Here is a 71,818-nt window from a genome sequence, read left to right as displayed (position 1 = left end):
TTCACACCCAAGCTCCTTCTCAATCCTGTGTTTTAGTGATGTGGATGTGCCTGCTGTCTGAAGTGGGTGATGACTTTTGGCTGTACTAGTGGAAACGAAGGGTTACAGAAATGCTGAAACTCAAAAATACAAACATAAATATCAGGCCTCCGGCCCATCCACTGGGCATTTCTAATTGTCAGGTGAATGGATGAGAACTGTTGTGATAAATGTCATGTATCTCTTGGGTTGTTACACAACAGTGATAAGGAAAAAGGCGAGACACAGAAAGGAGAAAGCTGGGGCTGCCTGTCTCTACTTGGGAAATAACAAGCCCTTCATTAGAAATTACTTTTAAAATGTTATCTGGAATTTATAAGATGGCAAAATAAGTCTTGAAAAAACTGAGTTTTGAAACATTACTGGTGAATGTTATGTTGCTGCCAGGGCTTTGCACACACTGACACTGAGGCTTAGTGGCACAGGTTAAAAAAAAGCACAGGTAAAAGCTGGACAGATGAGAAATGGGTCCCATGCTCAGCCCATGCCAGTTGCTACTTTCAAAATGGCTTTCTGGCCTTGCAGGCAGCTGTGGCTTCAGTTCAGGGTCCCTGATGTTTGTTTAATTGCCAAAATGAAAACCATATATGTAAATAAATACTGGATTGCTCAGAATACCATTGCCAAGAGGCTGGAATACTAACATTAGGCAGGATTGATAGCAGTTTAATTTTCCAGGTTGCAAACTGTGGTGGTAAATGTTTGCATACAATTCCCATCTCTCCTAATGCCTCCATATACAGTCATACAACAATAAACCTCCTAAATCGCCCCAGAGGGATTTGCAGGGGCTAACAAGTCCTCCAGGATTTACAGTGCAATATTCAGGCAATAGAGTTCGCAGAAACAACATTGATCCTACTAGGATAGTTAAATTAGGACTTTGGACTTCATTATTTACATTCATAAGAAAATTTGAACACATGATGTAATTTTTCTAGCTTTGTGGCTATTCTCATATGGCCATTTCAAGGGAGGCTTTTTTAATGTCTCCTTTAATGTCTCTTGCTGACTCAGGGTGGCAAAAATGACACCATGGCATGTCGTTAGCTCTGGTCATAGCTTTGTGTGTGTATGCAGGCTTTGATTAGGTACAGAGACTGGTAAATGACAGCAATTTTGCAAGCACTGTGCTACTATGTACATGATGTGGGAGTTACTGTATTGCCGAAATTTGCGGTGTCATGGGTAGTATGTAGGCATTCTTCAAAGCCTCTTGTACTCAGGAAAGTTTCAATGGTTTAACATAAAACAAGTTTCACACTGGGGAAAACCATACAAGTGCTTGGTTTCAGTTTAAACACATTTTATTTTAATGCCATCTCTTGGGGGAGGGTTATTTTTCCTTTTTGTACCAAGATAAGTGGAACAAAATGAAAGGTGTGTGCTTACAAGCAAGGCACTGGATGCCCTGGCACAGGTGTTGGGGCCCTTGATTTGCATGGAGACATTGTTTTTCTTGGAAGCCTGTCAGTCAGTGTGGTCAGAGGGGAGTGCCAGACACTTCCAGACACATTCTAACATCACAGTGTGAAGGATTTGTCTTCAGAGCCAGAGCTGAGGCCACTGAGAAAGGAAGAGTCAAGAACAGAGGAGTTCTCTTAGCTGCACCTAATTCTGAGGATGTGCAAAAGCTCTCGGTCAGATGCTGTGTGTCTATTTCCAGCTTGGGCACCTTCTTTTTTGCTGCTTCTGTGGGAAGAATGAACCACGCTAAAAGGATGGACACGTTTGTGAGGAAAGCCCCAGGTACTTCCCACATAGGTGATGATTTATTCCAAAGTCCAGTATTGTCTTAGCTGTAGTTTCAGCACTTCCCACTTAAGAAGATAAATTAATAGATGTGCAAAACATCACAAGTGAGTTAAGGACTTCTACCCAGAGGTTTGTCTCTCTAAATTTTCAGCTTGTGTTCAAGCTGCTGTCTTTGTAATATATATATTTAAAATATATGGGCTAACATATCCTTATTAATATATTGAGAGTCATTCTACAACATACACAGCAATTACCTTTCAGTGAGGTCCTAGACACATGAAGGATTTTTGAAAAAGCAAGACTTTTCACTGATGACAAGTTTTTTAAAAAATAAAGCTGACTTATTACTTGAAGGAGAGAAAAGGCCATGAAACAGGTATTTTTATTCAGCAAACAAGAAAATTTTTAGCTTTTAAATGTGCAGAGACACTAAATCAACTATCACAAATGTGTGCTGGTGATGCAGCCAACAACACTTAATTATCAGTTCTACAGGAAAATTAGGTGAGAAAATTACTTGTCTTTTTATATTTATTTTATTTATAAAAGAACCCAAAGACAATGACAATTCTCTCACTACAGCATGTTAGACAAAGATGGCTTGTCTGTCTTTGTCTTCAACCTTGGTGATACAGATTGATAAATCTCTGCAGTGTACACAATTTAATTTGTGTTACTCTTTTTCAAAGTTGTTTTTTTTTTTCCTGCAGTGTTGAAGGAAGCTGTTTTGGTAGAGATGAAACAGGCTTATTTTTATAGGGTCTTAGATTAGAAATATTTGAGATATGGAGACAATAAACATATTTGGTCTGATATATTTGCCTTCTTTGCAATGTGTGTGCCATTGTTTTTATGGGTTGATATTATTTGCTTATGCATCTTGCTTCTTTCTTCCTCATAAATCATTTGGTTCAGCAAGCAATGTCTAGGCATAAAGATACTGGTCATATTAACATGGTTTGATGTATACTCTGACATCCCAGCCTGATTACTTCTTCCCTGTGTCAGGGCAGAAATCAGGAGCCACAGCTGGAGGGAAGAGCAAAGCCATGGAATGGGACTCCAGCAATACCACAAGCCTGTTTTGTGGCCAAACGTTCTGTATTCTGAAATCACAGCCCCATGGAACATGGGATCAACAGGACTTGCTCAGTGTTTTTAGGACTAGTACTAAATTTTATCAATTATTTGATTTGGGCTATGCTAACCCTGGAGCACACAAAAAAAAAAAATTCCACACTTTGAATATGACTTAATATGTGATTAACTTTGTATTCCAGATCAGGCCTTAATTCCTTAATGCCTGAGTAGTAGAACAGGAGTCTGCACAGACACAGAGTCTGTGTTTGGTCTATGATCAATCCCATATGGATGTCTTCTCTTCCCAGACAGATGAAGGTCACCTAAAACCCATTGAAAGCTTTTGTGCTAGCAATATTGTCTTTCTCCCTAAGGAACTCGAGAGGACAGGATTTATTCTATTTTGTGTTTAAAAAGGTAACTTAGATGGCAATGTAAGAATTGTCTCAGCCTGGAAAGGTACTGAAGCAGTTGGGGATGAATGATTCCATGGGTGGTTTTTTTTCTCCCAGCAGCAAAGTAGAGTGCAGCAGCATTTTCTTCCCCTCTGGCTTCTTGTTTCTACCCTGCAGCAGCTCCTAATTATGACTAAGCAAGACTTTTATCACTCAGGAGTCCATTACCCCTAAGGGTAATCTTTACCTTGCTTTTGCTTTTCTATATTTAAGCTGAATTTGTTTCTCCATCCACAAGTGGATCCCTCTTTCCAAAGCTTTTTTCAGAGGTACCGAGTTGATTGTTGGTTTATTGCTGCATTCCATTTGTCTTCAGGTGGCAGATTTCTTTCATCTTGTATGTACTAACCATAAGAAAGATAATTATGTATAGATCATGTATAGGTGATAAACAAAGTCTGCTCTTGTGTAAATTCATTTTTACTGGAAAATCAGTAAGAACCTTGAAAATTCTGGCCATCTGTATCACTTGTTGAGAGGCAGGTAAGGCTTAGCAAGGTAATCTAGATTAAAAAGCCAGGGAGTTGACTGACTCTAAAATTACAATTACAATTATGGTGTATCAAAGTGAACCTGTGTTAAAAGTGGTCTATGATGGAGATCCCTTCCCTTGGCCTGTTGAATGCAAGTGTATCTCAGGATATGAGTTCTTCTCAAGATGAGTTAAGGAAAGGTGGAAAAGCAGGAAGACAAATAATTTTCTCAGCATTAGGGTAAGAAATAAATCATCAGGATCTAAACTGGTTTGGATTTTGTCTCTGGACACCATGACCCAGTGTAGCTGCTACACATGAATATTGCAAGAAAAACCCTGGCTCAAAAAATCTTACTGCATATGTATGATGGAAGATGGAAGAAAAGAGAAGCATGATCTTGAGAAGGGACAGTCACCTATGTCTCAGCAGTCAGCAGGTTTCCATCAAGTATATCATCCTACACCAGCAGCAACTGCCTGTTCACCAGTGGGAAAGAGAGAGTGCTCCTGGGAGAGTGTGGCATTTCAAGGCAAGAAGATCATAAGCAGTGTCCTTTCAGGAGTGAGTTTGGTTTTTCCTTGAGTTGAATAGGAATATGTTGTGATCACATATTTTCCTGATCATTTGTTAATAAACATGCAAGCAAGGGTCTAGTTGGCTGTTGGCATTGGTACCAGTTCTGGTGCTAGTGTGCCCAGCCAATTCCTATATTTTCTAGGATGGTACATGCCATTGGAGCCAAGGAAAACATGTTCTCCTGGGACTCAGATCTAGCAGTGTCTAATAAAAGGCCTGATGAAGGAAAAATTTCTGCAAGGTTTATTTTCCCCTGGGAAATTAAGCACTGTATACCACAATGTGCCTGGCATATGGCTGCCTATCCATGGGAGAACTGAAACCAGTCCCTGACTCAGCAAAGTACTGTAAGCAGTGTTTAGTAGCTAAAAACAGGACTTAGGCACAAGTCTAAAGCTGGACACATGCTTAGCTGAATCAAATTCATTTCACTTGTGCACAGAAAAGGTAAAAACACTGAGATTTGTATTGTGACACAGAGCTAGGTTTTTTCGTACATAAGAGCTGGATCAAAAAACGGTAGTGAGCCTATTTTCCAGATTAATTAAATTTATTTTAGATGTGTGTTACTTTGTCTCTTCACCTTGCAGATATCACTTGGAAACGAGACAAGGTACACAAAAATTGATTTGCAAGACCAAGTGCACAATCCACATAGTGATATAGGTCTTCTGGCTGTTATCTTTATTATTTGTATTGTATCACCCTGTTCTGACTGCAGGAGACAATAGCCATATACTTTGCAGTGGATGGTTAATGAACTGACAAACAATCAGCCAGATTTCTTTTCTTGGCTAATCATTTACAGATTTGTTAATGCTCTAATGTCAAAGTGTTTCTATCCTGGTATGTCTCACTGTCTAGGAAAGAACACGCTGCACTTGTTCTGCCTGCCACCATGCAAGTGTCTAAGTCTTCTTTTTAATGCTAATGATTGATTGTACTGGAGAACCCTACAACAACATTTTAACTCTTAAAATCTAGTGTCCTTGATGGTTTTAGGCTATTTGATTCTTAATTACTTTGCAAATTTCTTTGCTCTTGCATTTAAAAAAAAATAAATCTGAGATGTCATTTTTTCTAAACAGTGCTACTTTGAAACCAGAGATGTGCTTGTGGGTGTCATTCTATGCTTTCAGACATTGCCACCTTTCTTTTGGAGGTTTAGAAATTGGTATGCAAATATCCAACACCCTTTTGCATCAACCTCATTAGAGCCAATAAACATTTCACTTTAAACATCAATGCTCCCAAATGGGAGGGTTGAAGATCCAGCCTGTTTATCTCTTTTCAAACAGGTGACTCCTTATTACCCTCTGAAAAACTTGAATACAAAGCAGTCTCTCAACTGTAGCTATTACAGCCTGTAATGCAGTGTAGTCAGAGTTTGTTTTCTCTTTTCCTTTGGTGGCCACTTGGCCATCAAATTCACACACACTCTCCTAAATATTCATGCAATCACACTACTGTCTTAATATTTGCACTAATTTAATTTCTCTCCACTTTGCATTCAGCAGAGAAAACTTTTCAGACCCTTTGCAGTGAATGCAGGGGACAAAGCAGCAGTGGCAGCTGGACAGACAACCCGTCCATACGCAGCTCCACTGCAGCTGGGTCACCAGCAGGAGCTTGTACAGGGTATTTGTGTGCAGGGAAACGCGGGTGCAGTGGGGCTGAATGAAGGACATGCCACAAAGAAGAGCAAAAGCATGTAGTGCTAGAACAAAAACAGAAACTGGGGTTTGTGCTAAGCTTAAAAAGCAAAAATTTCTCTCTGCATCCAAGACAGAAGTATGCCTTGGTGGATGCAGGCAGCAAAGTCTGGACAGATGTGCCATCTCTGAGTGTTTCTGGCTGTGGTGAGAGTTTTTTGATGGCCCCATTTCCTATCTTAACATGAGGGTTGTACTTGCTAAAAGGGCAAGAACCAGTGGCTCTCCAGGAGATTTGGCTGACAGGCACAAAAAACTACTAGGAATCTCTTCTGTAACTCATTACAGATTGTAACTACACTTCTTCACAGTCACTCAGATAAAGAATTAAATGCCTGATTTAAAACAAACAAACAAACAAAAACAACAACAACAGAAAACCCCCAACCAAACAGGAAACAACTTATCAAATTTTAAGTTCATTTTTAATATGACGGCCTTTAAAAACATTGGGACCTACCCCAGCATTTGTTGCTCTTCCAGAATTCCTTTTCTTGCCAAAATAACGTATGCAAGAAGTGTAAGTAGGAAGAAGAGGGGAGACTGTGCCCCTCATCCTCCCTCACACTTGGAGCCAACAACTGAGATTCAAATGCAAATGACAGTATTCTCTAACTCTCCAGGAACTTTTGAGTCTTGGTGTCTTACACCTATGTGACAACTTAGGCTAAATTAAAAATCAAAGAGATTTCCCCTGGAGTAAGGTACTGCTTGTTATGAGTGAGGATATCATAATTGGAGCTGCCAGGAGGTTTATGAACTCCACTTGCTGAAGGAGGCTTTGGGACTCTGAAGCACCGAAGTCTGTATTTTCTGTCTGGAGTCATCCAAGCTGCTGCTCTCCTTGAGCCAGATGTGTAAAACCAACAAACATGTTGCAGATGCCATTTAAATGCTAATATGTGTCTCTCTTCTCTGTGAACTTGGTAGATCTGGGGGGCTGAGACTGTGCCCCATCTCTCATCCTGCTGCTGTGGTGGCTCCTAGGTAAAAAGAGAAGCAGGTCCTGGGTGCAGGTGCTCTTTGCAAGGGGGGCTCTGTGCAATCTCCTTGTCATGTCTTGTCTGACTGGAGCTGCCTGATGTTGACAGGTCAAGGTCTCAGCTGTAGCTGTGAGTCTGTGCACTTCAAAGCTTTGTTTTCCCCCTGTTTATCCCACTGTCCCCTAAGCACGTGCCCACCCATTGTAGCTAAGGTGGTAAAGAGGTAGCTTTGGTAGCTTTCTTTAGCAAATATTGGATGGGACATTCAAAGTCAGTAACTAGGAACACAGAGGGAGTTTAATGGTAGAGGCAATTTTTTCTTTGATCTTTCTATCTGCTCTTCATCTTTATCTTTCCTCAGTACCTTAAATGACAGACTCTACTGGAAGAGTACATCATAGCTGAAGCTCACATTCAGATTTTTGCTATACATGAAATTTCAGAATCAACTTTAAACCTTAATTAAGGCATAGAAAATGTACTGTACCTCTGCTGGCTTGATTTAGTCATAGGAATCATGTTTGCATACAACAGACAGAGAGGGAGAAAGCAAAAAAAGATTGATACTGTTTGAAAGGACAACAGCCATGAAAACTTGATGGGAGAAACTCCAGCAAGTTAGCTAACTTCTGTGAAGTAGCAAAAGTTCAGCTTCACATGGCTTGTAATCATTGGTGTTTCTTCATTACAAAGTGAGGTGGTTGACGCGGTTGAGGTGGTTGAGGTGGTTGAGGTTCTGTGTGCAGACAGAATGTTTTTTCCGGGTTGCACAATCTTTTAAGATGTACTGTTTGACAGGGAAATGGTAATTTTAAATATAGAGAAAGATTGGTGTTTGGGGTTTTTTTTCATTTTTTCAGGAATCTACAGAAGGAATAAACTTCAAAGAAGGTTCTAGAGATCAGAGAGATCTAGGACTACTGGATTAGTAGTAATTTGTAAAATTAATTTGTAAAATGAGAAATGTGATTCTGTATGTGATATTTCACAGGTAGAATTTGATAAGTTGTATGTGGCTTTCTCCAGTTTGTAGTCAATGGGAAAACATCAGTTTGCTATTGACTAACACTGCAACAGACATTTTTGATAGCAAACAACAGGTGTCAAGTGCTGGCATTTTGCAGCAGGCATCACTTTCCCCTGGTGCAAAGGACACTAAAGAAGACAGTACACAGAGAATCCAGTCTGTGGACACTGAAGATCAGCAAGTATAACCATAAGACTACACAGGAGGTGTTTGGCTCTGGCCCATGTTAAAGGCTGACACAGACACATGATTTAGGTGATTCAAACCTCAGGTAGAAAACTTTTATATGGGGAGGTGTATGTATACATCACTGGGTCAGTCCAAACATCCATCTATCCTCTCCTTGGCAGTGGTACATATGCCACACTTTAAACAAAGAGTGCTTCCTGGGCTCCCTGCATCACATGTATGTGCTTGGCAACACCATCTTGGGCGTCTTTTACCTGGGCTGTTCCAGGCCTCTTCCCATCTCCCCAGCAGATTTTCTCACTGAATTATCACCATATTTGCAATTACCACAGTTATCTTTGTGCAAGTAAACAGTGAAGCAGATGAGATTTTTTAGACAATGTGAAGTATTTTACCATAAATATATTTTTATTCCACTGTCAAATCTTGCACCTACTTCTTTTCCATTTTCTACCAAGCTTTCTGCATTTAACAACTGCAGCACCTCCTCACTGTTACTCATACAGAAATGTCAGTGAGAGAAGGCTCCATGTACAAACACACACATGCATACCCTTCTTTTTCTATATGGTGACTTCTGTATTAGCAACTGGCTCCAGATTTTTATCTACTATTGCTAGATATTATTAATTAATATTAATTATTATATCTATTATGTTAATAATAATTTAATGTTAATCATTTTATTATTATTCTTAGTATAAGATATTCATTTATATACTAAAATAATGATTGGAATTGGAGTTGTATGTCTGTTTTAAAGAGAGAAAGCAAGTTCTAGAAATGTGTGCTTTGTGCCAGAGAAATGACTCTTACTCTATGCTGCAGGGTTTATTTTTCAGATCTTACAGAAAAAGGATATTGATTCTGGGATTGTCATATTCCGTGAGAATGTCTTCATTTAAAAGGACACAATGGATTGCTTGTTAATTCACTGGCTAAAACTTGAGTAAGCAGAGGCTAATGTCTTTTTACTGGTTTAATTAACAACGATTACTTGTCTAAAGATAAAGTATTTCCAGCCAAAAGCCACCTCCTTCAACTCCAGATTAGCTGAGAATAGTCCAAATTAGTTTTAGGGTAGGGTCAAAGACCAGAATTTTACGGGTTTGAAGTTTTTTAACTGAGCAGATCAACACATATCTGCAGTATCTGCCTGGAGAATACACATCTAAGTGAAAACAGGGAGGCTGGGATTTCCATCTGCATGGAAGTGGATTGTTTGGGGGCTTTAAACAAATGAGTTAATGAGGTAGCACTGATGCACACATCTGTCCTCTCTGGGAGATCTGAAGTCCAGCACATGGTCCACTTGGCAGCACAAAGAAGGGACTGTCTGGGCCTATCAAATGTCCAGTGGGCAGCACTGGGGAAGAGTCATTAAAAAAGACCAAAAAAAAAATGTGTAAATCCTCCCTCTGATTGGATTTTTTTGTTGTTGCAAACAAGCTCCCAAGGCACCCCTCCATCCCCACGATACAGTGAGTGAGAAATGCTCAATGGCATTGCACTACAGCCTGTGCTGGCTGAAGGCCTCCCATCAGGAAAGCCAGCCTTGCTTGTCATCAGGGCAGCTGAGCTACACACACAGCCAGGGATGGTTTGGGTGGATGAAGACTGCATAGCTCCATGCTTCAGCTGTATCAGCAAGCTCACATGTTACCTGAACTTCTGCAGAAACTAAATCCCATGGCTGTGTCTGTGACTCTCCTTGCTGCACCGGGCCTTGCCTTCCCAGGGCAAGGAGACAGGAACATTGGCTTCCCAAGGTGCAGAGCAGCCTTCACACCCTGCTCTGCTGTTGATCTCAAGGCTCAGGATCCACAAATATTTGTACATCCTTCGACAGATGTTTCTGAAAATGCTCCTTCAAGGGGTGACCTTGAACCCAAGGCAAAGTTCCTATTGAACTGTATAGCTATGGACTAAGCAGAGCAGGTCCACAGAACCAAGCAACAGGGACCATGACTCTTCTACCCACTGCTTGTGTTGATTCCGGTGTATTGGCTTGCAAAGAGTCCAAAGGGATGGCTGAGAGCTTGCCCCACTCTTTTGTAAGGATTTAGGTCCAGAGCTTTGAAAGTCATGAGGCATCTAGCTTCTGTCAGCTTAGGACTTGGATAAAATAGTTTTTGAATTTTGGGGCTGGATGACTGTAGATTTACATGCTGTTATTCTGCTGTCCCCCCATTCTCCTTAGCAGCCCTGCTTGTGGAGTGTTTGCTGCCTCATGGGTCAAAAGCCATGATCGCAGCCGCCTTGTGATGCCAAGGACAGGGCTTGCAGAACTGCAGGCCCCTTTCTGTGTCTTGTAGAGGTGAGAGGGGTAGACAGGTGGGTGTTGGTAAACAGAAGTCTTCAGTGGCCCATCCACAATTTCAGCAACTCTTCTCTAAAGTAGTCATTGTTTGAGAGGAAAGAAAAATCTCTTTCTGTTTCATTCACCCTGGTGAAGGGATGGGTAGTTCACTCTCAGCTGTTTGAGTCCAGATAACACAGCTACATGAGAGCACAGGTTCTGAATTTTTCAATGCAGCATCTTTGTCTTGATCATTGTGGATTGTCTGAACGTACCATCCTGAAACCCGTCCCTCGGTGTGGCTGTGCTTTGTCTGGGTATGTATGGCCTCAAGGAGCCAGTCTGGAAGCCAAGCATCTAAGTACCTTATAGTAATTTCTAGACATTTCTTTTTACACTGTAAGAACTACAGAAAATGGCACCCCAGAAGTTTCCTGGCCTTTTGTCCACCTCTGCTTAGAAAAACATCTACAAGCTTTTGCTTCCTTTCCCCCCCAGTTGTATTAGACAGAGCCACAGAAAAATAACCACAAGCAAAAGGGACAGGATACAGCTATGCAGCCACTTCTTCCCCTCACCACAAACTCAATCTCTGGAACAACCTCAGATTGAATTTACTCCCTGAATGCAAACCCTCGGGGTTGTGCTGAGAATGCTGGAGATTCAGTGACCCGTTTTTGTGTACAGATCTGAGTTTGTGGACAGAGGGGTATTCAACACATTACTACATCAAAAAGAGAGGAGCCCTTTTTCCATCTCTAGCTTCAAATTTGGCTTGACCATTGTCTGATGCTGCTGAAAGCAGGCCCTGGGCAGGGAAGAGAATACTCTAACAAGTGGCTTGTTAGTGAGGAATGTCCTGCAGTAAGTATGGAACAGCCTTGTCACTTCTCAGCCAATCCTCCGAGGACAATAAGGAAGGAGGACAAAATGAGTGCAGCCCTCCTGGGCCTCCCCTTAAGAGTTTAAAAGCAAAATATTGATTTTGAGTTACCCTGCTTCAACTCAGCTTCACTCTCCTGATATTTTTATTCCCTTGTAGGTTTCTGACTCCATTCGTTTTTTAAACAAATCACTGGTGAAATTGTGGTGTGTCCATGTAACATTCCTGCACCTAAAAATATGGTCAATTGACACCTTGAAGGTTTCCAGGCAACTGTAACCATTTGTGACATCTTTAGCTGCATCTCCAGTATGTTCAAAACAGATGAACTGAATGAATTGATTTTAGCTGCATAAAACCCTTGACAAAAATCTCTTTGTGGCCATCCAGTTAGTCTCTTGATGATTTGTAGAGTATTTCCTTATGCCATGAACTTGATCCTTCCCACCTCTCTGCTTGTTTTTCAGCCAGCTCTGCCGTGGGTTTCCTGCTCCTGAATGCACTGCAGTTGCCTTCCCCAGAGCCGGAGTAAGAGCCAGTCAAACAATGCTGGACCTACAGCCCACTGTGTCATCAGTTCAGACCTGAGCACTATATATGCCAAATGTATCATATGATCAGCACCCAATGGTGGAAACCTTGTTAGGTGCTTTAAATTATTGTCAGACAGACTCGAACTGCATTAATAAAATCAGCAGATTTGTGTAAATTGATTCAAAATCCCAACCAAGTCAAAAATATTTTCCCACTTGCTTAAGGAAGTGGATAGAACAACACAGCAAAAACCTTTTCCTTTGTCCTCAGGAAAGAAAAAAACAAACAAAACCCAAACATTTGCTGTGATGAAACATGCAGTAGGCCAGGAATAAATTAAGTGCAGAATCTCAGCTCCTTTAATCAAATAATTTGACATTTATGTGTGGTCAAAAGGAAATTCTTTTGAAGACATATGGTCGTTTCATTGTATGTTATTTTGGATCAAGTTCCATTGTATTAACAAACATATAGATAAATCGTTGATGGGCTTAATTGTTTTGGGTTTTTAAAGGTGCTTCCAACCCTGGGTATTCAGGCAACCACCCATGATAAGTAACAACAGACAATAATTGCAGTACTTAACATTTGCTGTCTCAGCTCCTCCTGACAAAAATGAAGAATGAATCAGAGATAGGAGCTGGAAACACTGCTGGAAGGGCTGGAATGTTGATTTTAACACATCTTTCAAGAAGTGCAAGATATTGCTGATTAACTACAAAAAGACTTACCTGAGTTCAAGAAAACAAGCAAACACTTCTTTTGGCAGTAAGAGTGCACAGTGAGGTGTGAGCAGGACACTGAGGTCTGGATTCAGCAAACTACTGAGTACATCCAGTAGAATTATGGCCTTACTTGGTGGCTTTGGCTGCCTAAACTGGTAATCACCTCTGAATGCCTCTAACCTCCTTTCTCTGCAACACAAACTGTAGTATTTGTTAGTCCTGCATAAAGCACGGTCTTTCTGCTTGAGCAGGAGCATTTTCTAAAGGAAAACATCAGATCTGAAGGAAGACTGGCAAAGTGTCTGGTAAGCTGGTGGTCTAACATTAAAATAAATAATTATTTTTTTTTTTTGTCAACAAAACTGCTCCTCTAAAATATGTTTTATCAGAGGAGTTGAGGTGATACAACTGAGATGGTCTCTGCCATCAAAAGGAAGATGTCCTGTTTTCTTCTGCTCATCCCTTCTCTTCTCCACCTGCCAAGTCTACTCCTCAGACCCTGTTGTGTCTCAGCTCAGCAAAATGTTGACACAGAGTAAATCATGATTTTCCTGTGCATGGCTACACATAAATCACACACATACAGGTAATCACACATGAACATGAACATGAACATGAACAACCAGGAGTTTAGTGTAAGAAGGAGTCTTTGAGACAAAAGCAGTGAAAGGGAGGAGTGGGGTGTAGGAAGAAAGGGGTCACCACTTGAGACAGAAATTCATCAACTTCAGCTCTTTTGGGGCTTCATTTTTGGGGAAAAAATGTGACTTGCATAATGTACAGAAACATGCTTGAACTTACATATGTTCTACAGGTAGTGATACTGCTGTGAAAAGGCTACATTCTCTCCCACTGTCCATGATGTCCATATTCCTGTTTCCTGATTGCATGAAAGTAGGCAAGACCCTGGACTCTGCATGCTGCAGGTGCGCAGCCGTTGGCTGAGGCCCAGCATGGCTGAGAGCTGCTGGAGTTTTTGCTGTGCTCACAATGATACCGCACTGTTCTCCTGTACTGTGGCTGCCCCATGGCATATGGGGACACGTGGACTGTGTGACCACCAGCTGAAGGAGCCTTTCCAGTTGTGTTGGGAATGAGAGGAACACCAGCCATCCACAGATGCAGCATCTGAATCATTCTGCATTGAAGAGGTGAGACCAGATTCCCACTGGCCTGATGGCACCAGCTCAGGTTGGGAAGAACATGTCACCAGTTCCAGCCAGGTAAAAACTTTACCTGAGAGCAAGAAATGACACTGCAGCATGCAAGTGGCTGCTGCAGGTGAGGATGGAGGAAGGGAGAGTCCTTGAAAGCCCATAGGTTTATCTTGCCACTTGGCCCATCACCCACATCTTCACCTCTAGCCCAAGGGTTGCAGCATCCTGCCCCAGGTTTCTGGCTGCTCTCCGGTGCATGTCTTCATGTGGAGCTGTTCTGAATTGCACTTGTTGGGAGCCTCCACACCAGCCAGCAGCATGCTGAAAAGCATCATCTGTGATGTCTTGGCTTTTGCAGCATAAGCTTGTTTTAAAAAGCTGTGATTGTGTCAGCAAACAGCCCATCACTTCCTCCCTGCTCTCCTGCTGAAACTGTGCTGCACCCCATGCTGACCACCCAGCACTAGCAGCAGCATTTCCTCCAGCTGCTCATGTCCATGTTTCAGGACAGTCCCAGGAATTCCAGCTCTCCCCTTACCCCTGTGTGGACAGAGTGGGGATCCACAGCATCTGAAGTCTAGTGAAGCATTGTTACAGTGCAGCTAGTCTGAAGCTGCATGTAACAAAGCATCTCATCTTAGTGCAGCAGAGCTCTTTGGGTTTGAGAACAGGCACTGGAGCCTGGACCAGGCAGGATGGGGGTGGGGGGTGCTGGGATTTCCTTTCAAGCTGTGCCAGTTGACTTCTGAGGCTTTTCCTCTCATGAACCAGTCAAAACAAGCTGAGGCAAATCTGCTGAGCGATTGCTGCTTCTTGCTCCTTGTGCTGGCACCACGGAGGGGAGGGATGGGCTCCGGGTAGCCAGAGCCCAGGGGAAACTTTCTCCCTGTTTCTCTACATGGATAAGACTCTTCACACACCCTTGAGAGCAAGGAGGAAGCTGAAGAGCAGCTGTTTCTGTTCATTGGTGGGTTTCTGGCAGAGCATCTGTTTGAGAATCGTGAAGCAGTTTCCTCTCTGATTCCTGCCCTGCTGTGAGGGGAGGATGAGCTGGGGGAAGCTACAAGCAAAAGTGTGGCAGAGAGGGAAAGGCTGGTGCTGCCTACTGATGCTTTTTGTTTTGAGGACTTCACTCTAACACCTTTCTGCAGCTGAGTGGAGCATGTGCAGGCAAATCACCAGCTCTTGCTCAGGCTCAGCCCATCTGCCAGGGTGAAAGGAGGCAGGTAGGAGGTGCTGGCTCTCTCAAGAAGGGTGTCAGCAGGACAATTGCAGCCTGGCTCTGGTGATGCTCTCTCTGCCCCAGTTACTGCTGCAGTGAGTGTCTTGGGAGGTTTTTTCTTGGGGCTTTGGTTTTCCCATTAGGGGCACCCATCCTTTTATACCCACACCTGCCCTCCTGCCTCACAGAGGAGATCTGAGTGGGGAGTGAGTGGAGCAGCCACCATGGTTCCCCATGGGACAGGCTGCCCCAGAGGTAAGAGGTAATGCTGCTGGCAGTGCCCAGCTGCACAGGGGACTGAGGAAAAAACAGCTAGAGATAGCAGGGCATACCTCTGGTAAAAATAAGGGCTTAACAAAGTTGCAGAAAAATGTTTATCAGCTAATATGCCTAGCCTTCAAAGATGCTGATGTCTTCTCAGGCTGTGAAAGCTAAATGTGACAAAAAATCCTAAAAAGTAATTTTAGATTTGGCTTTGGTTTTCCTAGTTGGGCCCTGGATAGGTCATCAACCCAACCCATTGCTCTTCAAATACGGTAGTTTCTCACAAGCATTTATTCTAAAGAGAAAAATGTTATTCCAAGCCTCCAATTTAAATATACAGAAATCCAGATGGGAGAGGTGCTAATTTGAATTTACACATGTGATATCACAGCCTGTAGGGGTTAAGGAGAAGATAGGAAAATAAACCTGTACTTTTTTTTGCTTCTAAATAAATTATATGACCAAGAGTTTGGTTTTTTTAATTCTGTATTCCAACTGCCATCACTATTCTCAAAAACCTATTCATCTATAAGAGATTGTTTAGTAAGATTTGTCCTTATTTCAGTGTAAAGAAGGACAAATTATTTTGGTAGCCAAGACAGGTAAGGTAGCCAAGCTCAACCTATGACTGTTTCTGCACCTGTCCACTGGAATGTAGCATAATCGATTTGTAACATTATTCATTTTCAATTCCAGGGCATCAGCACTGGTGGCCAAACCCTGTAGTTTGGCTGCTGCAACAAGAGCCAGAGTAATAGCAGGAAAGGACAGAGATGTAGGTGCTCAGGCTATTTAGAACTGCTAGTGGCCTATGGCCAGGCTGTGCTTTCAGAAGACGTCAAAGGTGAGTTGCTCCCAGTCCAGGCACCATCTGCTCTGCTTTTTCCTCCAGTGGAAGTTTAAAGTGTTGAGACCATAAAAAGCTAGTTATATACCCTGGAGTATTTCAGTGTTGTCTGTGGGAAACCCAGCTGGATATACCCACCAGGTAAGCCAGCTCCCTGGATGTGATGTGCTGAGATGCTGATGGGGCAATGCGGGGGTACCAGCAGTTGTGGGACAACATTAGGGCTTGTCTAAGCATGCAGCCACCTTGGTCACCCCCAGCAGGGACACACAGAAGTGCAGCTCACAGGACAGCAGGACACAGATCCAGAGTACTCCTGGGAAGGTGGGAAGTAGGTTTAAGCCTGGGTGCTGGGATGGACCTGTGCTGGCACAAGACCATGCAAGTCAATAATAAGGATGTCTGCACCACAGCCTTGCCCACACTGAAAAACCAGAAGTAGGAAAGGTGGAGCTGGAGTGCTGAGGGTGGGATCTGCTGAGGCAGCAAGGGATGGAAGGGTTGGGATAAGGCTGTGTGGAAAAACACAGCAGCTAAACTTAGCAGAGATGTTTCAACCCCAGTGAACCTCTGACATATTCATGTCAGTCGCAACCAGGAAAAGTTGTTCTCATTGCTATTGAGAAATATGAGGGGGAGAGCCTTGTAATTTTTATTTTTTTTTTTTATTTACTCACTGGTTTATTTTCCTGTGAATGGTAGTAACAGTTCAGCCTGAAAAGTTGATGTAATTGTGAAATTTTTTTCAGCTGTCAGAGTTCAAATGTCCCGGCATGTATGTTTTAAAGCAGAATGCCTTAACAGCAGTTTGGCTATACCTAATGCTTTCATATAATCTTTTCTGTTTGATTGAATTTTTGTAGTGGTATTATACAAAGCATTTTTTGGTTCTTCTTTTTATAAACATCATTTCCACCTCTTGTTTTTCATTACTGTTTTCAACTTCTATTAAGTTGGAATTTCCAGAAGCAGCAAGCTATGGCTAGTTACGTATTGAATCAGGATTTAATAGATATTACTGTAGTTTTCTTTCCTTTGGAGGCTGTTCACCTGTGTCTTTGAGGGATTCACTACAGTAGAGGTGAGCACATCTAATTCACAGACTTTTGAATATTTTCTGTGGAAACTGCAACATATTCTTGAAAGAAGTAGTATGTTACTGAAACTCTTGCAGTTTTACAGAAGATAATACATGGCTGAACATAATTTTCCCAGTCAACTTTTGGGGGTGCTTTAGATGTATCAGTTGAAAACTATTGGTGCTTAGTGAGATAGGCTCTGCATTAGGTTAAAGAGTTTTACACAGACCTGTCACTAGCTGAATAAAGAGACTGTGGCAAATTTCATCTGAGTAGCACTGTACAGTCTGCATCTTTGTGGAGAAATAAGAAGTCTCTGGCAGACTCATTTGGAAGGAGAGGTTGGATAATGGGGAGCAGAATCAAAGGCAATTTGGCAAAGCCTTTCTCAGGTAAGGGGCACAAAGTGCAGCTACAGAAATTTGCAGTTTCAACATGCTTTAGGGCTCATAGGGGTTCATGGGGTCACCTCACCCCTCTGCGATGGGTTTTGGCCCTTGTAGCACAGCATATGACCCTTAGCACAACCACCAGGGGATTGGGACATGAGCATGAATTTTAAGCACTGATTTAGGTTTCTGGCTGACAAGGAGATCCCAGCAATGGTTGGACCAGCTTACCTGACCAGGCCACAGCTGGGAAAAGGAGTGATGAAAAGGGCATGCCCCAAAGCAAAATGCTGTGAATCTTCAGCAGCCTGAGCTGCTTTATGTTAACCAAGCAGAGTAAATCATCGTTCTAGCTCTTAGCCATATCAGATACCACTAGATTACACTTTGGTGAGAGAGACAGAAAGTGCAACTAGGCGTGATCTGCCACTGCCTATTACTATTCTGAACTGGCAAATTTTTGACTCTGGGTTTTATGCAAGTGAATATAGAGGAAGGCAGGCAGTGGAGAGCTGTTTCAGAGAGGTGTAATTGCCTCTGTCTTGGGTGTTTGAGATCAAATCTGGGGAGAGAAATCAGTGCTGACTGATTTAACTCTCTAGCTGCTGCTCTGCTTGGAGCTGACAGTGTTACTGCCCCAGCCCCTGCCATGAATACAGCTGTGCTGTGGCCAGACCAGCTGCCAGACAGCCAGAGTCACGGGTGCAACACCTGCAAGAAAATTGTCATTTATCTCCCTATGTCTTAAGATGCTACAGTGGGTCAGGAGCTGCAAGCCCATCAGACCATGGTTCCACAAATCTGGTTTTAAGGTTCTTAGTACTAAATCAGAAACACTGTGGGCCTCAAGCTGGTGGTCAGTAAACTTATGCCTAGGCTCTGATTTCTTCAAAACATTGCAACAGGTTGAGCCTGCACCAGCAGCCTTTGCCTTGAGCCAGGTGCTGCCTTCTCAGCTGCAGAGGGCTAAACCTCCAATGGGTGTGTGGACCAATTTGACAGAAATGTGACCTCCAGCCTGAGCCTAAACTGGGTCAGAGGAGCACCACGGGTGCTTGAGCAGTGCACAGATCCACCCCTGCTGAGCATAGAGACCCAGCCCTGGGTGCTGAAGGTGGGCACCCAGCAACAACTTGGCCAACCTGCCACTGCTCATCTGTGAGGGGGGGTTCAACAGGATGCCTGTGAAACCAATGGAGGAAGTTTCTACCCTACAGTTTTGGTTTTGTTTCTGGAATGCTGTTTGTTGCCTTCATTGTGCTGATGCAGCTGTAGGTAAGATTGCACTGATCAACAAATGAAAAAAATCAAGGTTAAAATCACACTCTTTTGGGAGGAGGTAATTAGTAAGTAGAACTTCCCTCAAAGGTTAATTTACAGCCCAGCTTTTCAAATGTTCATACAGAGTGAGGGGCCGAGACCTGAGCCATAGGAGTAGGCAGGCAGCCACCAGGGAAATGGAGACTTTATGGCCTGCTTCTGTCAATAAAGCCAATACCTAGTGGACCTGCAACCAGAGTCTTTTCACTGCTTCTTGCAACAGTTATTCTCTACCTGGCACACTGCACTCAGACAGTGGGCCTTCCATATGATGCAGGATCTGATTCTTGTAAATACTTCATAGTCTTCCTCTGAGCTACATGTACCAGCGTACCACTTTGAGTCCTTTCCCCCATGGGACAGGATTTTGTTGGCTTGCAGATTGCATTCTCTCTAACAACAGATTTCTTGCATGCAAGTCAAGAAGTTGAGAAGAAGATAAGGTGATGAATATGCTAAGCATGGAAAAGCACTATTATGTTATGGTTATGTTTGCACACATTTAAAACAGAAAACAATCAAATGTGAATATCACAGAATCAACCCCAGTAGTTCTGCATTGCAAGAGGGTAACCAAGATGCACTGTTGTAAAATTTAAATTTCTACTGAAAATAAGTGATTGTGGTTTAAGATCTTTATTGAAAACAAATGGTTATGTTCTGTAAATTGCTCATGAAGAGTAGAAGTTATAACTTCCTTATTCATCACTGTAGCCCTGGATTACAGTTCAGCTGGAATATTCCCCCAGATTTAATCGAGCTGGTAGAAATATTTTCTCATTCATTAGAATGAATTCCTGCAATCATTAAATCACGAAAATGAAATTAAATAAAATGAAATTTACAAAATGTAGCAGCCTGGCCCTCTCTTCCTGTGGCATCTCAAAGAGAAGTATGCAAACCAGAGATTATTACTTTCTCTTTTCTATTTAATATTTTCCTCAGCAAATGCATAATCATTTATTTCCATGAAGCTGACTCTCTTCTTGCATTTGGTAACCAATTTAATTGTGGGGTTTTTTTTGTTTTTTCCTAAGGGATTCATAGCATATCAAAACTGATAGCAAAACTTGACTTCAGCAGGAGTTTTGTTTCAATTGGAACTTTGGCCACCCTGTGTTGAAAGCAAGCCTATAGATATTTGCATGTGTGTGTCTGCGTGTACAATGTACACGCATACATATTTATGTGTGTGTGTGAACAAAAATATCTGTGAAAATGCATAATTTGTTGGCTCTCATCCTAACCTTTGTGCAACTGGGTGCTGGGATCTGGATATTCAGTGTGCTTAGCAGCACTTTTTAATGAAGAGGTGTTTTCTCCCTTGGAGCTGTCATTTTCTGCCACATCACAGACTCTTTCAGACAGAAAAATAATTGGCCACTTTCTCCAGAACCGGGGAGCCCCAGGGACCGACGGAGTGCTCAGCGAACCGGGACAGCAGCTCACAGTGGTGCCCACTGGTGTCCCCCCAGCGGGCACTGGTGCTGCTCCCCACCCGGGTCCTGCCCTCGGGGGCACCACCCACCCCACAGCTCCTCAGTGAGGTCTGGTCAATGGTGAAATGTGACAGACGAGACCCAAAACCTCGGGAGGAGAAAGGTGAAACAAAATGGACAATTTCTTCCAGAGCTGTTCTGCTACCAGCCTGAAATGCAGGCTTGCTTTGCTCTGTTTTTTTCCGAAACCTGTGTAATGGCTGCCTGCTGGGATGGTTTTCCACGTTTGCAGCAGGATTTTTTATTATTTTTTCCAAATGTGGATTTTTTTCAACAGTATTTATTCTACTCAGAGTCTGCCAATATCCACCTTTCATCAAGAAGTGCCCCGAGTTGTTAGCATTCGGAGACAGGCAATGCACTAAAAATCCATCCCTTAGAACCTCCCACTCTACACCCCATGTAGAGAAGTGATGAAAAAAATGGTGAAGACTGGATACTGGATACTAAGAGCACTTGCCTGGCGAACGCAAACACAACACAGCTTAACCTGCTTTGTAAAGTTCCTCTGGGTCCAGGTCTGCCACTCCCTAATCACTACTCGCTGTCCTGACTGCTCCTGTTACCACAGCACAAACCCTGTGGTTTTCCCAAGGGTCGGTGACTGGAGGAGGAGTGGCCCGTGCTTTGGGCAGCTGGTGGCAGCATCTGCCCCGCGGGTAAAAAGCCCCTGGCTCTCGTAGCTTCCTGGGCCGAAGGAAAAGCGTGTCCTTGCTTTGCTGTGATACCTCACGGGCCGACTGCTTATCTCTGACTCACTCTCACGTGTCATTTAGGAGATAAGGCTGGGAAGAGATCCGGAGGAGCAGCAGAGGCAGGCATTCTTCTCAGGAGCCAAGGACATCCATCCTGCAGGCAGCAGGAACACAACCTTGGGAACACATCCTCAGCATGGAAGGGTACGGCCCCTGTTTGATGTCATCATCCTGAGGCTCTGTATTTTACCTGCTCTGTTGTTCCCCCACCTTAGGCTATATACAAGAGAAATTGGAAGGTGGATAGGGCTGAATAATGTGTAAAGTAGGCAGAAATGTTGCCATGATAACGTTATGTTTACCAAGGCCTCACAACCATGTGGACATCAGGGTCTGACTGCTCACACCAAGTTCCTTGCTGCTTTCTAAGGGTCGTACCTTAAGAGCTCTGTATTTTTATTTAGATCCTTTTCCTATTCCTTATATCCTTTTCTGCCCTGCAATCCATAGCTGCGGGCAACAGGAACACCAGTAAGTGCCTGAGATGTGAATAATGAGAAAGGAAAAAATAGTAAAAACAAAACAAAGCCCAGAAAAAGAGACAACCAAAAAGCAATATGAAAAGAATGTGCATTTGTGATATTGTTTAACGATCTTCTGTAACGTTACTCATTTGTCTGAACTCATCTGTAAAATTCAAATTCTTCAAGCTAACATTTTCCCTCACTAATGTGCTAGGATAGTCATCAGTGCTAGAAAACACAGTGTTCATATTTCACACTGAACTTATTTGGAGAGAAGTGGTGCAGAGATCACTCACTTCACATATGTCACCAAAAAGCAAATTGTGGGGGTTCCGTTGTGAGGGATGTGGGGTTTTTTTTGGGGTGGGCTGGGGGGTGAAGATGTAGGTCACATCTTTTTTATTTCTTCATAATGTAAGATAATTCCTTCTGCTATGTATATTCTAAATCTCAGCTGCTAAACAAACAAAACCGAGGAGGGCAATCCTGGCAGGACTGGTACCGATGGCGGGAACCCTCCTGCCCGGAGTGAGGAGGTATCTCACCGGGGTGTCCACAGCCGTTTCCTCCTTAGCTAATGTTTTTCTGATGGAAGCTGTTTTGATGGCTTCTTTTTTTATTTACCTTTTTTTTTTTTTTTTTTCCGGGCCATTTAAGCAGAGCGGGGGGCCACCCCCGCCCCCCCCGTCCGGCGACCCCCCGGGCACCGCGCTCCGGCGGGCGCAGGCTCCGCAGGTGTGGACACCTTTGAAACTGCCGCTCCTGCCAACGGGATTCCCAGCTGAAATTCACGTGGCAAAGAAAGTGCCCATTTACTTCAATTATTTTCTAACTGCTCCGCTCGCTTGTGCCTTTGGTCTTGCCGGTACCCAGATGGGTAATTTTGGAGCTATTTGCGTGAATACCCTTGTTTTGAAGGCGCAGAGGTCTGTGAGCTCAGGTACTTACAAACGCTTAGTGGGAATTAACAACTGAAAGGGGAGCCCTAAGCACTCCGAGCCGGGATCACTGCGGCACCCGGATTTCAAAGCGTCCGGCGTTAATCCGGCCGGATCGCCTGCCGGATCTCGAGCTGGCAGTGGGTATCCATGAAGATGGGGATGGGGACGGGGATGCCATGCCCGCCTGCCCGCCGGGGCTCACTCGCGGGGCCGCAGCGGGCTCTGCCGGGAATCCCCGCGGCAGCTGCGGGAGGCGAGGTGCGCCCGGTCGTTCCGCCGGTCGGAAGATTTGGCAACGATGTTTCGAAACTGGTTAAAAGAGCGGGTACAGAGGCAGAGTCAAACATGCCCCTCGTCCCCTTCCACCACCACCCCCCAGCCTGAAACTGCCTGCGAGATAGCTGGCCTTGGGCAGAGCTCCCGGCCGGGATCGCTCCCCGCCACCCTCGGCCCTCCCCGCTCCGTCCCGGCTGCTGCCGCCGGCCCTCGCACCGGGGAGCGCCCGCAGGCAGCGCTGCGGGGCTGGAGCTGCCCCGCAGGCATCACCACGGACCCCCGCACACTTGCGGGGGCACCCTCGGGGTACAGTCCCCCAGCGGTCCCTCCTCCGCCGGCCTCCTGTCCCGCCCCGGTTATCCCGAGAAAAGGTGCGGACCGGCTGGAAGAGAAGATGCCGGCTCCATCCCGCCCCCGGTAGCAGTGGGATGCTGGTGGGAACCGGGGCGGGCAGCTAGCAAGCCCTCGCTGGGAGGGGAACCCTACAGCTATCTTCTCACCTTCCCAGAGAGTACATATGTCATCCCCGTTCTGCTTTCTGCTTATTTATATAGCGGACTCTCCTGTCACCACAGTTATTTAATATGTGGTTCCCTGCTAGGCCTTCCTATTTGATTGCTGTCACAAATAATACCAGGTGAAATTCCTCATTGTTTCTGCAATTACAGTGTAGCCCACTGCTATTTGCTTTTTCAGTCCCTAGAGTTAATTTTTTTCCCACTGTACGCCTCATACCAAATGCACAGAAAGCAAACAAAACCCCAAACCTTCCAAAACTCATATTTCTCAGCTATTATATTATCAGCAGGAAGTGTTTCATAGCTCTGACATCATAAGCCCTGAGCAGCATGAAGTTTATCAGGGCCTCCACATGATGAAATTGTACTTTTTAACGTGAGAAAATATAAAAGTAGAACATCTTTCTACTGCATTTGAGCTGCTAATTTTAATTACTGTAACTGCTGAATCCAGACTTTTTTAATAGTTATTTATCATACAAAGCAGGAGAAGCAAACCAAAAATAGCTCTTTAAAACTGTCTGTAACAGACCTGTAAATACAAATAGGATCAAACTACCCAGATCTGTGGCTGTCACACCCATGACATGGATCTTGCTTATGTTCTCACATCTCTATTGTGTGACTGTCATGATGGTTATGAGTACAAATATATACGTGATTAGATAATGTTGCTTTACAACCAGGGAAAAGGTGCTAGGCATCCTTTACTAAATATATTGAAGGATGAAAAAGCAAACATTTACGAAGAGCTGTTTGGAGATCCCTATGCATAAATAATTATAGAATCATTTCTGTTGAAGAAGACCTCTAAGATGATATAGTCCAGCTGCCAACCCAGCACTGCCAAGTCTGTCACTAAACGGTGTTCCCAAGTGCCACATCTATAAATTGTTTAAGCCCCTCCATGGGTGGTGATTCAACCACTTCCCTCGGCAGCCTGTTCCAATGCTTTACGAGCTTTCCAATGAAGAAATTATTCCTAATATCCAAACTAAACCTCCTCTGGCACCACTTGAGACCATTTCCTCTCATCCTATTACTTGTTACCTGAGAGAAGAACCTGACCCTCACCTTGATACAATGTTCTTTCAGACCGTTGTAGAGAGCAGTATGGTCCCCTTTGAACCTCCTTTTCTCCATGTTAACAGCCCCAGCTGTTAACCTCATCTACTCTGCATAAATTTTGCTCCAGACCCTTCACCAGCTTTGTTATTCTCTGGACAGGCTTCAGCACCTCAATGTCATTTTTGTAGTGAGGGGCCCAAAACTGAGCTCAGAATCTGAGGTGTGCCCACACCAGTGCTGAGCACAAGGGGACAATCCCTGCCCTGGTCCTGTTGGCCACACTATTGCTGATACAAGCCAGGATGCCATTGGCCACCTGGACACACGCTGGCTCATGTCCAGCCAGCTGTTGACCAGCACCCCCAAGTCCTCTCCATTGGGCCATGTTCCTTCTCTCCAGCTGCTCTTCCCCAAGCCTGCAGTGTTCAGTGGGTTCTTGTGACCCAAGTGCAGGACCTGGCACTTCACCTTGTTGAACTTCACACAGTTTGCCTTGCACCACTGATCCAGCCTGTCCAGATCCCTGTCCTACAGAGCTTTTCTGCCCTCCAGCAGGTCAACACTCCTACCCAACTTGGTGTCACCCATGAACTGAGGGTGCACCCAATCCCCTCATCCAGATCACCAGTAAAAGTATTTAACAGGACTGCCCCCAACACTGATCCCTGGGGGACATCACTTGTGACCAGCTGCCAACTGGATATAACTCAGACCACCACCACTCTCTGGGCCTGGCCATCCATATGTTTTGTCACCCAGTAGAGTGTGCACCTGCCCAAGCCATGAGCCATATTAAAAATATGAAATGCTGGTCATGGCTATGGTTGTGTTTGTCATCCTAATTTCAGTCTCTTTCTTTCACTAAGTTTCTACAATTCCATTTGGAGCAAGGAAAGTCATCTGGAAACTTAAAACAATTTAATACTTTTCCCATCTCCGTTACTATAGATTTCCCAATTATTTGTCAAAACAACAAAAAAAACTTTACAAAGACTTACATTTCCTTGAACACAATTCCTTTTTCCTTCTTTAGCCAATAGGATACTGTAGGCCAAATGACAGAAAGTTGTTGTGTGGTCTTACCTAGCAAAATTAGCCATTGCCAAAAATTGATTTCAAGCATTGAATGCATTTACCCTTGTCTGTCCACATTTTACCAATTAGGATCAGACATTTAATATTTTTTACTAACCATTGCATTTCCATTTAATTTAAAATTACAGCTGAAGATTTTTGGGTGCTATTTTTCTTTGAAGGAGGAGAAAGGAGGTGACTAACAAAGTTCCTTTATTTTCAAATTCTGAGTTGTGTCTTCCATATCCTGTTCCATTGACTTTTGTCTGTTCTTTGTCTTGTATACCTGGGCTGAAAAGGACTATTCTTTACTTTCTGACTTTTATAAATAAGCCCTGCCCTTATTATGGAGCTTATGTCTACATATTGATATTTTAAAAAATATATATGTCTGTCTACTGCCTTTTTAAAGAAAGTGGCAGCTAAATTAAATCATTACCAAAGGGTAAAATTTCTGTCAATGTGACATCTTTCTTGGTCAACATTAAAGAAAATAGTTCTTTGGTTTGTGGGCTATTGTTTTCCAGTATTTAATGTCCAGTATTTAATGAAACATATATGTTTCAACAAGAGTTGACTCTACTTTTTAACCCTTTTGGGTTCAGGTTTTCTCAGCCTCAGAGTAGATTTTAAGCTACACTTTTTTCTTGTGGACTGTGTATGTCTGCACGCTGAAAATCCCAATTGGCATAAACTAAAATGGATTGATGTTTTTTTTGCAGCTATAGCAGGACTTGTTTTCATCAGAAAATAAAGAGCATTTTCAGTTAATTCAGTCTCCTAACCTTCCCATGAAAGAGACGGACATTGACTGCATGTGACAGAAGAAAGTCCCTGGGCACTGAAAGGGTGTAGCTGGCTTCTTTATAAAAACAGCCCCTGAAGTTCAGCAACAAGCAGAAATGCCAAGCCTTGCACAGCCGTATTAATAACCTCCTTGATTTTTTTGAGTGCTGCAAGGACTCAGTGGCAGTGAAAAGAAAGTTATCAAGAATTTAAAAGAGAAGCACTAATATTTGACTGGCCACATCTGAAAATTCCCAGCTTTAGTGATTTTTAAAATACCATTAAAACATGGTGAGAGAGTGGAAGTTAAAAGTGTCTATCTTCCTTCATTTGCCTTGTGTGATACTCCATGTAAGTTGAAGCGGGGTAGGGGGGAAATCCATCAGAATGAATTACTGGAAAAATAGGAAGAAAATCTACAAGATTTTGTAGAGACACAAGCTGGACATAAAGGTGAAAGTATTAAAGCCCTTTGGAAACCAGATGCTAGCAAATTGAAGATGGTATCCAGAAACTTACAGATAGTTTTTAACCAAAATCAAACAAAGGAAAAATGACCTCACTGAAACTATACAGATGTATAGTTCAGAAAATACCTGTGAATCCTGTCGTGGTAGCAGCTTAACTTCGGGAAAAGAATACAGCAATAGAATACTGTGACAGGTCATTCTAATAATCAACATTTTTGATGTGTCCACGAAGATCCAGTGGAGTGTGTGTATGTATCCAGATCCAAATTTATAAGGATAAATGTCATATATGGCTATAAATGGTGATATGTGGATTTCCATATGTGCATACACACATATGTAAATGTGTCACAGCCTGATAGATTCCATTGTTCCCAATTTCTCTTCTTAGGCCCTCTTGAGCAGGGTGCTTCAGTTGTACAGTTTCAGTCACAAGAGTCCAAGCAATTTGTTGCAGCAGAGGCTATTTTCCAATACTCTGACAAAAGAGGTCTCAATCCCAGCCCAAAAGCAAAGTATTGAATATTTCAGTCCAGTGTGCCACTGCTGTAACTTGGGCTGCAGAAAAAAAGCTCTTCTGGAACAGCTCTTTTTAGAGCCAGAGATGCTCCTAATTTGGATAAACTCCATGAATATATTTGAATAAAACCCAACAGAAAAGATAATCTGTACCCCTTTTAAGACCTATGTCTTCTTTCAAAAATGCTTTCTGGTTTGTTTTTTTGTTTGTTTGTTTGTTTGTAGTTTTCGGGGGTTTTTTGTGGTTTAGAGGTTATTTGGTAAATTTACAAACTTAATGTGCTCCTTTCTGCTTCACCAGACTCTGGTGTTTCTGCAGTGTTATCCTTAAGATAACATCTAAAGGGCTGCGGGACCCACTCAGAAGTCTCCGGTCCCACAGGACTGAAACATCCCGCAACTTTCTTTGCGGCGATGTTCCTGTGCAGAGCCCGTAGGGCTCCAGGGAAGGGAGTAAGGACGGAGACAGCTTGTAGGGAGTCGGGGGGGACATTCCCCCGATTGCCCCCTTGATTACCAAGGACGTAGATTGGCAGGCGATAGGAATGACAAATACTGGGTATGGTACGGTGACATACATGACGTGACAAATACTTTGGTACGGTGGCTGTGATAACTTTAATTTGCGGGACGCGGGAGTGGGTGAATTACAGCTCTTTCATCAGCATACAGAGTGAATGAAGAAACCCCCGCGTTACTTCCCAAAGCTCCGCTGAAGGTCTCCGGGCAGTCTGGTTCCACGGGACTCCCGGGGGGGCAACCCCGACCCCGGCCGCCACCGCCACCAGAGCCCCGGCTCGGCGAGAGCTGCGGAGTACGAGGCAGAGATGGAAGCCAGGCTGCTGTTCTCCCGAGATGAGCTGAAAACAACCCCAAGTCTGCGAAGGATTCATCAATCCTTCGTTCGTTAGGGAGAGCTTCACCCCGGGCATATTTCGAACCAAAACTGAAGGGTCTCCCTTTCCCGGGACAGACACAGGTTTTGTGTCCCCCTCTCGGGTGCAATCCGCAGGAAACCTAAGCAACATCGAAAGCTTGTCTACCTTGCCCAGATGAACTCGAGATTATCTGAGTTTTTTGGGAAAAAAAAAACCCGCAATAACCTTGAATTACTCGGCACCTAAAGAATGTTTGAAATAATGTGACCCTTTCAGTCCATAAAACCATAAAATTAACTCCCTTAAAACGTACATAGTGGTTTTGTAAAATCTCTTTCCGTCCCTGCCCTGCCCGGGAGAGGCAGAACCCGAGGGAGCGGGCTGTCGGAGCGCAGCCCGGGCTGGGGCCGGCCCAGCCGAGAGGAGCCGCACCGGGGCTCTCCGGCCGCGAGAAGGGGCGCAGCGGCTCGGCCTCGGCAGCGCCCGGCAAGACGTTCCTCGGCTTGTTCTGCTTTCAAAGCAGGGCAGCTAGCCCGAGCTCTGCGACCCCTGCGGCTGCCGCACTCCGTGCTGGAGCGTCGGAGTTTTCCCGACACATTTTTGTTCGTCTTATTCGGTCGAACGAGATCCATGCAAAAATTGAGGAAACATTATCCCGGAGAGAACGCGTGATTAGGGCTGTGGCTGGAATTTCATTGCCGGCTGTGAGCAGCCTAGCCCAGGCTCACCGGCTGTGTGGCCGCAGCCTGAGGTGGGCACCGCAGGGACCGCCGTCTCTCGGCTCCCACCTGGGGTGGGGGTTGAGTCCTGCCCGTCCCCGGACTCGGCGGTCAGCACCGGGCGTGCTCCGCCGCCAGCACCTGCCGGCGCCCGGCTTGCGCAGGATGCGCATCCCGGCGGGGCTCCGGCAGCGCCTCGGCCCCGGCTCTCGGTGGCCGCGGTCAGCTGTTCGCCATTTATCCCAGTTGGATAAATCCGATGAGGCCTGGCGGGAGCGGGGGGCCAGTGGACCGAGACGGCGAGGTGGGCGGCAGAGATCCGGCCGATCCTTCTGTCAGGCAACGAAATCTTGGCCGCTCAGCGGGACTGGTTTAAAATTCAGCCGTGAGGTGGAGGCAGGTGTTCGCATCGCTCCCTGCGAGATGGCCGGTGGCGGGCGGAGGGCGAGGGACTGCGGATTTGTAGCTGCAAATCATTCACGCCGGCTTTGCCCGCTCCACAAAATCACACGGGCATCTACCTCTTCCCAAGCGCTGTTCCCTACCCTTTTGGGGCTAAAGGCTAGGGGATTTGCACTGAGAGAAAGAGCCAAACAGAGCTGGCACCCGCTTCAATTAAAAATCTGCCTTCCCGGTGGGAGATGCTGAAGGGGAGCCCGCGTTGTGAGAAACCGACTGCCGAATTCCTGAAAACTAGAACTGCTAACCGAACCCGCTACTTCCCACAGATAAGGTGAAACGTGTTAACCCCATGATAAGGATGCTGCTCAGGGAGCGGAGAGGGAGGAAGGAGGGCGTTTGGCTCAGCAGAGACACAAGCCGAATTGTTTGAACGGAGAGGCGGCCGGCGGGGAGGTTGCGAGGGCCCAGCGTCCCCCGCCTTGTCTCAGCGGCCCGGTTGATCGCCGCCCTCCGTACCTGACGAGTGCCGGCTTTCCCACCCAAACCTTTCCATTTCGTCCCCATCTCTCGCTCAGCGCCGGAGATTCTTCCTTATGCGCCCGAGCGGTAGGACGGTCCCACCTCAGCAAAAGGTCTTTTATTCGGAAGAGGGGAAGCCGGGCTCTCCTCCGCAGCCACCGTGGGGTGATGAGGGAGCTCCCCTCAGTCTGAGCGACGTGGGGGCACGGAGCGGGCCAGAGCCCCCCGGGTAGCCGGCTGCGGGAAGGGGGGGCCTTGGAAGAGGACGGGGCGCACACCAAAGTCACAGGTGACTTGTTCCAATTAGTAGCTGTCTAATTAAATTAGTGTTATGCGGCTCAGCCAATGGGCCGGCGGGGGTGGAGGGCGATGATGAGGCAGCCCGGCGCAAGCCCCTCCCCGGCGGCCCGAGGAGCCCGGCGCGCCAGTATAAAATCGCCTCGGCGGAGCTTTGCCGAAGCGTAGCCCTGCGTGGCCACGGGTCGGGGTCGACTCAGGATTGAGTGGGAGCTCGAACGCACCGCCCATCCAGGATGCAGCTGGGTGAGCCGCTGCTGACGGCGGCAGGGGCACTGCCGGGCGCCCCCTTCTACCCGCTGGAGGGCGGCGGGCGCGGTGGAGCCGCCGGAGCCGGGACGGGCGCTCCCGGCGGCTCCCGCGGGCCGCCCGGTCCGGGATCGCCGCAGCGCCTCGACCTGGACAAGATGCCTAAGAAGTTTGGGGCGGCCCCCGCCATCCTGGGCGAGGCGGAGACCGTCGAGCCGCCCTTCGCCGCCCCCAAGCCGGACGGCCGCAAAGCCACCCCATGCGGGGACGAGGAGCTGCCCCCGGCCGCCGCCGCCCGCTACTCCATGGACAGCCTGAGCCCCGAGCGCTACTACCTGCAGTCCCCCGGACCGCCTGCCGCCGACTTGGGGGGGCCCTGCGCCCTGTTCCCGTACCCGCCGGCGGCGCAGCACGGCGCCGTCTATCAGCCGCCCGGCGGGCCGCGCTACCCCTACGGCTCCGTGCTGTCCCCGGGCGGCTTCGCGGGCGCCGTGTGCCCGCCCGGCGGCCGAGCGCAGTTCGGAGGCGGCGGTGGGTACCAGTACGGGCAGTCGACGGGCGGCGGAGCCCTCTACGGCCCTTATCCGCCGGCGTCGGGCTCCTGCGGAGGCCTCGGCGCGCTGGGGGTGCCGGCCGCCGGCCCGGGGATGCGTGCTCAGGTCTTTCTTTGCAACCGGCCTCTCTGGCTCAAGTTCCATCGGCATCAGACGGAGATGATCATCACCAAGCAAGGCCGGTAAGCGGACGCACGGGATGGAGGAAACGGAGGAAAGTGGTATGGTGGTCGGGAATGGGGAGGGGGGAGGTTGCAGCCCCGGGGACGCTCCCTGTCGGGTGGTGCTTGCCCGCTCCCCCGGGAAGGAAGTGCGCCCTCTCTCCGTCGGTGGTGCCCCGGGATGCTTTCCCCGAGAAGCGACTCCCCTGTTTCCCCACACACGGTGGCCGGGAGATAAGGCGGGGGTCGGCTGGGGCTCGCCGCTTGCTTCCGCAGTCTCTTCGATGCCGGGACGGACGGGGCACCCCACGGCCGCCTACAGCATCCGCCGGAGCCCGCGCCCCCTCCCCCGGCCCGTCTCAGCATGCCTTGTGGTTTTCCTCCTTTCCCTAGGAGAATGTTTCCCTTCCTGAGCTTCAACATCACCGGCCTCAACCCCACTGCGCACTACAACGTCTTCGTGGAGGTGGTGTTGGCGGACCCCAACCATTGGCGTTTCCAGGGGGGCAAGTGGGTGACCTGCGGCAAGGCCGACAACAATATGCAAGGTGGGTGCAGGTTCCGGGGGTTGGCTTTTCGGAAAGGGTTCCCAGTTCCTCCCCGCCTCCCCCTTCAGGGTCTTCCCCACACCCGGCATCCTGCTGAGGGACGAGCCATGCTTTTAAGGTCGTCTTTCGACTCTTTTTGGGCCACGGTGTGGGAGGGTGGCCCATCGGGGAGCGGAGGGGCTGCAGGGGCGGCGGAACAAAGCCCCTGCCTGGCCGGCGTTTCACTGGCTTGTCTTTCCCCAGGCAACAAGGTCTACGTCCATCCTGAGTCGCCAAACACCGGGGCTCACTGGATGAGGCAGGAGATTTCTTTCGGGAAGCTGAAGCTCACGAACAATAAAGGCGCTAACAACAACAATGCGCAGGTAAGGAGGGAGAGGGAGGCTTGAAGGGCTCTTGGTTGGCTCAGCGGGGGAGCTCTGGGGTTTTGGGGCTTTTACAGCATTTCATCAAGTCGCTAAATCACTCTGCTTTTGAGTCGTTCCCCTCTTGAGCTGGGTCATGGAGCTTGATTTCTTTGTTCCCCCGTATGAATAGTTGAAAATGTTGGAAATATGATGTGTGAATTTCTTTTGTTTTAGACAATATATTGATCCCCCGGAGTTGTTCAAAAAGTGGGAGGGTAACAGATAGCTCTTGGTGAAACAGGACTGCAAGCTGTGACTCAGCTCCTGATAGCAGTTAAAACTGCTCCACTTCTAAACCAAGAGATTACAATTTACATGAAGAAAAGGTCATTCTGTAAAATAGGTCTTTTAATGTTACAAGCAGTTTACCTAAAGATGTTGTCTCTTTCATGGTTTCTTTTAGATGATAGTACTTCAGTCCCTACACAAGTACCAACCCCGACTTCACATTGTGGAAGTGACTGAAGATGGTGTTGAAGATCTGAATGATTCCTCAAAGACTCAAACGTTTATTTTCCCTGAAACGCAGTTCATAGCAGTTACGGCATATCAAAACACTGATGTAAGCATGAATGTATAAAATTGCAATTAAGAATAAAATTGATTAACTTGTGGGCTCAGAATCACGTCCTAATATATTCTGCTTTCACTTTTAGATTACACAGCTCAAAATTGACCATAATCCTTTTGCAAAAGGCTTCAGAGACAATTATGACTCGTAAGTACACCTCTGTCTTCTTCTGCACATGTCACATTCTGGCCTGAAATGCCTGTGGAAGGGTTTTTCCTTTAGATACTAATTCAGTTATTCATCACCAGTACTTCTTCTGCTGGCACTTTTGCATATGTTAAAGTATCTGAATAGTGTATTGTCTAGGTGACCTGCCTTTCTGTTGGCTTCTGAATATTGGTAGGAAACTTATGCTGGCAGAACCCAGCTGGCCTGCAGATTTCACTGGCAGCAGTATATTGGATGTCTCCACAGAACAGGCAGCTTCTTTAAATTGTCAGCAGAAGACTTGCCTAATAATTGCTTTCTGCCTTCACTTGTACTATTGCTTGCAGCAGTAATAGAAAATTTACAGTGGTTTAGGAAAAGTGCATGCTAAATTAGATTAAAAAATATCCAGCCAATTAAATATAGTTATGATTCTAATTAAGAAATATCTAGTTTCTTTGTGTTTTTGTGTTGTGTTACTGTCATACTGGGATTGTAAAGAAAAACACTATTTCTCTTTTATGTTGTAGCATGTACACAGCTTCCGAAAATGACAGATTAACTCCATCTCCCACGGATTCTCCTAGATCCCACCAGATCGTCCCTGGCGCCCGATACAGTATGCAGCCGTTTTTCCAAGAACAGTTTGTCAACAACCTGCCCCCAGCCCGCTTTTACAACGGTGAGAGAGCTGTCCCTCAGACAAATGGCCTGCTGTCCCCACAGCCGAACGAGGAGGTGGCCAGCTCTCCTCAGCGGTGGTTTGTGACGCCCGTCCAGCAGCCCAGTGCCAACAAACTGGACATGAACTCCTATGAGACGGAGTATTCTCATAGCACCTTGCTCCCTTATGGCATTAAATCCCTCCCCCTTCAGACATCCCACGCTCTGGGATACTACCCTGACCCGACATTTCCATCCATGGCAGGCTGGGGGAGCAGGGGCTCTTACCAGCGAAAAATGACAACAGGACTAACTTGGACCTCAAGAACGAGTCCTCCGGGATTCACTGAAGACCAGCTTTCCAAGGACAAGGTGAAAGAAGAAATTGGCTCGTCCTGGATAGAGACTCCACCTTCTATAAAGTCTCTAGATTCAAATGATTCTGGGGTCTACACAGGTGCTTGTAAGAGAAGACGCCTTTCCACTAACACTTCCAGCAATGAAAATTCCCCGACAATGAAATGTGAGGACATTAATGCTGAGGACTATAGCAAAGACACTTCAAAAGGCATGGGCTACTATGCATTCTATACTAGTTCTTAAAGCATCTTTTTTTATTCCAATTGGCTGATTTTTAATTATTTTTTTTCAGGGTGGCCTTGGGTTTTTTTGCATTACAATTGCCAAAAAGACTCTTTGCCTTCCACCTTGAGTTGTTGTGTGCAATTCTAAAGAAGGTGCCAAAGCTTTTTGACTGTTGCAGGTTACAAAGTAGGGAAATAGCAAACCATGGGAGAATTCTTCTCCTTGTTTAGGAGGAGCCATATGCAGAAGCTGTAAGAACTCCAGTGTCTAAATATGTGGTGTATTTATTTGAGACACTAAAGTGTATAGTTTGGGTTGGCTCAGAGGCCTGATCAAATCTATGCACTCCTGAGCAAGGAAAAGAGGGGGTGGGATCCCAAATTTAATTTTCTTCCCTTCTTGATGAAAGGGAACTGGTTTGCAGGGAACTGCACAAATGCTATGTTCTGCTTTAAACTGAGATTTTTTTTTCAACCCATCCACAACACAGTTGGCTGAGTTGGATATTGCTCAGCTACAGCTTTTTTTTTTTGGCAGAAAGTGCCAAAATAAGGCCTGCTTGCCAGGCAGGATTTTGACTTGAAGGCCTTGTTGCCAACAACAGGATTACAATGACCAAATCTGACTTTTCTTAGCTTAGAACTTGCATTAAAAAAACCCTGCCTCCATTCCAAAAGCCTAACCTTTACTGAGGTGGCCAAAAACAAAGTGTACAGTTGTGTTTTGTCTAGGTACACTATAGAATATTGTGGAATAATGTATAAATAGTTGACCTGTAGCTATTCAGTTGGAAGGACATCCGGTGGTGTTTTGAAGTTCAAAAGGCTTTTTCATTCTTTTAAATTTTTTGGGGGGTTAATCAAACTTAGCATATGAAGCATTGCAAAAGGAGATTTCTATTTATGTGTATGTAAAGTGACTTTTTCAGCTGCCCTGTATAAAATTGGAAGTGATGTAACTTTACCCATTCTTGCCTATACTTTCAGCCATTTTAAACTGATCAGCCCCAGAGCAACTCGCCCACAAACTTTTTCCCCTCCCAATAAACTTGTTTTGGTTTTTTCTATGTACATAGTAATTTTTAATAAATGTGATGGTGCCAGACATAAGAGAGGGTATGGCTGTGCCTCATCTTTGCCTCTTCTAGGTGTTCCCACATTGGAGGAGGGAAGCACAGTCCTAGGGTTTGAGTTGTCTGCTGTCTCTAAATCCTTTCAGCCTTTCTAACCTTCATCTGTTGCACTCTGTGTGGGTTTTGTTGGTTTTTTTTGGGTTTGTTTTGTTTTGTTTTTTTTAAGTCTCTTGGCTCTTGTGTTGTCACAGTTCTCCTGTGCATGTTCTGTAGAAGCCGGGAGCCCCTGACCAGCTTCAAAATGGGACGGTCTCTTGTCCCCTGCCACCCCCCATCCCCCGCCTCTGCGACAGGCGAGGTGCGAGCACGGCCCGGACAGCGAATTGTGAACCCACCCCGCCTGCGCCCGCCGCCCCCTTCTCACCCCCTCCGCTTCCCGGAACAAGGCAAGAAATTCCCCTGCCCGCTTATCTGAGGGGGAAGCTTTTGGCAGAGCGATTGAATCCCAGCTCCCGCGGCAGCGGGACCTTTCCTGAGGATATGCAGGCAGTAATGGGATTAAGCTGTTAACGATTCCCGGCTGCAAACAAAATAAGGCCGGGGCTCAGGCCGGGGCTGTCCCGGGTGGAGGTAATGCTATCGGGGAGCACCGGCAGGGGCTCCCCCTCCTCCGGAGCGGGGCGCGGCGGGTGGCCGAGGAGATTTCGATCAGCGCTTCGCCTCTCGGGGCGACGCTCTGGCTCTCCGCGGCAGCAAGCTGTGCTGTCAGCTCTTCCTCTGCCCCAGGACCCCAGCTGGAATAGAACGGGGACTTGCGACAATTTTTAAGAAACAGGGGACGGAGCATATTATTCCTTAATTTTACTTTTCCTTTTTTAAATTTTTGTTTTCCAGTGGGGCCACCCCCTCCCGGAAAAGGCCCCGGGCAGGGCTGTTCCCCGTCCCCAGCCGGGGGCTGCGGTGGCGGCATGCCGGCCGTCCCCGCCCGCCCAGCAAACACCGATTACACAGCACGATTCCACCGCGCTGCGTTATTAAAAGCTGTATATTTTTGCACGGCACGGTGAAAAAAGAACTTAATACTTGTGACAAGTCCTCACACTGTTTAATAGAAACGTAAGTGCCTGGCTGGCCCCAATTAACACCTTGTGATTATAATGCATTCCTAAAATGGGGTGTCAGACGCCAAATTGTGAATAAAGGTATCTAATTAATCTTCATAGGATGACACTGATAAACAACTCCAGATTTAAATAAAGATCAAGGAACTGAACGTATTTTATTTGTTTACATTAACAGAAGATAAAGTTAACTACCCCTGCACTTTGCTTCGTAATGTGATTTGCTACCGCAAACAGCCGGCTGCGGGCGGAGAGCCCCACCTCGCCTCGGCGGCTTTTTCTCGCTGCTTTGGAAGGAGGGGGACACCCCGAGGGTGAGTGCCCCTTCCTCCGCAGCCCCCAGGCCGCCGGGTGAGGCGGGCGTGTGCCGGGAAACGCGGCAGCACCTCGGCCTGGCAGCGAGCGCTGCAAGGGAGCGCGCCCCGTCCCCGCCACTTCCGAGGCTCTCGCATGAAGCCGTGCGAGATTGAAACGTCAGCTGGACGGGCACGGCGGGCCTAGAGAGAAATAAAGAAATAAATAATAGTTGTTTACACCGCTGCGGTGGATTACGAGCCCTGCCCGATGAAGAGGGAAAACTTGGTTTTGGGTCAGGGAGAATCCGAACCTCGGCGGCTGCCGGCGGGGCAAAGGCTGTGCCCGACCAGGGGCTCGGCTCCTTTCCCCCGCAGGCCCCGTGAAGCCGGGATCCGCACCCTGGGGCCGCTCACCGAGAGTTTGCAGTTCCCGGGATATTCCCTCGCTTGAACCGAGGGCGCGGTTCGGTGCTCTGGGTGCGTAAATCTGATCTTTAAACAGCATTACCGCCCGGCGGGGCAATAGAAGCAGCGGAGACGGGCTCCTCCGAGGCTTTGAGGCCATTCCTCGCCGAAGACTCTGGGTTCTAGGGGTGTTTTCGTTAAAGCAGACCTGGCACCTCGAGAACAACCCTCTGGTAATTATTTTCCAACGAAACTTCATCTCCCGCTGCTCGCCCCAAACCGTATCGCTGCCTCTTCACAGCCGGGGGGGAAAACGAAACGAGCCCGAAACTTTCTTCCGACGGCACCGCCCCGACCGTCTCTGGAGAAAGGGCTCCTTCCTCCTCAGGGCAGCCACCTCAGCGCTCCTGGGAAGAAGGAGCAGATATTTTTCTGCGTTTTCTCTCCGAGTAATGAGATGGGGTTTTACTTTCGGTCTGAATTTCCGCTCCCACCTTCCTCAACGCCGCCTTTTTAACACCTGCTCGCTTGTTCCCACCTCCTCCTCTCTGAGGGGAGCGCGGCGCTAACGGAGGGGCTGTCCCGGGAAAGGTTATTTTGGCAGCCCCGCGCCGGGTCGCCTCTGGGGCGGCGGCCGCCGAAGTGGGAACAGGGCCCCGATGGCTCCTGCGGCACCGTTCTGCTTCAGAAATTCCCCTTCCCAACGGGAATACCGGGCAGCTGTGCCGGGAGAGTCGGCGGTGGACAGCTGTGGGGTCTCGGCTCTGGGTAGAAAGTGGAGGCGGGGGGAATGAGGCGAGGGAGATGGGGCCCACCGGCAGTTCCCTCATGCCCGTCCACCCCATGAAATTGTGACTTTCATTACTACATTATATTATTATTATTAATAATAACATTATTTTATTATTATTAATAATATTTTTTTTACTGCCCTACCATTTTTTATACATTCAAGCCCAATTCCCCAGCCCCCTGAGCTCTGTAGCCCACTCATCATTTCCCCCAGATCTTCATAGCCGTGATCATAATAATATGAGTGTGGTTAATATAAATATTAATCTAATCCTTATTGGAAGGATTTTAGTGCTTTCTGGGTATCACAGATATGTAATCCAGGGGAGAATGACATTAGCCTGAAAGAGTGGAGTGCAAAATATGATTTGAATAAAAAGATAGGGTGGTATCTAATATTTCCTTTAGGGAGTACTATACTCTGAGCTGTCACAACCGATTGCGTAAATAGAGGAGACTGAGGGATGTGATCCTAATCATATTGATGAAACATTCATCTGAAAGACCGAATGCAACCAGAAGGGACTCACCAGGAATACAATTAAATCCTAATCTGGGGAGGAGGAATCCTCTGCAGGCTTTCCTCTAACCTGCTGCCCTCTCCCCCGTTTTCATTTCACAGTCAGATAAAATGCAGCAGAGGAAGGGGAAATGCAGGAGAGGTGGAGTGCTGTGTGATCTGCCTGCCCAGAAGGACTGCATAAACACAGGGAGTGCTGGGTGGAAAGGGGGTAAATCTACAGTTCTGATCCTGGTGAGTGAAAATAAAGGCCTAACTTTAGTCACAGGGGAAACTACCTGCCTGCAGAGGCTTTCCACCTGTGTGTGATGTTAATCAGGGGCAGGAAGTCTCTGCTTCTGGAGGAAGAATCCTCACTCCCTGGCTTTGACTGTTAGCTCAGTTCCACGCTGCAGAGCAAAACTGATTTTCCTATCTGTTGTGTGCTATTTAGTTTCCACCTGCAGTAGAGAACTGTTTTCTTGCTGATGTTTATTAGCAAAGGGGTTAACTTCCAAGCTGCTTTGACCAGTGGCCCTCAAAAGATGATCTGAGAAGATGGATGGGACAGGGCTTCAGATGATGTGGCTCTTGTAACAGCACTAAGCCCCGGCTGACTGCTCTTCATCCATCTTGCTTTTGGGAAAGGCATCGAGCAGGTGTGTTTTCCTAGTGCATGCCACTTTTTGGCATATACCACTAAAATGAATTAAAGTAATGAATACCTGAATTTATATAATGATGTTTAAAGCTTAAAAAGCAGCCTTTATTCTTCATCCTCTCACTGTCAGACTTCTTTGATTGTCTGAGACCCAAATCTGATCAGGTGTTTTTAGAGCTTTTCCAAAGTCACATGTCTTTTATCATCAAGCTTAGGCAAAAAAGCAAAGTGATTTCTTTCTTCCTGGAATGTTCACATAAAGAAAGATACCCCCACCCCCACCCCCCCCCCCCCAAAAAAAAATAAATAATGAAAGATCAGTTCTCTTTCTGTGGGGTGTGACGTCTGTAAATGAGGAAAGGATGTGTGGAGTGGGACATCCATTAACAAATCTGTATTAGGAGCTCCATGTAAGTCCATATTCTCTCCTGCTGAAGTATGAGCTCTGCAGTTTTACGAGTTTTAGAAGGACTCTTGTGGATGAAGTAGGCACTGCTAAAGTATGGACCCCATAAAGTAGTATCATTTTAGCAGGTTTGAAAATGAAGCTTCACATCAAGGTTCCTCTGAACTGTCATTTTATATGGCAGTACACAGTAGGAGGGCAAAGGGATCTGTTCTGTTATGATCCCTGGTTTTCTTGGGGCAGGGTTAGGTTTCTGTGGTGTGGGTAAGGCACACATCCTTAATCTTCATGGAGTAGTTACAGTTCCATTTGTCCACAAAGCAATGTAGTTTTTGTAAATTGCTTGGCATAGTTGCAAACTTCCTCTGGGGAAGAAAACAACCTTTATTAGGAAACAATATGGTTTGATAATATATTAGAATGTGCTTGTTTTTAGTGATAAGTTCTCAATATTCTCAACAGAAATTTCACTGCTTTCTCTCCTCACTTCTCATGGCAAGTAGAATTATTATAACATGAAATTCCTGCCCTGATGAAGGTATGATTTGAACAAGCAGACCTGTTAAACTGACACTGCAGAGGATATGCCAATGCAAAGATGACTTTTGAGGAGCTATTCACAAGAGCATGTAAATTTTATCCTATCTCTTACTCCAGATAGGACAGACAAAGCCTCACCTGTGTAGCCAGGTGAGCCTTGATTAGCTTATTTGCCATTAACTTTGTGTTGTGTATTGCAAGATTATGTTTAACCCAACTCTTCTGTTACTTCTTTCAGCAAAGGCAGGATTCAGCTCTGCTGCTTTTGTATTGCAGCTCCTTTGCAGCATTATTTGAGAGGAATTACCAGGTAAATTTATTGTTTTGAGGGAAAATATCTTTGATCCAGAAAAAAAAAATTGGCAAAATCTGTGACATTTGAGTACTCTTACTCAGAGGAAAAATTAAATTCCTAAAGTTTGTGCCAGTAATGATCCTGAACAGCAGATAAATCTGCATTGTACATCTCTGTTTCAAATATGCAAGACATTTCTCTACTTCATCTGCTTAAATGATATGTGCATAACAAAACTCTGGAAATGCCTGCTGTTGGGATAGGGTAGAGAAGATCAGGGTTATTTTTCAGACACAACAATTGTTTACTTCAGTTCACTGTGCAGCAACAGAAATTCTCATGCTGGCACTGAGCAGAAAGAAGAAGTTGAACTGAATGTAAGAATGAAAAACTTGTATATTCCTGCCAGGGGTGCTGGTGGGTGCTTTCAGCAGTTTAAGCAGCAGTATCTGTGATTTTGTTTTTTTCCCCTTTCCATACCACCCCTCACCACACAATTACAGCACATGGCAGTGAATATCTGGGTGGTGACCAGGCCAGTTTAGGTACTGAACTTCAAAAACATTTAAGCAGGCTGGTATAAACACTCTTGTCTGGAAAATGGTGAAAGGACTTTTGGATGAGGTGGAGATGCCACAGTGGTACAACCACAGCATTTAGGTATGTATCTCTGAGCATATGGTGAAATGTAGATTTAGAGCGCCTCTCGTACCCCAAAACAGCTGTCCATGGGCATCCACTTGTTCTGCCATTTACCTTGTGGATCCTTCGTTGTTAGCTTTCTAGCAATTTCTTTATTCCAGCCATGGGAAGAGACAGCCATTCCTATAGGTATCAGCAAATATGAGCTCTCTGTTTTTGTTGTACCACAAAAAGCTTAATCGTTGCATAGTCTAATGGAACATGTATAATAGTCAGAATGTGGTTTCTGCTCTGTGCTTAACATGTGGGTTTCTTGTTTCTGACATTCCTTCTGACTGAGAAGCCTTAAAAGAGGTGCCTTTCATTCTCCTGGAAATGGGCTGATAGATTAGGAATTTCAGGGCAGTGTCTCTCGGGGCCACAGGAAGGATGCTCTATGGCAAGGTGCTTTTCATTTCACATTTGGCTTGGAACAAGGGGTGGGTTTGGCTCTAGTACACTACACAAGTAATGAACAAACAAAAAATTGTGTAGTATTTCACCACAGACTTAAAAAAATAGATCCCACAACTATTGATGGGATTGTTCTGAGCTCTGGGGCAATGGCTGACTTCTGCTAGACTGGATTGTAGGTATTTTTGGTGCATAAGTGGTTAAGGTGTCTCCCTCTTCTCTAACTTGTATTTAGTCTCCGTAGAGAAGCATGGAGGATACAAAATGAGACACAATACCATTTTAATGTTTTTTCAACCTACCCTGGGACTGGAGATTAAAAAAACCCCAAAAAACAAAACAACAAAACCACAGATCCATTTTCTTGTTGGTAGGGTGTTCTCCAAACCAGGAGTTACAGGGAGAGCAAAAGCAGCAGGAAGACTGTTTCTCCACCCTATTCACATCCATCATGCTTGATCTGCATCATTCTCCACACTGATATTTCATATTGTTCTGCTGAGAGGTGCTAATGGCTGCCCATTCTCTTTAAAGATCACCAACATAAAGAGTGAAAAACCCTTTATAGACAAGCTTAAAGATTGACCATAACTACACCTAGAAAAGATCCTGTTGGACAGCAAGCAGATTAACTCTCTTGTGTCTTTCAATGTCCTCTATCATAAGAGCTACAGAGGTTAATAGGCCAAAGCTCTCAGGTATGGCATTGTAACTAAAAGCTCTCCTGTGGTGTGTCTTTACTGAGGAGTGAATCTGTGGGAGGAGGAATTGAGCTCATTTTAGTTTCTCTTACTGTGAGAAAGAGATATGGACCTATCTCTCTATACTATTTCCTTTCTAGGCTTGCCTTGCACATCCACTTCTTACCTTGCACCAGTTGTGGGGCTCATCCAATTTCTCTGTGAGTCAGTTCATTTTACAGACTTGGCAGAAAACACATCCAGGAGAAAAGGACAATTGCATTCTGTTGGGTTCTTGGGTTGGCTCAACTAAGGCCTAACATGAACAGGGGCAGTGGAGGGGGCAGGATCTGTTTTTGGTGTGGCCTTACAGTGATTTATTTTGTGATACTGTGAATTACGAAATTGCAGATTTATAATTCAAAAAGACAGAATTCTCTCCTTCAGATTAAAAAGTGCTTTCCCAGGTGGTTGGGATAAATGTTTCATGCCTTTCTGTTCCTTTTGAGTGTCCAGAAAGAAATAACTGCAAAGTCACTCACTGAGCCATGGCTGTAGGAAATGGGGGGATCAGATAGGAAGAAACAACAGGGAACAGAGTAATCCAGCCTGTTTGACTTCCTGCATGCAGGAATGGGTTGTCTCATGCTTTGGGGTGGTTGTTCTTGAAGACCAGCCTGCTCTCACAGGCTTTCCTTTCCCTTCCTCAGCAGCCTTCCATGGGATCCTAACCAAGAACAACTCTGAACTAAGCTGAATTCTGCTCTGCACTGTCAGTTTGCTACTGTATTGTCCTTCTCAGAGCTTTAGTCACAATCTTACAGCTGCCCTTTACATCTCATTGTAAGAAGTCCAGAAGACTCATCAGTCAGGTGCACAAAGAAATGACCATCAGCACAGACTGGAGGTGTGGGTTGTCTCTGCCCATCTATCTGCAGATATCGGGGTGGTTCTCTTGAGTACTAGTGGGGACCAGAGCTCTGGAGTACCAGCTCATGGAGCTTCCTTCAGCTTTCAAACAAAGGCTTCTCCTACTTCTCCTCTCAATTAAGAGGCCTGTAGCAGGCCCCTAGTACAAAGTCATCAGTGTTGGACTGTTCTCTGGCTCTCACCCATGTCTGGACCCACTTGTCACTTGTTCAAAACAAAGCAGTATGTCTTGCAGCCAGCCTTTGCATGGTCTCTAAGTTACCCATGTTCCTCACCTTCCCAGCATGTTTTTTCTCAAGAGCTTGTATTCATCCTTAGCAACAATCCAGCCATGTGAGCTATCCTACTGTGATCCTATAATCCTTGTGAGATGCCACCAAGCAGTCTCCTTTTTACCTCTGTTTTCAGATTGCAGGTACTTTCTTTAGGTTCCTCTGGGATTTTTTGCTGCAGTCCCTGGGATTTCTAATCCTCAGGGGTGAGTGCTGCTTTTCGGAGCTGCCTTTTCCTCACTCCTATCTCTCCTTGAGTGCCCAGCCCTCTTTTAGCAGGGCCTTGTTCCTCACTTTCATCGAGTAAATGGGAGTATTAAAGGCATTTTAGTTTCTTGTTGCACTGGTTTGATTGCAGTGCAGATGCTCCAGCAGCCCCTGAGTTTGTTACTGCTCTGAGCCTTCAGGGAGGCCTGCCTGAGGTGTCAGGCCTTAGCTCTGCATCACCTCGAGTTCCCGTGCAGGGAAGCTTGCTTTCTGGAGGCAGTGGTAGATGGAATAAGCCCTCACAGGGCCTGGCAGGTGGGTTTTGCATGGATGCTCTCTGAATTGGTGTGCTGGTGTTAGGGTGCTTCTGCTGTCTGCTGTGGGACCCAGTTCTGTCTGCTCAGCAGCAGCCTGCACAAGGATAGAGCCTGGATCAACAGGCTGGGAGTTCATGGGGTAGCAGAAAAGGGAGGGCTGACTCTGGTGGGTGTACAAGGGAAGGAGAACACTTGGAGGCCTGGATCAGGGTTGAAGGGCATGCCCTGCTGCTGAGCACTGGAAGCAGAGAAGAGGAAGGTACAGAAGGAAGATCTGAGATGACTGAGGGAGGTCAGTTGCAGGGCCAGGTTGAAGATGTGGTAACTATCAAACAAAACCTACTGAAAGAATGGAGCTGGAGTGTGTCCAGAAAAAGACAACAAAGATGGTGATGGGCCTGGAACACAAATCTTACAAGGGGCAACTGAGGAAGGTGTGGCTGTTTAACCTCGAGAAAAGGAGGATCAGGGAAACCTTATTGTTCTCTACAACTGCCTGAAAGGAGATTGTAGCTAGGTGTGGGGTCAGTCTCTTGTCCCACATAATGGGCAATAGGACTAGAGGAAAATGCTTCAAATTGCACCAGAGGAAGTTTAGACTGGTCATTAGGAAAAATGTCTTTGCTAAGTGCTCAGGCATTGGAACAGCCTGCCCAGAATGGAATCACTTTCCTGGAGCAAATTCATAGAACATAGTTCAGCAAATGCATAGACATGGCTATTGGGGATATTATTTAGTGGTGATCATGACAGTGGTGCATGGTTAATGGCTTAGACCTCATGATCTTAGAGGCTTTTTCCAACCACCCTCCAGGACCTTTCAAAACTGAACCTTTCAAGACTTAGCTGAAGAGTTTTCATCGAGGAAAGTTATTTCATGAAAACATAGTGATTTATGTCAAATGATTCTCTCACCTTTAAAATCTGATGTTAATTGCCCTTCAATCAGAGTTACCATTTTATGGAATTATATCTATAAGCACTATTCCAGTTTTAAAAGAGAAGGGTTGGTGACTGCTAGGAAGTCATGCTTAACCCTCAGTCACAGAATTATCACTCCCACAAGTATATTTGATGCAGTAGGAACTTTGAATGATATTATTATTATTAATAAGGAAAACTCACCTTCAGTTTCTATTTTGCAACTGTGTGGAAAACTCATAGAATGCCATAAATCATTACAACCTCACCATCAGTTGTATTATGATATAGTATCAGAAAAAAGGTATCAAGAAAATCCCTTCTTGAATCAATGATTTAAATTGCTGAAAAGAGTCAAAATTCTAAGGAGTGGTGCCAATCTGTCAGGTAAGTAAGTGTATTTATTGTATTACCTGTACTGAAAATACCATTGAAGTTTCTATGCAATAGCCTGCTGCAGCAGTTGCTCCAAAATCCCATGTAATATAATTAATAAGACAGGAGTCCTGCTGTCTTTTAAACAGAAACATTCTGCTACCATGTTGGAATATGATAACCTTTCTTATGGGATTAGACAGGCTGAATTTAAGCAGAAGGTTTTCACTCAGAATTTTTTCCGAAAGTGTCTGAAATGCTTCAGATCAAATAACTTTGAATGTTTTGTACTGTTGTAGATTTTTTTGAGGCAGAGTCTCGTTTTATGACCTCAGCCTACAACTGTAAAAGTATATTTAACTTGCTGCCTTCTGACAGCACTCATGAGCAAATGTCATCTTGGGTTCACTGCTGTTTATTAAGTGCAGCATTATATGAGAGCAAAACTTTCACAGAAACGGATCAGTAGGAGCTGGCTCATTGGTTCCTGTGTCAGCTTTCCATGTAATATTCTGACACTTTTGACTATTTCCATTTCAAATGAGAATTGCCCTATTTGTTTCTTGTACAGTCCTGACAATCTGTTGCTTTTTTCTGTGGATCACACAAAATCATTGAGCTGCTGAGCTCTGAAGCTGGTTCATGCTTTTCTCGGAGTTGTTTCTGAGTAAGTCAGGTATCTTCCTTTCCTGTGCTCCTGATGTCCAACCTGAAAAGCAGGACATAAATCCCTAAGTAAGAGTGTAGGTCTGCAGAGGGTGTAGGGCTCTGGCATAGAAAAAAAGAACTGACTGCAGCAAAAATCAAGTGGTCAGCACTTCAGGGACAGGCCCTTGAGCTGTAGCTTTTAAATGCTAAATCAGAGCTCCTTGCTTATTTCCACTAAATTAAGTGCTGCAGCATAAAGCCCAGCACAGAGTCACATCAGGAAGAAGTGGGAAGGAGTTTCATATGAATTTTCTTTACTAGTGCAGAATCTAGGTCCCTGTTGCATTCCATTTATCCATGTCTGCTCTTGAAGCTTACTTCCTTTCAGCACTTGAGCTGGGCACTTCCAGACCCATCAGGAGTTGCTGCCTCTGTGTGTTTGTCACTGCTGAAGATGTTCCAACTTGCTTTGTTTCATGTTCTACTCTGTAATGTGTTGTTAGCAGTCTCCAAATGGTGGAGCTGTTCCTAAATTTTAAGAATTACTGTGTCAGTTAAAACAGGACAGCCCTAGGAAGAAGACCTCCCAGAATGGAGAAAGGTTCCAGGTGTCAGCCTTGAGGGATACGCCTGACTTCCATGAACATAACAGTCTCCATTTCCAGCTTCCATGCCGTAACCCATACAAGGTTTACAGACCTGTTCTCTGGGCTTGCAACTCTCCAGCATTTCTGATTTCAAATGCAGCACTTGTCACAGCAAACAGAGTAGGTTTTTATGCTTATGGACCTTTTGGAATTCTCCTGAACACGCAAAGGGTGTGTACACACATAATGATCTAGCATGCAGTCTTTCACATGCAGCTGGGGAAAGGCAGAGGAGTGTGGTTAGGAGAAAGACAGAGCAGGATACAAGTCAGACAACTTTCCCCAGAGAAGTAGGGATGTTTCTGGAATTGTTGGCTGGAATCAGAGATTTTCCAAAGGTAGGGTACCTTCAGACTTGCCAAGAGAGACAGGGTCACAAAGGCCTAGATATGGCAGTCTACACATTGATAAGTCATGCTTACCAGTAGAAGTAGCAGTAGAAGAAATCTCACTGAGTGCTATTTATTTGTGCATCACTATTGAAGTTAATATGAGTAGAACATGCTGAATTTGGCCCTAGGTTAGTAACACAAAATTGTAGCTCTTTAAAATGGATCTGAACAGAGAGCTATGGTCCAGTGTTGCATTGGCTCTGAGAGTTGTTGGTTTGAGGGGATTTGGGATTTTCGTTCTGGCTGGTTTTATTTAGGTGTGGGGGATGGTTGGTGGAAGAACAACATGATTATTTTTCCTACAAATCTAGTAAGAGAAGAATTAGCCTTGAACAGGAGGAAAAAAATCTGTTCATTTAGATGTTACCTGAGGTGCTGCCTTATTCCTCTTAAAAATAGAGCTTTCATGTGTTATATTGCATAGTAGGCCCCCCAAAAGATGCATATCTTTTGCCTGGGGTGAGCAACTCCTGAGATTTCTTTAGTCAGGCTAGTACATTAACACCTTAGATTTAGGTAGCGCAAGGCTACAAGCAAATATCTTTGGATGACAGAAGCAAATCAGACACTGCTTTTGTATGTCACAAGGGATTATTCTGTTTTAGTGCTATGCCCTTTGGCTTTACAAATGCACCTGTAGTGCTCCTGTGGTTAGTGCAAAGGATCTTGGTAGAATTAATTTACTATAGTTGTTTTGTCTTTGTACATAGCAAATGCTAGAACTGGCTATACACAAACAGCTTTTCAAACCTTACCTGTATTTTGTGCAGTAGTTCAGAGGGAAGCCTTCTGTTCTTTAATGCTACCACTGAATGCAGCAAAGTACTTTTACATTCACAAAAGGAAGTAGGAAAAAATTATGTCTGTGTCTGAGCACAGGAAAGGTGGGAGATGATTTCTAGGGAATCTAGGGGTGGATCACCAGATACAGGTTTCAGCTGTGCCTTTGCTGAGAATTGAAAACATTCTCATCTGCTTCCATGTCATCTGCTGTGTTATTTTTCTATTGAAATAAAGGGCTCTGAGAGCTCATGCAGTTATTATTATTATTATACAGAAATAACTATTATCTGGCATTTTGGGAACAGGGATACTGGTCTATGAAATGCTGTGGCAAATAATGATAACTTTGAATCTTCTGAAGATATGGAGGGAGATGAACATTTATAGTATCAATAAAGTTTGTACCCATATCCCCTAATTCCCTTTTATTAGCTACAGAGAGGATTTAGACTAAAAAAATCTGCAGTTCTATTTCTAAGACAGTTTTGTGCTTGTGGTTTTTGGTTGGTTTTTGTATGGCATAAAGATGGAATCACCTGTTTTGTTATTAGGTGAAGTGCTGAGCACTAGCTGTGCTTTTTGTTGTGCATCACAACAACAGCAGAAGACAAAAGTGTAAAAACAAAGAAGACACAACAGGAAAGAGAGAGGCTATGACTTGTAAGACTAGGTGGCTTTCTAATTATCTTGCTAATAAATTCAACATATGAATTTATTAGATGTTCTGAGACCTGGCAAATTTTAATTGATATCAGCTGCTGAAGCCATGGGTTTTTAAGCTGCCTTTTTAAATCTGAGTCTGCTACAATAAGACAGCATAAAGAAGCCTTACCTAAGACAGGCTGGTGAGCTGTGGGTTTTTTCAGTAATGTAGGGTTGGAAAAAGTGTGGTAGAGAAAGAGAGGGAGATACAGGAAAAGTGTTAAGAGCAGGAAAATACTTGGAAGTTTTGTGCTTTGAACCTTAGCATTTGTAAGGTGTAGCGACCTAGGCTGAAGGCCTAATGTGGTCTGCTGGCTCATCTCTTAGGATCAGCGTGGTTAAGAGTTCTTGTGTGCCAAGGTGGGGCATAGGAACATAGAGGTTATGTGGCATTAGACCAAGAGTCTGCCTTGAGCAAAAAAATGTCCCTAGAGCAGGTAATACAGTGTAAGAGTAAGACAGATTCTGGAGTGATAGCTCTCCTGAGAGCTTCCAGACACCAGCTTTAAGGATTCCCTGTACTCTTTCTGTACTATTATGCTTAATACTTCCTTGATGTGGTTTAGTCCTGGTTCCCTATAGGAACCCCTTAAATTCTACAGGTTTGCATTGCAATAATTTGGTTGCAGATTTCCCCACTGGAAACTTCAATCCATGTTGCTGAGATTTATTCTTTTCAAGCCACTTCTGTTAGTCAGCAGTACCAAAGGAAAAGCACTCTAAAAGCACGAGAGGGTGTCTCAGTTTGAAAAGACAGGTGTCTGCTAAGGAAGGCAGGAGCCTCCCTTGAAATGGAAAATATAAATTCCCTCCTTCAGAATTATTATAGTTTTGAAATTGAAGGGCTCTAAGGCAAAGATATGGCAGTAGGAATAACAGTTCTTTACTAGTATGTATAAATGAAAAAAATAATTAAAAACCCCAAAACCAAACCAAATCAAAAAGAAACCCCTACAACTTAGTAGGAAATGGGCTGATGTAATTTTATGATGTAATTTTATCAGTCACGCAGTGAGACTCAATGGCCCATTAACAGCAGATATCCTCCTGAAGGGACGAGGTCATGGAAGAGATAAAGAACACTGCCCCATCAGCTTTTGACAGATGGTAATAGAATACATACTTTTGGTTACCTTTTGCATTGCAACCTAAAACAGTGGGATTTGCTTATGTCTTACTCTTTGATATACCTTGTGGTTGGCTTTAGATATTATTTTAATCTTCTGATTTTTCCCGTCCTAAACTTTTTTTTTTTTCCTAAATAGCCTACATGTCCATTGAGTGCTTGAGTCAAACCAGAAGATAAATACAATTCAATGTGACAGACTTCTTTGTTTCTAGAGCTACAAACATTTGAGGTACTGAGATAGGACATCAGTATTTCAGCTTTTTGCTATTTGTTATTCATTAATATAAATGTAACTGAATATATTAAGTGGGGAGCCTAAAGTTATCTAACTCTGACAGACATCGTGTGTTAGTGGTAGGCTGATATTTTGGGGTATATCCTGCTTATTACTTGTATCTGAATTAGTGGAAGCTCTGAATGCTCTAATCCTGAAGGCAGATTATTTATTTGGAAGCATAAAGAGGTCTGAGGATTTACAGATACACAGACACTCCAATATGTCTTTACTACCCTTCACCTGAATCTGCCATGAGCTCTTTTTAGGTTGTCCCATGAACGAATATCTAGGTTTCTGTTTGCTAATATAAATATTCACATTATAACAAACACAGATTGTTTTCTTTCCTAGCATAAACTGGGATTTAAAATTCTTTTTAAAGAAGCTTTTAATATTTCCCCTGACTTCAAATCCCTGAGGATGCAGGTAAACCGTAACAGTAAAATTTTATTCAAACTTGGTACTGGGATAAACTCTGCAGGGTGTATTTTACCCCAGAGTGACACATTCTACCTGTCTGTGCAAGGTGTACCAGCGCAGCACCCGAGCCTACAGCGCTGTGGCTGCTGCCAGCCTGGCTGAGAGGAGACTCTTCACTCAGGGAGGAGCTGTTTAAAGCCTGGCTCTGCTCGGATGAACAAGCTGCTGGGCTGAGGAGCCGTGTCCTGATGTGTGTGGCTACAGTGCCCTCTTGTGCGAGTGAGCGCTGGTGAGCAGCGCCTGATTCCAGAGGTGTCTCCACAACACCTGGCCCCTGGAGAAGGAAGGAAACTGAGCACAAAATCCTCTTCAGGCTGTGACTTTTTTGCAGCTGTGTTTCGACCAGCAATTTGTTTGGTTCTGTGGTATAATGCAAATATAAGGACAGCCTTTGGGCTTTTGCAGCTTAAAATGTGCTTTATATTCTGCTATTACTTTGGCATCAGCTGGAAAATGAACATTTACTATTTCTGATGAGGTGATGCCCACAGGACCTGTTATGGAGAGGAGCTCCCAGATATGCTAGATTCTGTCTCCACATTCATAGGCTGTGTCTTTGAAGTGTGGAACTTCAATTTGATAGCAAAAAAATCAGTGACCAAAACTGGTTTCCTCCTTTCTCTACCTCAAACTTGTCAGCTGCACTTCATCTGCCTATGAAATTAGGGAGATTGAGTTAACACGTTTTGATTGGAAAAAAGAAGAAAACTTCAAGGGAAGAAAGGGCACAGTGATCAGGACTAAGTGAGCAGGACAGACCCAGGAGGGTTTTGACACATTATAGTTTGAAAATGGCAAAGCAAAAATCTGCTGTGACTGCACTGTTTCAAGATTACAAGGCAAGAAAAATACCTGCCTATGCAAATAAGTTCAGCTGTGACAGAAAATTTAGGAATGTGTCCCACTCATTTGATAAAATGCCTTTTGATCATTCTAAAAATATAGCTACCCTTTTGGGAGTATAATTCATGACAAAATTGTAGGGAAAATAAGTGACAGATAAGGAAGAAAATTATCATTGTAATACCAAGTCCTGAACTGTGTAAGCAAGAATGTTAACATTAAATCGAAACATTCAAACCTAGTTCCTCAATAGAGGCCATTGGACTGTACAAATCAAATTTTAAAAAAATAGGACTTGGCACAGGTTGAAATGCAAACCAACTGAGTTGCACAGAAAACAACAGAGAAATGGGAAAGAGGGGAAGGATGTTATCCTGACTAGAAAATAGATACAGAGTGCCAGAGCGTCTGTATGAAAAAAACAGGAGCAGAATTCAGCTATTAAAATGCTGTCATCCTGTCTTCCAGTCCTTCTGGCATGTCATCTGCCTCCCTGGGCATATTGGTGGAACCTGCAGGTACCACCACCAGCCCTTAAGGTGGGTAATGTGAGATTTGGCTGGAAGTGCCATTTCTTCTCACTTACTGAAGCACACAAAATTCTTCTAGGTTAGGACCCTGTCACGGAGAGGAAATGAGTATGCCATAAAACCAGTTAATTAATTTTGGTTTAATAAAGATAGGCTTTGTTTATTTCTCAAATGCAAGACATTAATTCAGTTAATAATTATCTTAATTATCAAAAAATTACCTTTGACCTGGGATCCTATTAATTAAATGCCAGAGCTGCCCAGCAACATGAAAATTTAAGAATGAATTTGTTATACTCCATACTTACTGGATTGTATTTTTCCATCCCAAGTACCCTGACTATATAGACACAAGATACTGGCAAAGCCCCTGCCTGCTGAGGGTTGTCCTGAACACCAGACTTATTTGTGCAGTGCAAAGGTGTAAGGGGTGACTTGAGCTCTGATTCTCCTGGGATACTGCTTAGTCTGAAATGCCTTCCTGCCAGGACAATTAACTCTGCAATACATCTATTTTTTAAATTTTTTTTTGGCAGGTGAATAAGGTCTTGTCACATATTTTCAGCTGTAGTCTTTTCTTCTAAGAATGTGGCTGTAAGCTTACTTATAAGGGTTTTCCAGAAGTTTCAGCATGCCTGAGGTATTTGCCACTTGGCAGGTCAATTTTAACACTGCTGAGAAATTTTCAGGTTTCAAGTGCAGGATCATCAGTGCCTACATGGACATATGGATTTCTGGTTGAAGTCAGAGCACCATGAAGTGCAGCAGCCTTTGCCTTCCACAGAAACCAAGTGACCAGCCTTGTTGTCCATTTTGTTCTTCAGGACTGATGCTGACTACTGCTGGAACAGGAAGGAGCACAGCAGAATCCCAGAGCTCCTGTCCTACACAGGAATAAAAAAACACCCAGAATCTATTGATGCCAGCCAGACAATGAGTCCATACTTTTACTTCCCTGCCTGGGCTGCCATGGACTAAGCAGTCTCTCTGAGCACTTTGCAGGTCTGTGGGAGCACAGCTCGTAGTCAGCTCTGGAGGAGCCCGGCCCTAGCAGTGAGTAGACACCTTTGCCTGTGAAGAAGACTCCTGCCAGGTGATGTAAAAGCATGGCTGAATAATGGCACAGCAATAGGTAGTGCTGAGGGAGGTGAGCTATCAGTCCCCAGAAAGTTGCAGAATATGATTTCAGGCACACTGTGCAACTGTGAAAGTGGGTAAAAGAGTGTTAGATCACCTTAGATCCACTGATGTTCCATGCCCCACCCACTCCATCCAAGTACCAAGGTGGAGGATCACATCTACAGGAAAGTCATCTTTAAACATGGATGAACAGTTTAGCAGGTCTTGGGACATGTCCAGTGATGGTGGTGACAATCTTTCAAGTAACCCTGTGTTTGTGCAGGAGCACCTGTGCACAGTTATTTACTGGCACAAAAGAGCAGAGGCCATAATGTAAGCAGTCCTGAAGTTAATCTCTTGGCACAAGTGGTTTTTTGAGTTCTGGCCATTAATAGTTTCCTTTTGGCAGTGTGTATATAACACATCCAATAATGGATAAACTGCAATACCCAAAGGGAATGAACTTGAGGATTCAAGAGTGAGGCACAAGTTAGCTTTCAGTCAAGAGTGAGTGGCTGCTGGAAGAGACAGGGCTTTTCTTTCGCACTAAGTGAATGGTACCTACAAACCATGTATTTGTAAATGTTCTACTCCTGCAGCTTTGCAGGGAGGAAAGACTGGTCACTCTCACTCATTTGGACTGGCTGGTTCTTTATTTGCAAGGAGACTGTTTTAACAAGGTTATTCTATTTAAATGAAAAGTGATGTGTTTGTATCAGGCCGAAGGCACTCCAGAGTCTACTTAATATGCATTGATCTTTGGGTATGGGAATACAGAATATACGATGGAACTGTTGAAGCAGGGTTTTGGCATTTATTAAGGCAAAAAATAATTGGTAATATACAGGAATGGGACAAGACAGCAATGACAGATGGGATTTTCACAGTTTATAGAGAGTGACAATATTAGAAGAAGATTTGATATTCCCAGAGGTGAGATACAGGTATGCCTTTTAGTGGTGAGTTTCACGAGGAAAGGAAGACATACATAATGTTATCATGTCAGTGCAGTGCTTCGTCTTCACTGTACCAGCATTTGCTTTCCCTCATAGACTTAGGTTTATGCAGGATTAGTACTGTTCCCTTAGTAGATGAAATGTTCTGTAGCACTGAATAAAGTTGGTATTCGGGGTTTGAAAAACCAGTTTATTTTCACTCCAAGAAAGATAACAGATAATGTGAAGAAGTGCTGTTTGTGTACAAAAAATATAAAAAGCGTCCTTTTGGGAATCTATTTGGATTCTCTTTTGTATTCACCATTTGAAACAGCAGAGGGCAGGTTTTAACCACAAAACCTGTTTGCTCACTTGAGCGAATCCAATGTGACATTCATCAGGCATGTCCAGTCTTCCAGAAAAAAACAAAAAAACTAAAACAATCTTATTCTGTAGTAATTTTCCCTGAAAATTATGTCCTTTTTTTTCTGTTTGGTTTGGTTTTTTGGGGTTTTTTAAGAACAAAATAAGAAAATTAGATGGAATCCTACTGGTAACCTTGCTAAAAATCTAGTCCCCAAATGTTCCTCTTGTTTTCTGAAACTGTTGTGAAATTGCCAGTAGTTCGTTTCTCTGAGTACAATTCTTCCCTGTTTCTATCACAGTAGGAATATTTAAGATGTTTTCAGTATCGGCTTTGTGTGAGGAGAACCATGTAATGCACTTATTGTTGCACAGACATGACATGGTGGTGTTCTGTTACAGTTATACAGCATAAAATGCTGTTGTACCAGCAAAACACAAATATAATTAAGGCCTGGAGGCTAAAAATTATAAAAAAAAAAGGTATAATCCTGGCAAGCAAAACACTGAAGAAAAAAAAAATCAGGTGGTTACATCACAGCAACAAGCCTCAGCAGAGTTAACCACATGCCCATGTTTGTGTAATTCGTCTCAATGCCATTTTGGTTTCAAAGTGACATGTTGTGGCAGTGTCAGAACAGAGTGTTCTGAAACAAAGGAGGTGAATGGTTTTCTAATCCGTGTGTCATCCCTAGGAATCTTGTTCTTTCTGCTGCAACTACTTCACCTTGTGTTGCCTGTGTGTGAATCAACAGGACAGTTTGAACTCATCATTGGATGCACCAGCTTCTGCTTCCTTGTTGCTTCATTACTGCTTTTTTTTTTTGTCTTCCATGTGATTTTGAGCCTTGGATTTTACTTTTTTTTTTTCCATTTTCACTTTGCATGCTGTGTCCCTAAATGACATTTTGATGAAAATACACATATTTTGCAGGCATTTGTACCCATTAGCCAGTGTTGCTGTTCACTTTCCTATCTGCTATACAAATTCACACTAAATGCTCTTAAAACATTTTTTCTTTTTTGCTACGCTTTTCATCCACTGTCCGAGATTTGTGTCATTTTGCAAGGTATGGACTAACACATGTTGTCATCGTAATCTAATGTTTTTACAATCACAACACGAGTGTAGCCTGCTGCCAGCAAGCTGTGCACTGCTGAGTTAGAAGCCTTTTTTGTCAGTGTTATGCAGGATAATGCCTTCTCCTCACCTTCAAGGTAGTTTTGTAGATTCGTGTTGTCTGCTCATTAGAGGGTGGCAGCATTTTCCTCTGCATTTGGAAATCGGTTCTCACTCCTTCCAAATTAACATCATTTCTGGATGATTCAGTAGCAGCTGAAGAGAGAACTTCAACAAGACAGAAAGTGAAATGTTAGTAAAGCCTCAGCCTCCAATGTGTCACTGGTGTGGCCAATACTGAACCCAGGTCTCCAGAGGTGGAAAACTGGCCCAAGGGGCAGATACCTCTTCTAACTCCCATCTCATCCCTAATAGTTACTAGGGCAGAATAATGTTTCATGACCTTTGGGTTGTACCATTACCATAACATCATATAGCTCTGTGAGCTTTGCAAAGGTCATTGTGGAAATGAAAATATTGCCTGCTGTGATCCATACCTTCAGACACAAAGGAAAAGAAATATCTTAATAAATGTAGTGATATTTGCACTATAGGGCACAGTGCAAGGGTCACAAACCATTATTCTGCACTAGTAATAATGTCACTATTTTATTCTTGCCCAGTGGTTACTGTATGACATTTGTGCTTGCAGGGAAATTCCTGTGAATATCAGTAACTTAAAATACATTGCCTGGAGGGCCTCCTCTTCTCCCATTGAAATCAATGAAGTCAATTTGCCATTTGCTTACTGGTATCTGGGCACAGGACTGACCCAGCATTCCTCGGGATCAAAACTGAAACAGTTTAAAGTGCATTTGGCATTTTGTTTTCTTTTTCCATTAAAAAGTATTTTTTCATTGGACCCCCAATGAAATATGTTTCTTAAAAGATCGTAACAGATAATTTTATCATATCCATGGGAATTGCCATTACTGTATGTGTAGAAGACAGATTATATGAAGAGTTTTTTATAAAAAAATAGTTCAAGTCCTAGGTACTTGTGTGATGATTTATGACCTGGGAGAGAGATGTTACCCACTATTTCTCCACTGCATTCTTATGTGATAGGTAAATGACTGTTTCCTCTGTTTCTCCTGCAAAGAAATATATTAATTCAGACTTTTCAGCATGATATGGCTGGAATGATATAACTGAAACTACAGAATTCTTAATAATATGGCCTGAATTCTGCAGGTGTGGAAGTTGCTGATTTTGTCTGACAGATTCTTGTTATTATTCTAGTAGAACTGGCAGCCCTGAATCTGATTTTTTTTTTTTTTTTAAGCCAAAATATGTCAGCCTTTATCCATCCCTGTGAGGTTATGAATTATGACTGAGCTCTCAAAGGAAGTGGTGGACAGTTTGTATGCAACTGTGGCCCATGTTGGTATTGGTTTTGTCTAGAAAAACACCTTAGCAATCAATAAGTTTAATATACCTCTGGTAATAAGTCTGAGAAGAAGTCCACTCCTCATGTGTGAAGAAGCCTATCTGACAGAAAGGACCTATTTGAGAGCTCAGTCAGTGGAGGGATCATTTAATTAATTGCTCTGGATAACGTGGTGCCTGCCTGCAGTCTGGCTCCACCATGGACGAGGTGATGTACGTTTCCTTCCCCAGCCTCAGTCTGTGTCTGTATCAGAGAAAAACACAACTCCAGCTCTGAGGGAAGTGCATGGGCGGTTATTTTTCAAGAGCTTGTGGTGACTAAAACTGTCCCCAGCTGCAAGGGAGGGCTCATGTTTACAATCTGAGGAAGCAGGCAGCATTGTATCATCCTGATTGCTTCTCAAACCTGCTGCAGCCAGGCTTGTGACAGAAGAAGGTTTTTGGTGCAGAGCATCGTGAGGGTGGAAGAGGGGCCCTTGTAGATCAGGTGCATCCTTACAGTAGGACTTTCTTGAACCTGGAAACACAGTAAGTGGGATCTAGTGGAAAAAGAGCTGTCACCTCTTTGTGATCCACCAAGCTCACCTCAGCTGCAGTCACACCAGCCTGAACATGAACATGAAACTTGAACATGAAGTTTAACCCTGGTTCCAAACAAAGGTGAAGTGGGAACCACTCATGTGAATCATGTCTAGTTCACGAGACAGAGCAAAGTCAGTATCCAGGGCTGACACTCAAGGCGCACTCCACAGAGCTGGGGAAAGATTGGGTCTGCTTCTCCACAGCCTTGTCACTGAACGGCACAGACTGATCCTGTCCTTGTTTTCCTGCTCCTTTTCCAGGCCAGGAGAGCAGACAGCTTTGCATAGTCTGTAGGCAGCTGAGTACAATTTTTCCTGTGGGTGGTAGTGTTTAGAAAGTGTCCCGCCTTGCCACTTTCAGATTGCTATCACCCTTCCCTGATGGGATTAGGAGCCTGGCTTCACAGGCATTGCCTGATCCAGCTGGCGTTTACAGGGATGAGGTGGGTAGTGATGAGAAAACAGGATGGGTGATGACTGTGTAGCTGTGCTGGTAAACTTTGCCTGGGGGAGGGGACTGAGGGGAAGACATGGGGACAGAGGAAAAAGTTATAATTCTCACCCATAGAAGGAATTCCTTTAACATTTGAAGGAAATTATCAGGGAGCAGACATCAGTCATGCTTTTCTGACTCATTGTCCTGTTTTCAGACAGCACCCCCCTCCAATCTCCTCCTGCCTGTAGCACTGCTGTCCCAAATTATTTCTGTAAAAAGTTATCACGAGAATTTCCCTCTTGAAAAAATATAATTTAAGTATTAGTGTTGTAATATGTGAAGTTTTGCAATGTGCTGAAATCATTGAGAAAATTAACTTTTGGTTTTTTTTTTTAAAAAAAAAGCAACAACATTCATGTAATCTAAAACCTGGGTGATTTTAGATGCTCTTATGAGCTCTTGACTTCTTTAAGTAGTCTGCTCTTTGCTTCCAGATGATCCTAACACAGGGTACCTTCAGAGGGACACAAAGTACAGTTTGGTCTTATAAAGAATGGTTAAATGACTTATTCTTCTCCCTAGCTTTGGAAGGAGGATGATCTGAAGAAGAATTTTCAATGTCAGTGGCATCCACAAAAAAACCAGGAAGAATGGTCTGTGAGGTACAAACCTGTATGTATATTCTTCTACATCTGCTTCCCAATTTTGTTACCAGTATGCTGTTTGGGAGTAGAGAGGGGCAGGCAACTGCCCCTTTCCAAGTCTCTTTCATCCAATAGAGCCCAGAGGTGAAAGGCTGATTTAACTTTGCAGTATCCTCATGGAAATTGCTGTAAGGACTGATTTTGCCACTGGTACTTTTGAAAGCTTGACTTAGTCTTCAGCAGCAGCCACAAACACTTTCACTTCTGGGTCCAGAGTTTTAAGGATCAGCTTAGTCAGCAATAGAAACTCAGTCATCTCATTTGATAGCTTTTAATTAGACATGCATGTATATAAATGCATAGATTATCTAATACCTCCTACTGCAAATTTCTCACTGAAATTAATGAGGTTATTCAAAGACTAAACGATGAGTAATAATGAATAATATTAGTAATCAGTGTGACTAATAGTGGTAAGAGGGAGAGTCTTAATGACTTAAACAAGAAGGGTCTGCTGGGAGCCAGCAGAAAGATTTGCACAAACAATTCCTTTTCAGAGTGGTGAAGCATGGAGCTTACTTGGAGCCAGTCATTAAACTACAGACCCCACTTTATCACAGGCGTCTTGATCTCTGCTCTGTGCCTTTCTCAAGGCACAGCTTACATGTGTGGCAGAAAATGAGTCATGCTCTGGCAGTCGGTCTTCTGATCCCTTTTCTGTTTAGTGTAGCCTGCAATCTTTGCAGCAACTTTTATGGAGAGATCATGTTTCAAAAAGCCTTTGACAAAACTCCTCACAGGGTCTTATTTTTCAATCAACTGGGAGAGAGAGCAGGAGATGAGGAACTGGCTAAGCAGTAAGAAAAAAGCAGAATGAGATTATATTTTGTTACAGTTAATGGTTCCCAGTGCAGTGCCTGGGAGTCTATCTGAGGTTAAGCCATATTATAACATATTGGTGTCTCTGAAGGATCTAGAAGAGTGGAAAAAATGATGCAAAATTAACAAAGAAGAGCAATATTCATGGAAGTTTTAAAAATAATGAAACATAAGATTGTTTTCCATGATATTGGGTGCTAGATGGTCAGATCTGAATAGATGTCAGTGAATATTTGAATTAATGATGACAAACTGGTGTGTATATATTACTGTAAAATCATATAAGGTAAAATAAAGTCTGCTCTCATGCTATTCCTTCTTGCTGTAATTACAAGTTTTTTGGGAAAGATACTTGGCGTAAATTAATTTGGGATGGGAAAAGAGGAAATTAATATTCCTCCTCAAACACAAAGTAATCAGAACTTCTTCAGGATGAATACTGAAGGGGTGAATCTTTTTTTTTTTATCAGTGTAAAAACTCCAGTTCCTTTCTAGTTCTTATTTCCAGTTCTTGCCACTACTTCCCCCATCTCTGGTGCCTCTGCTTTTCTCATTACATATTTTTCAGTAGTTTCATGCCACTAATATGAAAATCTGTGAAAGGTTAACAATTTAAAGAGATCCTTGGTAAGGCTGGATCTAGGAAAATAAGGTCAAGAAGTTTGGAAAAAAGGCAAAGCTGTATAATTCCACGGTTTGTCCTAATCTATCATTCGGATGCTGCTGTGGCACCTAATTTTAACAAGTTCCATGACTAGAATAATTAGTTAAACCAAATAGATGTATCAGATAATGAGCATTGAAAAAACAGGTCATTTCAGGCTGTCTTAACTGAAAACTTTGTCTTGGGGATTTATGCTCCAGGTCTTGACCAGAGTAATATTTAATAGTTTAATCTATTAAATACCTCCTGTTGGTTGAGGGAAAATGTGAGTCAAGGTGTGAAAAGATTAATTCCAACAATCTCTTTCAGATACTGTTTATGTATGATTAAAGCTCAGTCAGAGCAGTCTCTGTATTAGGGCTACATAGAGTCAACCTTCTCTCAGCAGTAGTTTTGCAATATGATTAAATCACCAAAGGCATACTCAAAATCACTCAATTCATTTTAATTCTTCTTTTATGTCATACTCAACTCCAAGTTTTCTGATGCTGTAGGCTAATGAAAAATAAAACCTATTCTGCCTGTCCTAAAGGAAAATATTACTGTAAATGTTCTTGAAAAGCTGTATCATAATCAGCATCAAAGGGATGTAATTTAAAAATAATTCTTGCTTGTAGTCCTCTTATTACAACATTGGCCTAAGGATGATCAGGCCCAATCTGTTTAAATGCAGTTGTCAGCTGCCTGCTCGTCTGATTACTGCAATATAGCCCCTGTTGCGTACTGGAAGGTTAGAGTTTTAAGGTGATGTGGATCCTGGGGCTCAGTTAGCCACCACAGCATGCCTTTTCAATGAATTTGACCAAAACAACTACTCCTTTTCTGTTTGATGGATTAGATGAATAGGCTGCTTCTTTACAGAAGAGGACTCAGCAGGTTGCTTGTCGCATGAGGCAATGAAGGTCAGGCAGAAGGGCATTACAAAACTGATTAATGATTCTGATTGATGGAGCTTTTATTCCTAGGCATGCAAGAATGGAAATCTCTTTTATAAGATCTAACAGAAGGCGTGCCAGAATAACAAGAATGTTCTTGTTGATTTATCTGCAGCTGGTATTGGGTCTGCGGTAGTGATTAAGTAAATAACAGCAGTTCTATCAAATGTTTGTAAAAATGAGCAAAATCAACAGCACATCAAAACTGAATTCAGTTCTCTGGGATATAAGCTTTACCTAGACTGTGCATTTTCATGTAGCACAGAGATTCACCATGAGCACTCTCTGATCTCACCATTGCTGTGGTGAGTGCAGCGTGCTCTCAAGGGTGCAGTTTACTTGTGGCAAGTTGCAGTTTGCTGTTTCTTCTTGGATCTTCTCTGAGTTGTAAATCAAAGCCTAAAAGTGAGAAAAGCCTGTGTGTATGGTTATTATATACCACCTGCTTGTCACTCAGCAGCAAACTAAATTATCTTCTAAAGAGTGTTTAAACATTTGAATAAATTACAGGGAGAGTTGTTTGGGTTTTATCTTGTTTTGTTTACCTTGTTTTATCTTGATAAACTATTGAAATGGATTCAGAACTCCCCATTGCAAAAGAATAATGTGCAATGAACTTTTATATGTGAGAGCTGTTAATGACATCCTTCCCCCTTGCAAAGGAGACCATTCTGTGTGGTATAGCATTGTTGATATATCTTAAGTTAGCTCTTTGTCATATTCTCTAAAGCAGAAGAGAGCAATACTGCAAATGGAAGAAATTCTTGATACCTTTGGAATTACTCATCCAGTGTGTTGGAAACTGTGAAGAAATCTTTCTTATTGTGTATCCTTCTTTGTCTGTTATTTTGAAAGAAAAAAGCTGCCACCAGCCAGCCAGAATCACCACTTAGGTCTTCAATAAGCAGCTGCAAGGAGTTTGACTTAGAAATGAGACAGAGACAAAAAGTGGAAAAAATCAGCTCCAAGTGGGTGGGAAGGAAAGAGAGCTTTTACGAGGTAGAATTTCTGGATTTCCTTCCTTGCAAGTATATTACTAAAAGTTGCCTTTGTTTTTCAGGAGGAAAATGCTGCTGGTGAAGTAGTTAAAGGTAGACCACTGTGTCAAGGTAACTTGCTAAGGCCTAGACATATGTTTCAGATCAGCTCTCATGTTGGGTCTAATTCTTATGCCAGTGAGGTTGTTCTGTTTACTTAATTGTGAACAGAAAATGTTCTGTCTCCTTAATGGTTTATGAAGCTGTATATGATGGCTAAGATCTTCCATTTGCTCTCCAGGGAATGTGCTCTTCATATAAGATTGCCCATCTGATCCCAAGCTTCATTTTTTTCTATTTTGTCAATAGAATTAAATGAACATTTTGAAGATGTAGTATTCTGTAATTCCAGTAGCCCACACAAGCATGGACTAAGTGAGCCTAATAGCTGGATAAATGCATTTTAGGGAAATGACCATGTTTACTGACAACAGTGTTCTCGTCATTCTAGTGCTTGCACAATATTAACTATTGTACAGCTTTCTTGCACTGACTGTCATCACATTCTTCAAACGAGAAAGAAAATAAAATCATTGCAAATAGGTTTGAACGCTTGGCAGTGAAGAAGTTGGAACATAAAAAAGAACTCAAGAGAAGACTATTGAAGTGTTTGTTGACTGCCATTTGTTTGCTGACAATGGACAGATTGGTTCAGGCAAACACATGAGCCAGGATTCAAGCTAGACAAGACCTGGAAAGTAATTCATTTTAATTTTGGACTCAAACATTTATTGTTTGTCCATTTTCTTTTTTCTTCTTGTTCTCTTTTTTGCTTGTTGTCCATCTCTCTGTGTGTTTTCAACAGTTTCTGAGTTCTTGCTTGAGACAGAATAGGAAGTACCAAAAGAACCTGGCAAGATAAATTATTTCAAACATGAATTAGTTCCCCCAAAAAGTTAACCCACCTGGCATGGTACTGGGGATGGTTTTGTGTGCTTGAGAGAGAGATGATGTGAGGGTGGTTACTTAACCCTCACTGCAAGTGAGAGAACCGTTTTCAAAATATGGCTAGTAAGCTTAGACTCATGGATTTCTTGGAAAGCAGGATTGATTGAGAAGGAGTAAGGTTCAAAATTCAGCAATTCAGGGGTGTAAAGTCTTCGAGAATGGGCTTTAAACTAATTACTTGCTAAGTTACTTATTTTGGTAATGGGAATGGCATATGTACCTGCTGTTTTCAGGCATTTTCCTGTGTTTGTTCTTTTTTCCACCCTCCCTCCCCACACGCCCCTGAAAGTGTCATGGCTACAGCAACATGTAGGACAGAGTCATGGGCAGGACCAGAAGACTGATTTGTCTGAAAAATAAGCTGGCTGCAGATGGTTATGTGTAACTTGGACCAGGCCAACTTGAACCACAGGACTGTGGTTCCCAGTGCAGGCCTGGTGCAGGTGGCCAGCACTGGTAAGGGGTGGTGCAGGATCAGCTGGGAGTAGATGGGGGCCATGTGGAAGCAATGCAAACTGCTGCTCCCCAGTTCCTGTGTTCTGGTGCCCCCAAGGCCACGGCTCCAAGGCAGGTGGTTGGCAGAGGTGTGCTGCTGGGAGGCTTTGCAGCAGGCAGCCTGTGTGTAGTGTCAAGAAATGGACTTGTGTCTGTTAGGCAGTGATGGACATGATGGGTGTCCTGTCTCCTCACCTCTGATTTCACCTGACAGGAGGAGGGAGCTCTGGAAGTGCCTCAAACTTCCAGCTGCTCGTTGAGGGCAAAGGCATTACACGAGAGTTTGCTTTTCTGATGTTCTTACCTTTGACCATTCGGAGCAGGAAAAGCAACACTTGCCCTCTGAGATGGCATGCACTGAGGTACATACATGCAGTACTGTTGGGAACTGTGCAGCAGATCTCTGCAGTAGAGACAGGCCATTCTTCAGATGGCTGCTGTGGTCTTTTTAAGGTAAAATCTTCCTGGACACTGTGTGTCTTGGGTTGAAATGCAAAATGCAACCAGAAATATGTATTCTATTACCATCTGTTAAAACTAAGTACAGCAGTGTTCTTTATCTCTCCCATGACCCATCCTCCCTCCAGAGGGTTATCTGCTGTTAATGGGCCATTGAGTCTCACTGCATGACTGATAAAATTACATCATCCCATTGTGAGATGCTCTACCCAGGGGGAGGAGCCAAGCATTCCTACCTGGATATAATCTGAGACTTGGAATACTGCAGGCAGCCTTTCTTCACTGGATTCCCAGAGGAAGACTGGACCCATCTACACCACCACGACCTTTAGAGGAAAACCACACCCTTCTACAGGATCACTGCTTCAACAGAACCACATCTGTCACTCCAGGAGAGCTGCAGCCACCACTTAATGAGACTGCCACCTACACCCTGACCAACAGAGTGTCAGGTTGTATTCTGACTCCGTCAGTGGTTTCTCATACTACTGCATTTTTATTTTAATTTCCTATTCCCATATCCTTGCTTGGTAACACATTGATTTCAAAATTATAATAATTCAGAGGGGGGTTTGCTTTTTTCCATTTCAAGAGATGCTCCTGCCTTCCTTAGCAGACACCTGTCTTTTCACACTGTGACTAGGAGAAATGCAAACAGTCATAACTGGCTTGACAGAAATACCTGTCTGGGCTCTTCAGAATCCCTCTATCCTTTACATTTTAATTATAAATAGAACTTTAAAGTTCCAGAACACTTTCTTCACTGAGATTAGTCTATTTTCCATATATTGCAGGGTTGGTTTTTTTTTTTCTCCCATAACTTACAAAAGGAAAACCAATATTTTTTGTTTTAATTTGGTCTTCCCTTCTTCCTCAGCTTTACTTCTTGCATTTTGTGAACAAGGATAGTTTAAATAGGACATTTTAGGAATGTGGATCTATTTCCCATGTATGGAGCTTCCTTCTCCTTAGGAAACTAAGGAGATTGCCTTCAGTAGCATGGAATGGTATTGATAAATCCAATTGTATATGTAAATTAATTACAAATAATAAATTTTGTGAAGATGTCTAGCTATCAATCTAGACATGCTATGCATTAAATATACATAAGTATTGAACAACTGTTTCCATAGTGGTGAACAGCTGACTGAAATTTGACTTTCCCGAGTGAAATATATGTACTTACTGATCCTTTATCTAATGCTCTTCACTTACAGCAAAATTGACAAGATATGAAAAAACCCTCTGAAAACACACCACTTTGGCCAATAATATGAGGAAAGATCAAATATTAAGTGATGCCTGAGACACATAATTTTAGGCACATTAGCTTTTAGGCAGCAGTGCTGATCTTCTTGGAGGGAGCATTGTTTTAGAAAATTGGCAGTCAGGTGACAGTGATCAGTCTGCTTTCTCCTTTTAGCTTTTGCCCGTGGAAACATGCAATTCAGAATCATTATCTGCATTGCAAATATATTTGGAGTAATTATGCCTCTGCAGGCTAGATGAGCCATTACGTTTTTATTGTGGCATAAAAATGGTTTTGAAATCTCTGTACCAAAGTAATTAGCAAAAGTGAAGGAGGAGACCAGGGGGCTGGAATTTTTTATTTTGCTCAAGCAACATGGATTTTCTATAGCAAGCTGGGGAAGGCTGATGTTTCATTCTGACTCCATCGATACTGTAGGTGGAGGAAGAGCCATGAATGCTGTGCAACTGACTAATGGATTTACTTGTGTGATTAATGCCTATTATCTACTTTACTTTAGAGTTTGATACTTGCTAAACCGATTTTAATAGCTAGAAATATGCTGAAATCACCTCAAATTCTTGCAAAATTACTTCTTGTGAATAGGGTGCTGCTTAAAGCAAGCTAGAACATGCAGTTGGTGATACCATTAGGGAATAGGCCTGCAGAGAAGACAGAACCGCTTTGAAAGCTATAGTACGTTTAAGACAAAGCATGAGTTTGGAGCTAGCAGCTCCCAGATGTAGTCATGCTCTTTTTTCCAACACCTACCATCCTCTGGACAGACACTGTCTCAATTAATCTGTACTTCAGTGCAGGCTTATGGGGCATGTAGAGAGGTAAAATGTTACCAAATGCTAGTCAGATGCATAATTCCTATTAAAGGGAAAGAAATGCCTACAGGTTAGGGTGTGCAGGTGGCCTGGTGCTATTCTATGATGCTGTTTGTGATGGTGTGGGGGTTTTGCAATTCCAAATACATGTTACATTGAATGTTATTATATACCATTGTTAACATGTTTGTTGTCGTGATCCTTTTGAAATGCTGTACTCCTCCTTTCCCTATCTCACCTGCCATGTTTCTCTTCTCAACCACGATTTGTGTTATTTGCACAAGCTCTTTTCTCCAAGTACACCACACTCTTTTATTCACCCTCTCCTCAACTCCATAAGGCAATGGTTTTTCTCTTTCTCTTGAGAAATCCCAGAATAGAGTTGCTGTGTTTTCAGTGGGAGAAAGGGAGTTAAATTTGCCAGAGGGATCATTCACCAAGAGATTTTTGGAGCATCAGCCTTGTATGCACCTTGTGACCCTGTGCCAGGGACATTTTCCAACTTCTTTCTCCTCTCAAGGGTTTTGAGATTAGTGGTAGAGAGACAATGGTCTCCTAAAGAGACACAAAGGGTATCCTATAGGACAGACCCTGCTTTTTATTGATCCAGGGTACAGTTAATGTGACTGTCTTCCACTCTTAAAGCTAATATCCAGAGCTAGTTCAGATAATTCAAAGTCCTAGATTATACTGTGTATCAGTAACCTCAGAGCCAAGCTCTTCAAACAAGTAAAAGGTGTCTTTGGGAGAAAGGCTGCACTGTTTCCCTGTTATACATTAGCTGTTGAGGCACAGATTGCCTTTCTCTGTCTCTATGGAAATTGATTGCTGAACTGTGAACTGAATTGAATCAGAGTCCCAGTCTCTGCAAGATTATCCTTCCCAATTGTTTGCAACAGGGCAGTTTTCATGAAGTGGGACTTTGATGCAGGTGTCTTCTGGCTCTTCTTTCAAGGTTTGGCATAGGTGGCTTATGCAGGTTAATTTTTAAGGAAGGTGAGTGTAAGCACTGCTGGGAAGAGCCAAATGTTGTGGGCAGGCTGTCCAGACACTGCTGTGCAATCCCTTCTTGCCCTTGGGGCTACAAGCTTGGATTTCACTCTTTTTCCCATGCCTCTTTAACCCTAGTAGTTTTCCAGTATGTGCTTGGTAGCCTGGAGAACTACAATTAATGTTTTTTCTCAGAGCAGAGGAAGGCAAAACTGCAGGTTAGGCTGCTCTGCTCTGGAGGTTTATAGCCAGTGAAATGAATGATCTGAATATAGTGGCTGCTCCTTGTCAGGGGGCAAGCCCTGTATAGGGAAGAATACATATGGCAAAATGCCCTTGACGGCAGGGCCTCAGATGTGCACGGAACCAATGGTGTGTGCACTCACGTGTTCAACAATTCTCTGTATGAACATGGTGACCTTCAGTCCTGTAGTCTTTGATAGGAGTCTGAGAGCCAAGCACAGTTCAAGCAACTTGAGGAATATGTCTCTGCAAATTCTGGCATGCCTTGGCCTTTTTTCTTGTGCCAAGCTTAGCCTCCAATCATCTACATGATGCTCCCAGCACAAATTCACCCTTTTAACCTCTTAACACACCTTGTATATGTGCGTGCACATCCTCACGCTCTAAGGTGAAAGGGAGCCAGAGGTGGCAAGCACTTTTGGGGAGGATAAGTAGGTACAAGTTAGATGGATCTCCAGGGCTGGTAGGTCTGTGGTTCATGCTGGCAAATTGAGTAATCTGAGAAAGAGGAATACTTTAATACTCTATGAGCAAGCCATGCAAGAAATTTTCCATAACATGTGATACAGAAGGTAAAATCAAGTCACAAAACTTTGTCTTTAGCACGTCTCAAAATTTGTAATCAAATAACTATTGATATAGTTAAGCATGGTATAGCATAGGCAATATTCCTGAAAGGAAATGGGGAGAAAAACCTTGGGATGGCTCCCAAAATCTCAGATTTTACTCTGATGTTATTGCTGTCAGCAAGTTTTTACCTCTTGGTGTTTTCCCCTCCCACCCTTGCATGGATTATATTTAGAATAACCAAAACTGCCTTGTCAATTTTTGATCATGGGGTCTCTTTGTCTGATCCACGTGAAAGCAATGGTAATGTGAAATCTGCTACTGGCTGTTTAAGCTTCTGAAACATATGTGAGAGTTCCACACCTTTAACCATCAACTTACTAAGGCATCTCCTCATACGATAAAAAATACATTTATTTATTTATTTGTTACATATCCACTGCAGTCCTGGGTCAGGCTAAAGCCTAGGATTTCTTGTCCCTCTTTCCACCCTCTACCCTGGCCCACAGTTAATGTACTTGCTCCGACTGGTCAGCTGTTCACAACGAGGTCAACTTGAAAGTTTGGTTTGCATAGGCATGTTGCTGTTCCTCTTTTTATCTGCATTACTCTCCTCACGAAAACACTTCTTCAGGTGCAGTTATACCACAAAAGCCCCTGCTCTGGCTCTCCTCTTCTGCTCTCCCAGCCGTAGTTGTAGCTGCATGTGTCTGTAGTAGCCCAGCAAAACAAGGCATCATCTGGGTTTGAGCGCATGGCTGCAGGGAGGGCTGTTGGAACCAGTGTCACCCCAGCAGCAGGTTCCCAGCGTGCCCTAAATTCAGGTCACAGTCTGCAGCCTTCCCTAGCACAGAGCTCAGGGGAGTGTTGCCCCGATCATCACAAGCCTTGTGCTGCACCTTAGCTCTGTGACATAGGTGCAGCTTGCAGGATCTGCCTGGGGCTTTGGAATTGGCGGAGCGCTGTCCTTTCATGTACTCATGCAGGAGTAAAAGCAATGAAGTTTTGTCACAAAAGTATGTCTGCTGCTCGCTGTGATAATTGCTGCTCCTTTAGTAGCGGAGGAAATGTGACAGGGATGGGCACAAATAATTTTTAAAAAGCCCACTTAGAATTGGACAATTTCCTTAGAAAACTCTTATCTTTTGGCTTTAGGAGGTTTATAGAATGGGCTATACAATGAAAAGCTTCCTAAAGACTACCACAAAGGGGGAATTAGCCAAGTGCTATTCATAGCACTCTATGTCTGTGCTGAAAAGGTAGCAAGCGTCCATTCTGCAGGGCACTCCCCCACAATAGCCAGGAGTTACTAAGCCTTTCAAAGGCAATAATGCTTTCAGGCTTTGTGTGCCTCTAGTCCCCACAGACGACCCTATAGTTTGCTTGGGTACTTAGTAGAAAGTGTTTCAAATAGCCCATTTTCCTGAGCTGCCGGTGTGCTAACAGTTTCCCTGACAACTTGGTTATAGTAATTTCTCCTGCTTTTTTTCTATGCCGATTTCCCAAGACCTGGTAATTTCAGTTAATTCCCTTTTGGGAATATGGAAGTGAGATATTATGTTTGTTTTCCTGCGATGAATTCTGCATGAATGGTTTTGCCCTGCTCATAGGGAAGGGAAATTAAAAAAAACTTATCAAACAAAAGAAGAAGGGAAATAAAAGGGAAGAAATGGTGAATTTAAAAGCTTTTTAAAAGACAGAGAAGAAAGGATATCATTCTTCCTTGCTATGAATAACTTCATTTTTCTTTTATTTACCTTATATACAATTGTGTGAATTAAATTATAAATAGTTTTTTAATTATTTGTTGAACTTTACAACCTTGTAGCAGGAAAAATATTAGTGTCTGTGGCCTATATATCAAGAATCTATAGTGTAGGCTACATTTTAGAAGGGTTGGTATGAAGTGAATTCTCTATTTTTAAAGGAATGGATCGTATTTTCAGTTTTTCTTGACTACAGAAGATCTATATGTACAACTCTGTCAGTAGCTTAAGAAAGAGAAGGTTAACTTTAGAATGTGTTTATCTCAGCTTAATGCCATTTGGTGTTGGTGTATATGGGAATTGTACCTTGCTAATCCTAGCTGTAGACCACTAGTTGTAGCCCAAAGGCTCTGTTAAAACTATTAGCTTTCCAGAGTGTCAGGTAGCATGTAATGCACTGCCAGAAACAGAATGTGTGTGTAGGTGCTGTGTGGTGAAATTCTCCTCACAGAGTATCCCTGCCATGCCTTTCCATCTGCAGTGTGTTCATAGGTAAGACTTTCTTGTTCTCAGAATGTATCAGGATAATTTTTCATCAGTTCTGCCTGCTGTTGAGCATTCAAAAAAATGCTGTTAGTGTGGGGCACACAAAAACACGGAGTGATGGCTTCAGAGCTCATCAAAGAATGCAGAACTGAGGTTTGGTAAAGCATCCATGTTTAATGGATTCTGGTTTTTGCTTAAGAGACTTAAGTTCACCAGTAAGATCAGTTTTCAAAATCATTTAATAATCAATATTCCTAAATTAGACATTGTTTAGAGTCCAAGATGTAAGCTTCTGCAAAGCAACTGTAGTTGCAAAGTCCCCTTTAGTCCTGGGCTCCCAAGAAAGGCCCTACTGAACTTGATTAAATCTGTCCTCAAAGCTTTTCACTGAGGCCTTTGGCATCTCACTAATTTAGCATCAAGGATTTAGGATTTCAGCTGAACTGTGCCCCGTTCATCATCACCTGATCCATCACACAAACCTTGTCTGCTTTGGGGTTACAGAGAGAGATTACAAGTGTGTAAAAACTAGGGGATAGTGCCTGACGTGGGGCTTCTCGCTCCGGACAAAACCTTTTTGTTTGGAAATTAAGGCATTGCTGAGATTTTAGCCGGTAGAGGGAGATGTTACACGTGCCTAAATCACAGACTCTGCATCAGGCAGCCCTGCCCCTAGAGGGGGGGTACCAAGCCCAGCCCCGCACTCACATGGAGGGCTTCTTATTCCCTTCTGTGCTCTGATGGTTTTAATACGCTTTTCAAAGCTGCTTTCTTTTAGGAGAAGCTGAAAACAGAAAATTCAGTAAAATATCAAGCTGTTCTCAGAACACATTTTAAGAAGCAAGAGTTTATCCATTTATTCAAGTAAGTGCTCAGGCAAAATAGGTATCAATGTACATCACTTGCAACGGCACACAAATATTTTCAGGTGCCTGTTACATCACTTTTAAGAGCCATTCTGATAACACTGTAATTAATATTATGAAGTAATGATGAATAATGGTAACAGTGAGATACAGGAAGTATATGGAACAGCTACTAAGTTCTATATCAGTGCTGTATATAATGTATATATGTATATAATAACATCAAAGCTAGGTTTGGGACAGTCTGCTTCCCTGCACAGGTGTACCACCTGGATACATAGAAAAAAGAAATGTTTTAGTGTAGTTTATTATGGTTTGTTTCTCTGATTTAATTATTGTTATATGTAATGTAATTTTAGGTCATCAGACATGGGAAAAGTGAGAGAACAGTGCAAAATCACTGCAGACTCAATAGTTCTTGTCTTTATAGTGGGATTAATCTGAAGCAAAATAGAAGTGGAACTGACATGGGTGATGGCTGTTTATTTCTCAGATATCTGCGTATATGGAGACACAAAAGCATTTAGCTTGAACTGTCTGTGGAAGAAGGAGATGCTCTCCATCATGACAGTTCTGGGGAAATCTTGTTTCTCTAGCTGTGTTGAGCAACAGAACTCAAGGTCACAAGGATGAGCTGGATTTTGGAGCCGATACAGTCACAGCCTACACTCTCTATACTAAACAAGATTTCTTGGGAGGTAGGTGGACAGGGTTGCTTCAGAGCATTATCTGCCTTAGTTTACTTGTCACCACAAAATTACTTTAACAGTTTGGAAGGCCATCAAACCTCCATGAGAATTGCTGTGTTCACTTAAAACATGAGTGATGTAATGGTTGATTAATTAAAGTCTCCTTGCTTTATTCCTAGCAAGATTAGATTATTTTTATACTCTCAGACCATGGGCCCAAGAACCTTTTGCCTCTTTCGCTGGTACTCACAGAGTTCCTTTGTAACCAAATTTTGAAACATAGATAATACTCTGTTTCAAATGTGTGTTTGAGTTTGGTACGCCTTATAGTTCTGTTCTTGGGCAGCATCTCACAGCCATCTTATCCAAAGAGAAAAGAAAATAAAATTAAAAAAGGTCAGATATTGCCGCAGGCTTTACTTTAAAAACACACTCCTATTGATGTGCCTGAAAAAAGGCTGCACAATATGACCTTGATATCCTCCACTTTAAATGCCTGTATTGAATATGTGAAGTGACCTTTGTGTATATATTTTTTTCCTTCTCCCTCTTTTAGAGGCTTTCCTTTTGTTCTTTAGATTACTTTGGATGCTGATGTAGTACTGTAACATTCTCGTGGCAGGAAATATCTGTATATGGAAATCTTGCAGCTAGACTTCAGTAATTCCCACACAGACTGTCAGTCCTATGCAGTGACTATGTATACTCTGTCCTCATGTTAGCAAG

The 71,818-nt window shown here is 43.7% G+C and overlaps 1 protein-coding gene and 1 long non-coding RNA gene across 2 annotated transcripts; one reads left to right on the top strand and one right to left on the bottom strand.

Moving 5' to 3' along the window:
- The first annotated feature begins 29,650 nt into the window (after positions 1–29,650).
- On the top strand, positions 29,651–35,150 carry EOMES (eomesodermin). The gene is made up of 6 exons (XM_015650309.2): positions 29,651–31,184; positions 31,557–31,711; positions 31,955–32,076; positions 32,522–32,680; positions 32,775–32,836; positions 33,367–35,150. The coding sequence occupies exons 1-6, from the start codon at positions 30,436–30,438 to the stop codon at positions 34,100–34,102; spliced, it is 1,983 nt and encodes a 660-aa protein (XP_015505795.1). The 5' UTR covers positions 29,651–30,435; the 3' UTR covers positions 34,103–35,150.
- A 1,089-nt stretch (positions 35,151–36,239) lies between these two features.
- Positions 36,240–37,733, bottom strand: LOC117245440. Its single transcript, XR_004500137.1, has 2 exons — positions 36,988–37,733; positions 36,240–36,774 (listed from the first exon to the last, which is right to left on the bottom strand). It is a non-coding gene; the product is annotated as an uncharacterized LOC117245440 (long non-coding RNA).
- Between the last annotated feature and the right edge of the window lie 34,085 nt (positions 37,734–71,818).

This window comes from Parus major, chromosome 2 (genome assembly GCF_001522545.3).
Source record: "Parus major isolate Abel chromosome 2, Parus_major1.1, whole genome shotgun sequence".
NCBI classification, from domain to species: Eukaryota; Metazoa; Chordata; class Aves; order Passeriformes; family Paridae; genus Parus; species Parus major.
The sequence above is the reverse complement of the archived record's forward strand: the minus strand, read 5'-3'. Positions and strand labels throughout refer to the sequence as shown.

Excerpts from the sequence above, each read along its gene's own strand:
- EOMES (XM_015650309.2), top strand. The coding sequence starts at position 30,436 with ATGCAGCTGGGTGAGCCGCTGCTGACGGCGGCAGGGGCACTGCCGGGC. Across the intron at positions 32,077-32,521 it reads CTAACAACAACAATGCGCAG|ATGATAGTACTTCAGTCCCT; the intron begins GTAAGGAGGGAG and ends GGTTTCTTTTAG. Across the intron at positions 32,681-32,774 it reads CGGCATATCAAAACACTGAT|ATTACACAGCTCAAAATTGA; the intron begins GTAAGCATGAAT and ends TTTCACTTTTAG.